The sequence below is a fragment of the Primulina tabacum genome, chromosome 2 (assembly GCF_025594145.1).
Source record: "Primulina tabacum isolate GXHZ01 chromosome 2, ASM2559414v2, whole genome shotgun sequence".
In the NCBI taxonomy this organism is placed as follows: Eukaryota; Viridiplantae; Streptophyta; class Magnoliopsida; order Lamiales; family Gesneriaceae; genus Primulina; species Primulina tabacum.
This window is the reverse complement of record NC_134551.1, coordinates 10,084,448-10,156,536: the sequence shown is the minus strand read 5'-3', so window position 1 is coordinate 10,156,536 and position 72,089 is coordinate 10,084,448. Positions and strand designations below refer to the sequence as shown.

General features: G+C 36.7%; 3 protein-coding genes across 3 annotated transcripts; 1 reads left to right on the top strand and 2 right to left on the bottom strand.

The window, feature by feature from the left end:
• Positions 1-27,824: 27,824 nt before the first annotated feature.
• LOC142537486 (protein DETOXIFICATION 24-like) lies at positions 27,825-29,515 on the bottom strand (the record flags this gene model as incomplete). The annotated part of the gene is made up of 7 exons (XM_075642996.1): positions 27,825-27,936; positions 28,025-28,111; positions 28,431-28,555; positions 28,736-28,968; positions 29,072-29,128; positions 29,211-29,297; positions 29,385-29,515. Coding segments are annotated over 7 exons (801 nt in total), but the record flags the coding sequence as incomplete, so codon positions are not given.
• A 13,534-nt stretch (positions 29,516-43,049) lies between these two features.
• On the top strand, positions 43,050-44,789 carry LOC142530169 (presenilin-like protein At1g08700). The gene has a single exon (XM_075635967.1). It carries the CDS (start codon positions 43,176-43,178, stop codon positions 44,655-44,657), a length of 1,482 nt encoding a protein of 493 aa, XP_075492082.1. The 5' UTR covers positions 43,050-43,175; the 3' UTR covers positions 44,658-44,789.
• Positions 44,790-45,457: 668 nt separating this feature from the next.
• Positions 45,458-48,613, bottom strand: LOC142530174 (chaperone protein dnaJ 72-like). Its single transcript, XM_075635973.1, has 3 exons — positions 48,040-48,613; positions 45,845-45,914; positions 45,458-45,720 (listed from the first exon to the last, which is right to left on the bottom strand). Exons 1-3 carry the CDS (start codon positions 48,450-48,452, stop codon positions 45,655-45,657), a joined length of 549 nt encoding a protein of 182 aa, XP_075492088.1. The 5' UTR covers positions 48,453-48,613; the 3' UTR covers positions 45,458-45,654.
• Positions 48,614-72,089: the final 23,476 nt, after the last annotated feature.

Sequence of the window (72,089 nt, the reverse complement as noted above, 5' to 3'; positions counted from 1 at the left end):
GCCGCTTTGCGAAATCTTGAAGTACACAAAATGGTCGTACGGACAGCTTTTATAAATTGAGATTAGAAGAGAAAATTTACGTGGAACAACCTGAAGGATTTTCTGCAAGAAAACAAGGTTTGTAAACTCGTGAAGTCTTTATATGGCTTAAAACAAGCACCAAAGCAATGACAAGAAAAATTTGATAAAACCATGATAGAAAGTGGATTTAAATTTAATGAATGTGACAAAGTGTATACATAAAAAAACACTGAAAATGGATACGTTATTTTATGTCTTTACGTATATGACATACTTATCATGGGTAGAAATGATAAGATGATCAAATCTACCAAAAAGTTATTGAACTCAAGATTTGACATGCAAGATTTGGGCTTAGCCGATGTAATCCTTGGAATTAAAATTCATAGAACATCAGAAGGGCTAGTTCTAAGTCAGTCACATTATGTTGACAAAATACCTGAGAAATTCAATAAGGTAACTCTGCATTGGCTAGAACCTCGATAGATACCAATCAGCATCTATCAAAGAATTGAGGTGAGAGTATGTCTCAATTAGAATACTCTCGAGTCATTGGAAGTCTGACGTACTTAATGAGATGTACAAGACCAGACATAGCCTATGCAGTAAGCAAATTGAGTAGATTCACGAGTAATCCAGGAGTTAAACACTGAAAAGCAATTATCAGATTGCTAAGATACTTAAGGTACACTCGTGATCATGGGCTACACTATACCAGATATCCTGCTATTATTGAAGGTTACAGTGATGCAAATTGGATCTCTGATATGAAATATTCAAAATCTACAAGTGGATTTGTATTCACTTTAGGAGGTGCAGCAATTGCATGAAAATCTTTCAAACAAACTGTAATAGCCAGATCCACGATGGAATTTGAGTTTATAACTCTTGACAATGGAAAAAACCAATGCCGGCTATATGTATACATTGTGATAGCCAATCTGCGATTGAAAGGGCATAAAATAATATGTATAATGGTAAGTCTAAGCATATACGTCGTAGACATAATACCATTAGAAAATTACTCTCAACTGGAGTTATCTCTGTTGACTATGTAAATTCAAAGGATAATATAGCGGATCCGCTAACCAAGAGATTAAATAGAGAGTATTGCGAAATTGTCAAGGGGAATGAGGCTCAAGCCTATAGAATAAATTAGGTGTGAAGGAAAACCCAACCTACGCTGACTAGGAGTTCCCCAGAACTAGGTTCAATGGGACAACCTAATCACACTAACTTGGATAATCACTGTGGGGGTTATCACTAGTCCATTCCTATTACGTAACAGTGAATGTTGAGGATAAGCTTACGGCTTTTAATGGTTCTGACGAGAAGCAATATAGAATCACCTATGTTAGAGAGAAGTGGGGCCGCTTTGAAGTAATTGCAGGGCTCAATTCTAGACCCTCTTGCAGAACCAGGAATGCGTTCATGGCCAAAACAAACACAATCATGAGAACTTAATAGTATCGGGGAGAGTCTTGTGTGAAGTATATCACAATTTACACAAACGACTGTAAAGTTCAAAAACATCACGTCTATTGTCAGCCAGTGAATTAATACGCTTTCACAAAGGAAGGTTCAAAGGGTAACACATACCTATCATATGCAAGACTCAACTGTTGAACTTTATCAGAAAATACTTTCGTATAACTTTGAATTTCCATTCATGTGGGGGATTTTTGGATTAAAGATATTGGATTGTAAGGTTTATGGGCTTGGAAAGGTGGGTTTGTCCCAAATAGAAAAAATAAAGTGGTATAAATAAGTTTATATTGTGTTACACTTTATGGAAGTGTAACAATGATTGGTCAAAAGGCTTTCTCTCGCGCACGCCAGCACAGGGGGGTGCAAATCATGGGTCCGATTTGAACTGAAAAAAGCTTGCTTATGTGCAAGCGTACGAGCGCGGCCTGGGTGTGATCGAGCAAAACTTGCACTGTGGAATCCTTAATAAAAATATGATTTTGTATGCTCGAAAATTAATCGCAAGTGCACTATCTCAAGTAATAGTATAATGTACGCGAGTACGAGTATCGTTCCATTGAAGACTATATTTTCAATTATTACTTTCAGTTATCAAATCTTTAGCAACGAAAATTGAGTGGTTGTTTAAGACTACTAAAATTAAATAAAAACTCAATGAACAAGTCAAGAATTAAATGTTGAAATATAAACTCTAAACCACTTTAAATAAATTTCAATGAGAAATGGATTTGTTGGGAATTTCAGTTCACCTACCCCTCATTAATTAATTAATTCGTTCGATAGTGATTTATGCTTCCGACAGGATTTTCTGTTCAATTGAACACGCATTCTCAAGCTATGTCAAACTAATTCTACTCAGTGAAGTAATTAAATATCTTTAATTATTTATCAAGAGTGAATCGCATATCGATCTATGAAATCCTCTAGTTTTCGACCCTTAGGACTATAACTATCGACATGTATCCAATTTAATATTTCTATGTAAATTGTAGATCCACGGACTATACTACTCGATCATATCACAAGCTATTCTCTCGAACTCACTCACGATATGAGACTATTATTAAAGTTAACTAAGCTTTAATAATCGTAATAAAAACAGTAGTATACTCAAGAACAAATCAACCTCAACATCTGATTTAATCAAATCAAAGTTCGGAGTAGGATCCCCTTAACTCCCAACAAATATTTTAGTTTAGCTACTCGAATTCATAGTGAAAATAAACAACACAATGTTTAAATGATAAACTCTAAATTAGAAATACCAGATTTGACGAAAAACGTGAAGAACGATGCCCGGAAATCTTCGAATCTTCAACTCCAAGACATTTCTCCTTTTCTCCTCTTCCTTGGCTGCTGAATGATAAAATTTTGCATGCCTAGGGTTCTTTTTATTTAGCCTTCCACCTTCCAAGTTGAATAAAATCCAAATAGGAAACTTTCCCTTTTTTGATTCGCGCTGGGGCGGTAAAGTTTCCCCGCCCCAGTGCGCAATCTTCTGTACTGATGGTGTCTCCCACAGCCTCTCGCGCTGGGGCGGTAAAGTTCGACCGCCCTAGCGCGAGGTGTTCTATTTGGCACTCGTTTTATTTGTTGCACTCGCGCTAGGACGGTCAAACTAGCACGACATCTTCTGTCCCCAGCCTTCTCTTTCAGTTGATTTTTCTCCATTTTTCTGCACATTAACATAACTTCAGTGAGCGGTGATCAAATGCAATAAAATAAGAAGAAATAGACAGAATGCAGACTCCATATAACCCAGAACAATGCAAACTACGACTCACACAATGCATTAAAACACGTAAATATTACCTCTATCAACCCCCCATACTAACCCTTTGCTTGCCCTCGAGTAAAATAGGTTGCAGGATAGAACAACATCGAGAAGTAGTATGTCGGTGTATTCATGGTTCTGGTTTGCCTCAGCGAATATCAACACATCTTTTATCCACCAGTCTATTAACATAAGACACTAGTTCCAAATTTCACTATGGAGCTTCAACATTACAATTTTTCATGGATTTTTTTTTTAAAAAAAAACGTGTGTGTGTGCAATGTTGGCTCAAGCCTCATGATTTCCACCGTAAAATTTTCAACGTCGTCAAAGACTTCAATCAACACGTCAGTGTAACATCCTTTTCTCACATCCCTCTTCACTAGTTACCGATTCGCAGCACAGATAGTTAGGACTCGATATGCAAGAATCAGTGCAGAATAGAGGTGTGTCGACTAGGCTGGAACAGATAATGAGGGAGGTACAGTGGTGTAATATTTCCGCACATCCAGACTTTGCGTCTGATTTCCTTCAACTCCATACATCTCCATTCTTTTAGCCTACAAATAGAATTTTATTCCTTTATTTGGCTCCCCCATACCTTACATCGTTTCTCTTTTTTTTTGTGTGCAGTATACTTTTGTTGAATTCTTCTGTCCTCCCTCAGATAGAACAAGAAATATGGGCGTATGGCTCAGGTTCAATGAATTGGTCTAGCAAAGATGTGCCTAACTCATTCTTGTCCCGCTGGGCAGTGTTCATGTCAAGGGATTCGTTCATGTTCAAGTCACCTAGATCATTTCAAATTTCCCACAGACAATATCCAAGTTCACTATGTCATGCATTTTTCTTTAGCCAACATTCGTGCCGAAGATTTCATTATCCAATTCAGATTTTCATGTGTCAACCCCTCGTGGGTTCTAAACTAGCGTCGTGACAAAAATGGACCTGCGTGTGTGTGACTCATGCAACATCATCATTGGCTACCGTTCACCAATCTAACACCACTACAAACCACTTCTCAAGTGACAACCCCAATAACACGAGACAAATGCAATTTCAAAAACGAAACTGAACAGATGACCTAAACACAAGATAACCACATTAAACACCCACCCCCAAACATAAACGTGCAATGTCCCCAATGCACAACAATACTAAAACAAGTAGACAAACTAACAAAGTAACAGAAATGGTGAATGCTAAAAAAAATGCAAAGAGAAAGAAATATGTAAACAAATGAAAAGAGAAGGGAACGGGAAGACTCCCCTGATCACTGATCATCCTCCTCGTCCTCGGGTGGCACAACTCCAAGCTCCTGATCGTCGCACTGAGGATAAGCATACTAGAATGGGAATGGAGGCGGGAATGCCGGTGGTGGTGGGTAAGTTGCGGTGTCAAGGCCCATGTGCGATGTCATCCCGCGTACCAGAGACTCCATCGATGCCATGTGTGCGCTGTTGACAGTGTTATATTGATCTTTATGGACCGCAAAGGCACAAAACTCGTCAACTTTATCAATAATGGACTGTCGGCGGGGCTATAGGGGTAGTAGTGGGTGGTTGGCGGCTGTCTCCTCCTCGGTTACCTCTGGGAAGTCGATAGGACGCTTGCCTCTCTTCGTCTTCACCCACGAGTAGTCAATGGGATTAATTGGTTGTAACCATTCGTCCTCCACATTGACAACTACCCCGGCTCGCACACACAACTCGGTAATATAGTTGGAAAGAATAGGGTGATGCTCGAGCTGTGTATGGACTGTTGTATCTGAGAAAAGATCACTCGGCCCACATTAATGGGAATGCCCTCCATCAGTGCGTACACAATGATGGCAGCGGTCTTTCTGAACGTCACTGGTATGTGACACTGGCATCAATTGTTTTGAGAGGAACGCATACCACATCGCGGGCCTGAAAAACAAATATTTTTCCAAAAAACAACTCGGAGTCTTCCACCTAGCCCCCGGGTAACATATGGTTTGCATAATGAACTCGAAATTCTAATTGGCGATTAACGCCTCTAAATCAGACTCATCAACTACAGGCATAGCCAATAATGAATTTAGTGTGGTTGAGTCGAAAGAGATTAACCTACCCCAGTACCATAGCCGCTCCATCACTCTTCTCGACGGCGTTGGCGTAAAATTCACGCACAAGCGGAACCACCGCGGCCTTAGGTGGAGCACAAAAATATTCCCATCCCCGGTTCGCAATAGCACGCACCAAACCTAAGGATCTAGAGGATAAATCAAACCCCCACTCCGGAATGGGGCGCCTATTAACTTTGGCATGTCCATATCTATTTCGGGCTTTCTCATTGACAAATTTACCTCTAGTACCAGACTATGAGGAAGAAGAGGCGAGTGTTACCTTTGATTTCTTCGGAGCCATGTATGAATGTGGGTGTGAAGAGATGTCAAGGCCAATCCTCGTAGCTTTTCTGAATTTGAAGGAAGAACGGAGTCACCGGCGGCTTGAATGCTGTGGGAGTGTATGAACTCGAGTACCTGCAAATCAAGAGGGGAAGATTGAAGGTGAGGGGCGAATTTATCAGAGATTTTCGATTTGGGGAGAAATGGTGGGCACGCAGAATGAAAAGAAGAATGGAAGGGGACTGTTTTATAACACGGCGCGCTGGGGCGGTAAAGTTTGACCGCCCTAGCGCGCTGCGTTTTGGTGAGAATCAAAGGGGTCACTGCTGGGGTGGTATAGTTTTACCGCCCTAGCGCGATGCCAACTGTCCCCAGCATGCCAGGGAGTCGCGCTGGGGAGGTAGAGTAATACCTCCCTAGCGCAAGCTCCTCGGATTTTTTGAAATTTTTTTATTTTTTTTATAATTAGGTAAAATAAATAAATAAAATAACAAAATCGAATTAAGTGCAAGATGAGGGGAGGAGAGGTAGTTCTCAATTTACAGTCGAGAGTTTGACTATCGGTCAGTTTTAGTTTGGATTGTCTTGGAATCGGGTGATTCCAAGTTGTGGCTCAATTGTGCCACCCATGTAGTGCTTCAGCCGTTGGTATTGATCGTAAATATCCCATCCTTTCCATCTTGCTGTTCCACAGCTCTCGATGGGTAAACTTTAGAAATAACGAATGGACCAGACCATCACGACTTCAATTTTTCAAGGAAATAGTCGCAACCGGGAGTTGTAGAGCAGGACATTTTCACCTTCCTTGAATTCCCTTTCGATGATTCGCCTGTCATGAGCCCTCTTTGTCTTCTCCTTGTATGATAATGCGAGATCATATGCCAGATTTCGGAATTCTTCCAACTGATCCAATTAAAGCAGATGTCGTTCACCTGCATCAGTAAAGTTAAAGTTTAGTGATTTTGTTGCCCAGTATGCCCGATGCTCTAACTCTATAGGTAAATGACATGCTTTACCAAACAGTAGCCTATATGGTGTAGTGCCTATAGGTGTTTTAAAAGTAGTCCTATATGCCCAAAAAGCATCATCTAACCTCACAGACCAATCTTTCCGACTAACGCCTACCACTTTTTCCAAAATCCGCTTGATCTCACGGTTAGACACTTCCACTTGACCACTCGTCTGGGGGTGATAGGGGGTAGAGATCTTATGTGTGACACCGTATTTGCTCAAAAGTTTTTCAAATAATTTGTTGCAAAAATGGGTGTCACCATCACTAATGATTGCTCTTGGTGTTCCAAATCTATTAAAAAAATTTTTCTTTAAAAATTTCAGGACCACTTGAGCATCATTAGTGGCATATGCTTCTGCCTATACCCATTTGGACACATAATCAACCGCAATCAAAATATATTTTTTCGTGAACGAACTGGGAAACGGTCTCATAAAGTCTATCCCCCACACATCAAAAACCTCACACTCAATTATATTATTTAATGGTATTTCATGACGGTTAGAGATGTTACCAGTCCGCTGGCATTTATCATAGGCTAGCACATAAGAACGAGCATCTTTAAAGAGGGTTGGCCAATAAAAGCCACATTCAAGTACCATAGGTGCCGTCTTTGTTGGTCCAAAATGACCACCTACCTCACGGTCATGGCAATGGTTGAGAATTTGACCAAACTCCTCCACTGCAACATACCTTTTTATCATTGAATCTGCACAAATCTTAAACAAAAATGGTTCATCCCAAAAATAATGTTTCACGTCAGAGAAGAATTTCTTTCGTTGGTGAAACGATAGATTTGGTGGTGGTGTGCCTGTGACAAGGAATTTAGCGAAATTTGCATACCAAGGACAATGTTTCACCTCAAATAGCTTCTTATCAGAAAACCAATCATTAATAGCATGATCGACACAGTCATTAATAATAAATTCTAATCTAGACAAATGATCTGCTACCACATTCTCAACACTGCTGGTCTGTCCATTGTATCCTGGGAAACAGACGTCCGCTGGAACCTCGAGAGGGGGCGAATCTATTTTAAATAAACTGTACACCCTACAGGCCTCAGTCTGGTTTTGTTTTCCTTTGCACGATAATCATACTGTAAACATCACACTTGTTTCGATTACTGCTTTATTTTTACGAATTCATTTCTACGCCACTGTTATTACAATTTGTAACACACGCTATAAATGTCTCTACCTTGTGCATGATAGTACAACACAAAACAAGACTCAAACCCCTCTAAATTTCGAGCTATGTTAACCTTATACCAAGTCATCTAAATTTGAGTTCTTAAACCATATTGACTAAGAATTTTAGCCACCCTAATGATAGAATTTAATACGTTTGTAACAGCCATTAAAAGTCCAGAACATTCCCCCTCTATAAAGAGCTCTGAATCTGAACTTCAATGTTTCTCGAATATACTAAATCGAGTGAAACGACCCTAAATTCTAATTCATTTTAATTTACACTAGCTTTTTTCCGTAAAGTCATGCATAATTATTTCATTATAAATAAACTAGCATAAATAATCAAATAAACAAAACTCCATGTCAACCATAATCATTCATGCGGAATAAGTAAAATAAGCATTAAAAGTCTAAAATTTAGCTCAATAATTCTAGCATCCTAACAGTCTATAAATAAAAGCAATAATCCATAAAATCATCAAAAGTCTTTAACATATGTGGAATTTCTAGGTCCTCGGGTATGCACTGCGCCCTCCGGATAACTCGATAGTCCGCACCTCAAGACTCAACATCACCATTTCCTGCAACTATTTAAACCTAGTGAGTCTAATGACTCAGCATTCTCAAACCTCATATAGCATGTACATAACTATACAATCACGCATAAAAATTACTTTTACTAAAAATAGATTTTTCCATGCAATCATGAAACCTTCAAAATATGAAACTTTTAAAATCATGCTTAAATATGAACCTTTAATTTTCTTTTAAAATTATCCTTTTTATGTGAAGTCTGATCCTCAAAAGTGACAGTTTTTATTCGATTGATCAATTTATAAACCATAGTACTAGGCCGTCAGGTTCAACGTCCACGTTTTCGACGATCCCACCGACTATCATAAACATAACTTCACCGTTCACGTTTTCAACGGATCCATTATCATTGAGATTCCAGCCCACGTTTTCGACGGTTCACTCCCTTTCGTCATTGCAAGTTCGCCGTTCACGTTTTCAACGGATCCCTTACTACCTTTTCGTCACGATCAATTCACATTCCTCAAAAATATTTCCCTTTACCTTTTAATTTCATAAAACATTCATGACTTTCCATATTCTTTAATATTCCCAAAAATGGCTCATATCATTCGTATACATCGAAATTGCTAACAATAGCAAATACATGCAAATACGTTAAAACTTCTAAAAATAGCATATATCATGCATATACTTTAAAACTTCTAAAAATAGCATTTAACATGATTTGGAATTGTTTTAGGAAGTTGCAAACCGCCCTCGTTTTTCTCGAACCGACCGCACATGTTTCAACGCTATACGTACCCGGATGACCCTAGACTTTGACTCAAGGAGACAACTCGATTTTAAAACTTTAAAAATACCCAAAAATATCCGGTAGCTTGCTGAAAATTTAATCTTAGGTCTTACGTTTCAAAAACGACTCAATTCGCTTACTGGATGGATCGTTACCACCGTTTTCGCGTTTTCGGTAAAACAAATGACCAAACTACCCTCCCGACTCGAACCAACCGGAGACCAGACCTTTATTAACATCCTAATCCTCAATATAAGTTGCTGGAAGTCCCCAAACCCAAGCCAAAACCGAAACAAGGATTTAGAATTTAACCTAGGCTCACTTCGCTCTTATTTTGACACGTTCGGGCAATTTACGACCCCGAATGGACCACGGATCGAAAAGACCTCAAACCAGGCCCTAGACCCCTTCCTTAGACACTAAATAAGACCATGTTCAGGCCCCGTTTTACACAGACCAGACGCTCAACACACCAACCTCCCCACAACAGCCGCACGCCGAATGCTTCTTCATGTGCAGAATTGGAACAAAGGCTCCAGCTGCTATGGCTTGCCCTTGGTTCGACTTTTGGCTCACAATAGCCCCTCACCAGGACCCTAATTCACGTCCCTAGCTCCTGGACCAGCCCTTCAACCAACCCCTTAGCCCTAGGAAGCCCCACGTCCCAAAACAAGCCAACTTGCACGCCCTATAGAGTCACGACCGTTGTGCTTCCCCAGCTCGTACCAGCCCCTGCCGAACCACTCCTAGACCTTCTTAGGACCCTAAATAAAACTTCCAAACCATGGCTAGGGTCCCATGCAGCCCCCATTGCTCAAGGAACCCAAAGCATGAACCCTTCCCCCTTCTCGGCCTCATACGATCATGTGCAGGGACAGCAGCCCCATGCGGTGGTTTGGCTCATCTATTGTCCTTACAAACATCTTTCTAATTCGTCTAGACCAGCCCTTGGAACCCTCTAGTTTGCATCCTTCCCTCAACAATTTAATAAACATCAAACAAGTTTTTATTGGAAACAAGAGATTTATATGCATGTGATTGAAAACAATTACTCTTGTAACTTTTCACACAAAATCAGCATACATGCAATAATATGGATTGAATGGTGCTTGAAAAAAGGTTTGAAAACATGCCTTGATCCTTATTTCTTACTAGATATGAGAGAAGGCGCGACGAGAGAACGTGGTGAGAATTTTTTCCTTCCTTCCTTGCTTCCTCTAGGTTTCGGCCTCCTAGGACTCTAGTGTGTGTGAGTGTGTGCTGATGGATGGGGGATACGTGAATGAGGAGTTTGTAGTAGGGTAGGATTCTTTTAAATAAGTTAATAGTGAGCTTAATTTACATGATGAGCCCTAATTATTTAATTAAATCTTTCCTACTCTAGGTCCAATTAAGCAATTAATTAAATACTTAATTAATCTTTACTAAGAGTCCCAAAATATTTAAAATATTTGGTGCTACTCTTTTCTAATATTGCACGCCCGAAGCTACTCATTTTCTTCATAAAAGTTCGTTACGTATTAAATTCGTCTCTTACTATAAATTTATTTCCGCTTTCCTAATTTAGACTTTCTAAATATAAAATTTATATTTATAACTTTCTAAAAATAGAAACTTTATCAAAATCGTCCCCGATTCTCTCGCCTTTGCCGTACATCTTGAATTCGACTAAAGAAGGTCCACATTCATAACATTCGATTAAATAATCATTTAACCATGCAAATACTTAAGCATGCTTCTAGACTATAAATTCAAATAAATTTTCATGCATGCATGTGGTTAGTGTGTTCGGGTTTTTGGGCGTTACAATTCTCCCCTCCCCCCCTTAAATAGAATTTCGTCCTCGAAATTTGTCTTGTCTTGATAATTGAAAAGTTTAGGCTCCCTCATTCACTTCATACTTAATCTGATTAATATATTGGCTTAAGTTTTGCATCCTATCACACTTTCGCTGCGTATTCCAATGCTCTGCCTTACTTGCTGGCATGTCAAACATTCGGACACAAAACTCAAGATGTCTTGCTTCACGCCCGGCCACCAATACAATTGCTACAGATCCTTATACATCTTCGCGCTTCCAAGATGAATGGAGTACGGGGTGTTATGATTTTCCTTCGTAACAACCTCTCTCAGTGAACCTCCACTAGGAACCCAGAGTCACTCTCGAAAATTATCGCACTTAGCCCTCTTAATTTCCGGAGATAGCATTTCAGCCTTTAAAGTTTCTAATTTTCTTCATTTCGGTCCTTAAAATCTCGAAAACTGCATTTCTTTCCCAATAAATTTTCGAGCTCAATTAATTCAGGCCCAAAACTTCACGAAATTCATTCTTTGATCCCTAAATTTTTTATTTCTTTACAATCAACGCCCCAAATTTCATTCCTCCATTCTTAAGGCCAAAAATTATTAATTTGGTTCAATTTATTCATTTACTTTATTAGAGCTCATATTTTACACTCAATTTCTAAACTTTTCAATGTCATCTCTTAAATCCAGCTCAAGTAGGGCATGCAACCTATTTTCCTCTAAGTTCCTCATTTTCCTAATCGATTCCGATAATCAAATTAATATTTCATGTATAAAAGCAATGTAAAATCATTAAACAACAAGGTTACCAGTAATCAGAGTCGTGTCTGGCTCTGCTTCAGCCTCCTTAGCATGAATGACATATGCCCTACCAGTTGCAGGTGCCTGTACCTTAGGGCAATTGCGGGAAATATGTCCTTGCTCTCCACATTTGAAGCATTTCCCAGAGAACCGTAGACACTTTCCATAATGGTGGTGGTTGCATTCCTTGCACAAAGGCTTCACATCATTCTTTTGCGCTCTCGGTTTCTGCTGACCCTGACCCTTGCTAGCGTCCATAAAAGGTTTTTTCTTCTGCTGATTCGCTTGTTGGGCACGGTTCCTCTTGCGCTGCACTTCAAACTCAATGTCTTTCAAAGATTGCTCAGACAGGAATGCATAAGTAGTAGTAGTAGTAGCATAATCCAAAGGACGCATCATCATAACATTATTCCGAATGGTAGGTCGTAGACCATCCATGAAGTGTCTAAGCTTCTCAGCAGCATCCCTCACAATAAGGGTACAAAGTGACAACCCCTATCAAATTTCTTCACAAATTCAGCAACAGAAGCGTCTCCCTGACGGAGAGTCATAAATTCCCTCTTCAATCGCCCTCTAACATCAGCAGTGAAGTATTTCTCGTAGAATATCTCTTTGAATCGATCCCAAGTAAGTGTAGCAAGATTAATACCATGCTCGGCTCCTTCCCACCATAAAGAAGCATCATCCCTAAACAGGTAAGTGATACACCTCACACGGTCAGCATCCCCCATATTCAGATAGCGAAAGTGTACCTCGAGTGCACGAATCCAAGCCTCAGCAGCAAAGGGATCGGTGGTGCCAGAAAATTCCTTCGGCCCTAGCCTCTGGAACTGATCATATACGTCATGATGTGGCCTAGGTGCCTGCTATAACTGTTGTTGCTGTAACTGCTGCTCGAAGAAACGATCCATCCCCTCTAAGGCACGAGTAGCAGCATCCCCATTAGGAGGTGGGGGTGCATTCCCTTGTTGGTTCACACTGTTCTCAGCTCGGTTCTCATTAATAAGGGCACGTCAAGGAGTCATTTTATCTGAACGTTTTTCAAATACTAACGTAACCAACATGCAGTTTTAAAATAAATAACATCTAATATTTATCTTTGATAGTCATGTAAGCCAGTACATCTAATCAATTAATACATAAGAATAAAATAAAATTTTAAAGCAATAAAACTCACAAACATTGAGGCGTGACTTCTCGAGCTCCTTGGAAGCAGCAAGCAGGCATAACCCTTTTCAAGAACCATCGCTCTGATACAAACTGAAACAACCCTAACTTCTAATTCATTTTAATTTACACTAGTTTAAAGTCATGCATAATTATTTCATCATAAATAAACTAGCATAAATAATCAAATAAACAAAACTCCATGTCAATCATAATCATTCATTCGGAATAAGTAAAATAAGCATTAAAAGTCTAAAATTTAGCTCAATAATTCTAGCACCCTAACAGTCTATAAATAAAAGCGATAATCCATAAAATCATCAAAAGTCTTTAACATATGCTGAACGGAATTTCTAGGTCCTCGGGTATGCACTGCGCCCTCCGGATAACTCGATAGTCCGCACCTCAAGACTCAACATCATCATTTCCTGCAACCATTCAAACCTAGTGAGTCTAATGACTCACCATTCACATAACTATACAATCACATGCATAAAAATTACTTTTACTAAAAATAGATTTTTTCATGCAATCATGAAACCTTCAAAATATGAAACTTTTGAAATCATGCTTAAATATGAACCTTTAATTTCCTTTTAAAATTATCCTTTTTATTTGAAGTCTGATCCTCGAAAGTGACACCTTTTATTCGATTGATCAATCTATAAACTATAGTACTAGGCCGCCAGGTTCAACGTCCACGTTTTCGACGATCCCACCGACTATCATAAACATAACTTCACCGTTCACGTTTTCAATGGATCCATCATTGAGATTCCCGTCCACGTTTTCGACGGTTCACTCCCTTTCGTCATTGCAAGTTCACCGTTCACGTTTTCAACGGAGCCCTTACTACCTTTTCGTCACGATCAATTCACATTCCTCAAAAAAATTTCCCTTTACCTTTTAATTTCATAAAACATTCATGACTTTCCATATTCTTTAATATTCCCAAAAATGGATCATATCATTCGTATACATCGAAATTGCTAACAATAGCAAATACATTCAAATACGTTAAAACTTATAAAAATAGCTTATATCATGCATATACTTTAAAATTTCTAAAAATAACATTTAACATGATTTGGAATTGTTTTAGGAAGTTGCAAACCGCCCTCGTTTTCCTTGAACCGACCGCACAAGTTTCAACGCTATACGTACCCGGACGACCCTAGACTTTGACTCAAGGAGACAACTCGATTTTAAAACTTTAAAAATACCCAAAAATATCCAGTAGCTTTCTGGAAATTTAATCTGTGGGGACCCGGGCTCTAACTCAATTGTCTTTGGGATTAATTGGATCTTTGCTAGAAAATATGGGTCAAAATTTTGCATTTAATATCAAAACAATTGTATGGAAATCATATACAAGCAACATCTTTATTTTATTTCAACAAAAGCAAGTACATGTCTTGTTTCCTTACATCATTATACACACTAGTGTTTAGAACACATTACATATCAAATGTAAACACTCCTAGCTCATCTGCTACGCCCATTATCTCCACGCTATCTCAATCTCTCATCTTTGTCTCGACCCTGATCCTACCCCACCTGTTGTCATGCACACATACAGACACAACAACAGCCGGATACTCCGGTGAGAACAAATCCCAGTATAAAACATGTATACATGCATATACACCATATAAATCATGAAGCATACTATCATGAATAAAATCAATAACAACATGTCCCATAGTCTATGAAACATAAACAATATAAGACAAGTAACTTAAATCAATTCATATCTTGGACTCGACTCGTATCTAACTCTAGGGATCCCGGTGTGAATAAGGCGTCACAGTCTGCCACCTACCCTCCCAATCGCGGTGACGGTACCTCTTATTCCTAGACTTCGGTCCTGTCTGTATCGGATGTCTACAATCGGAGTACATCTGCTCCTATGCGTCGATACCACCGAACATCTAGAAATTTGGCAAATCTGCCAATGACTCTCCTATCTTAAATTCTTGAATATAAATCTATAAACAAAGCACAAACATATCAAAATATAAACAATCTAGTATGTGATTTTGGGAAACTCAAATCAAATCTAATTCGAGTTGTATCTTCCCGAATCAACATGAATTATACCTTCTTGTCGTACAATCTTTGTCGAGATCGAAGTCTATATCTGTCGAAGCTTGTCTATACCAATCTGAAATGGCAATATTGAGATATACAATATCAATCTACAACTCAAGCCAATACATATACTAATCAATATTCAATCTCGATACATTTCGACGGCATAACGTCGTAGTTTCTCGATACCGATCAACTCAAATAACGTCAATCAATAACAATAATTCACATATCCATCTTAACAAGTCAAAATCCTCAAGAATACAATGTACCATGCTGAAATCTGCATATTCTCAATCACAATACATGCCGAAAATAATAATAACCGCATAACGTATCCGTTTCTCGATCCGGTTGTGAATACAAGTTCCCAATCATCATAAGAACATATAATAGGAATCAAAATCTGATTTCCCCAACATCTCAACTTCAAATCATGCTGAAATGTAACAATACTTACATCCTTAGGTAGCCCTTGATGAGAGGAGCAAGAATCTATGCTTGGATTGAAGTTTGGATGATTAGATGTTGCACAAGCTCAATTATAGGATGGAAGGAACCTTGAACTTAACAGAGGAAATTCTCTCGGTTCTGCCTGCTGGAGAGATGAAGAATGGAAGACAACACATGATATTGCATGTCCAAGGGCAAGTGTCTTATTTTTCATCCAACACGTCTTACCGCGGGTGCGCTCCCCTTTAGACCGCGGGTGCGCTAAGCTCACGGCATCCCAGCCAAAATTCCAGAACAGAGACCGCGGGTGCGCTGGGTTTTGTACTGCGGGTGCGCTAACCCTACTGTCGCATTACCTGCAGGTGCAGTTTACTTCTTGGCGCGGTTGCGGTCTCTCTTCATGCAACACTTCATAATTTCGTTTTATCAACCTACAATCTCGGGCATTACATTTCTCCCCCTCTTAGATATGAGTTCGTCCCCGAACTCACAGGCAATCAATCAAAACAAGTAAAAGAAGCAATATAAACAAAACTGAATAATTACTCACGTCATGAAAATAGCTCTGGATATTTCTTTCTCATCTCTGATTCTGTCTCCCAAGTCGCTTCTTCAGTGCCATGACGACTCCACTGGACTTTCACTAGCGGAATAGTCTTCGTCCTGAGCTGTTTTTCCTTTCGATCAAGAATCTGTAATGGATTGCTCAAAATAACTCAGTGTATCGTCAAGCTCGGCCTCGTCAAGCTGAATGACATGAGAAGCATCAGGCATGTATCTACGCAGCATCGATATATGAAAAACATCTTGTATCCCATATAAAGAAGGAGGAAGAGCAAGTCGATATGCTCGATCACTAATCTTCTCAAGAATTTCGTACGGACCGATGTATCTAGGAGATAACTTTCCACGTTTGCCAAATCTGACAACGCCTCTGAAAGGAGAAATCTTCAAAAATACTCTGTCTCCCTGTTCAAATACTAACGGTCTACGTCTGATGTTCGCATACTTGGCTTGTCTATCCTGTGCCGTCTTCATTCTCTTCTGAATTATCTTTACCTTCTCAGTCATTTCACGAATCATATCAGGCCCAAGTTCTGGTACCTCAGATATATCATCCCAATACAGAGGAGATCTGCACTTCTTGCCATATAACGCTTCAAACGGTGCCATCTCGATGCTTGTCTGATAGCTGTTGTTGTACGAGAATTCACAAAGTGATAGTGAATCTTGCCAACTAGTGCCAAAGTCTAGCACTACAGCTCTCAGCATATCCTCTAAGGTCTGGATAGTCCGCTCTGACTGTCCGTCTGTCTGAGGATGATATTCAGTGCTCAGGTGAAATGTCGTACCTAAAGCCTGCTGCAAACTGTGCCAAAAGTGTGAAGTGAATCGTGGATCACGATCTGATACGATCGACTTCGGCACACCATGCAATCTGACTACCTCTCTGACATATATCTATGCCATCTGGTCATGTCGGTACGTCATTCTGTATGGAATAAAGCATGCGGATTTGGTCAATCTATCAATAACAACCCAAATCGCATCATAACCCCGGGATGATCGTGGTAATCTCGTAACGAAATCCATGGAAATGTGATCCCATTTCCATTCAGGAATAGATAAACTCTGAAGTAAACCTCCGGGTTTCTTTCTCTAGGGCTTCACCTGTTGGCAATTCAAGCACTTAGACACAAACTCTGCAATATCTGACTTCATCTATTTCCACCAGAATTGTGTCTTCAGATCGTTGTACATCTTCCTGCCACCAGGATGAATACTGAACCGACTACAGTGCGCTTCTGACAATATCTGTTGTTTCAAATCTGAAACATCTGACACTACAAGACGGTTATTCACATACAAAACATGATCATGTACCAGATACTCTGAATTATGCCCTGATCTGACCATCTCAACTGACTTATGAATATTCTGATCAGTTCTTTTTGCTTCTTTAATTCTCAAAATCAAATCTGGCTCAACTTGAATCGTAGCAAGTCGTAGTGGTCTACTATCTGTATCAAATGCTAATCCAGACAAACAGCAATCTTCAATCATATTCGAAACACCTATCGTCGACAAGGATAGGGAACATACCTTTCGACTCAAGGTGTCCGCTGCTGCATTTGACTTTCCTGGATAGTATTTGATCTCGCAATCAAAGTCCTTTAATAAATCAAGCCATCTACGCTGTCTCATGTTCAACTCTGACTGTGAAAACAGATATTTCAGGCTTTTATGATCAGAGTAGATTTCAAACTTCTCGCCATAGAGATAGTGTCGCCATATCTTCAGTACAAATACAATGGCCGCCAATTCAAGATCATGAATTGGGTAACGAATCTCGTGTGGTTTCAACTGTCTTGAGGCATAAGCAATGACATGCCCCCGCTGCATAAGAACACATCCTAGCCCTCTGTGAGATGCATCACAATATACAACGAAATCCCCAGTACCTGAAGGTATCGTCAATACTGGAGCACTGGTCAATCCTCTCTTCAACTCCAAGAAGCTAGACTCACAGGCTTCAGACCACACAAATGGCGTATTCTTCTGAGTCAGCTGAGTAATCGGCTTTGCAATACTGGAGAAATCTCTGATAAATCGACGATAATAGCCTGCTAGACCCATGAAACTACGTATCTCTGGCACTGATGTCGGTCTAGGCCAACTGATCACCACATCAACCTTGCTAGGATCAACAGATATACCGTCTCCAGATATGATATGTCCCAAAAAGACAACCTGTCTCAGCCAAAACTCACAAACAGTTTAGCATATAATTTCTCATTTCTCAGCGTCTGCAACACAATTCTTAAATGCTCGGCATGATCAGTCTCACTTCTCGAGTAAACCAAAATATCATCGATAAAAACAATAACAAACTCATCTAGATACCTCTGAAAGACACGGTTCATCAGTCCCATAAACACCGCTGGAGCATTCGTTAAACCAAAAGGCATGAAAATAAATTCATAATGTCCATACCTGGTTCGGAACGCTGTCTTCGGTATATCAACATCTCGGACTCTCAGCTGGTGATATCCAGACCTCAAATCAATCTTGGAATAGATGGAGGATCCCTGCAACTGATCAAATAAATCGTCGATATGAGGCAATGGACATTTGTTCTTTACCGTTGCCTTGTTCAGCTGCCGGTAATCAATACATAATCTCATCGAATCAGTTTTTCTTTCGCACAAATAGCACTGGAGTGCCCCAAGGGGAAATACTCGGTCTGATAAACCCTTTGGCTAGAAGATCTTCTAGTTGTGTTTTCAGTTCTTTTAACTCAATTGGCGCCATTCTGTACGGAGCTCGAGATATCGGGACAGTACCTGGTAGGAGATCAATACTGAAATCTACCTCTCGGGCTGGAGGTAACCCTGGAATCTCGTCTGGGAATACATCAGCAAACTCGCAAACTACTGGCAGATCTGCCAATGCTGGGCTCGATTTCAGTAGATCTACTGAATATACAAGGAACCCCTCTGCTCCTTTCTGCAATAATCTAGTCATCGTCAAAACAGATACTAAGGGAATCCGGGATCTGGAACCCTTACCGTAGAATTTCCACTCATCAGCCATCTCTGGTCTGAATCTGACAATCTTCTGGAAACAATCTACAGTGGCTCTGTACTTGGTTAACATATCGATACCGACAATACAGTCAAAATCAGCTAACCCAAGCACAATACAATCTAAATCAATCTCGTGACCCTCAAACTGTAGTACACAATGTCTAACTGAAGTCACAGATATAAGACCACTTCCCAACGGAGAAGAAATAGACACTACAGCAGATAATGACTCGACAGGCAATGAATGCAACAATGCAAAGCCCTCAGATATAAAAGTATGAGATGCACCCGTATCTATCAATACATATGCAGGATAACCGCAAAGGAAACAGTTACCTGCGATCACATCATCTGGTGCATCTTGGGCCTGCTCTTCTGTCAGTGCAAACACTCGAGCCTACTGTCTGGGAGGTTGGCTCACTGTCTGGCTACCTCTGGCTCGGGGCTGGGTCTGTGTAAGAATGGGCTGAAAGGAATGAACAGATGAAGCTTGCCTCTCAGGCTGAGCTACTAAACCAGATGCTCCTACACTCTGAGCCTGATGTACACCTTTCTGGGGACAAACCCTGTCGAAGTGTCCCTGCTGTCTGCAGATATTGCAGCGACCCATCACACCCTGACACTGCTCGGTGGCATGTCGGCCTCCACAAGAACTGCAATATACACCTGTATACTTTGTACTCTGGCCAGGACCTCTCTGTCGTGACCCACTGGAGCTCGACGAACTGCTCCCTGATCTTTTAAACTGTTTTCCCTTCGCTTTCAATTGGTCTTTCCTTCCGCTGCTGCTACCACGACTCTCAAATCTGGGAGGGGGTTGAACTGAAGGTTGTGGCGGTCTCGACGTCGGAGCGACATAAAGAATACTTCGTTGCCTAAACAATCCAGCTTCGGCCCCCTTGGCACGGTTCAATGCATCAGCAAAGTTGTTGGGTCTACCGGTATTCACCAAGGTAAAGATATCAGGATTCAAGCCATTGATAAACTGATCTGCAATGGCCTCGTCATTCTCTGCGACGTGAGGAGCAAATCGAAGCAATGTCGAAAACTTTGCCACATATTCTTCGATATTCAGCTGTCCTTGTCTCAAATTGGCAAACTCGGCACCTTTGTCTTTTCGGTAGGACACGGGAAAGAATCGCTGATAGAACTCTGCTTTAAAGACTTTCCAAGTGATTTCTGTGCCACGATGCTCCAATGCTTTCTTCGTGGTAAGCCACCAGTTCTTTGCAACTTTTTGCAGTTGATGCCCAATAAGTTTAACTCGTCGTTCGTCGGTGTAGTCAAGAGACTCAAATAACATCTCGATGTCATCAAGCCAACTTTCACACTCAACTGAACTTTCTGTGCCCTTCAGTGTCGGTGGTCGAAACGACTGAAACCTTTTCAGCAAAGTCTCCATCGGTGTAGCGGTCACATCCATCGGATCATTGGAAGTACTGCCCTGTTCTGGTGCTCGACCTGCTACTGGTTGCGGTACTCGTCGAGGAGGCATATCTGATTATCAAACGGATTAGTACACAATCTATACAATCTGTCTCCTCCTCTGATCATAAACCTCTGATCCAGAATCGGTTCTAATTCAGTCTTGGCAAATACATGCTGTAATCAACTCAAATAGCAATACAACATGTAATAGTGAAACAATAAATCATGCTAGCACAATAAAAGCAAGGAAGAAAATTCAATCTACCCCCGCTCATTCTATTCTATCTCAATCTAAAGGATCTATCGCTCTGATACCACCTGTTGTGGGGACCTGGGCTCTAACTCAATTGTCTTTAGGATTAATTCGATCTTTGCTAGAAAATATGGGTCAAAATTTTGCTTTTAATATCAAAACAATTGTATATAAATCATATATGTTGCGTGTTTTCACTACCGCAAGTGTACGGTGTCAAGTTTTAGTACTGGTTAGAGTACAGATATCGATCCCACGAGGAGTGTGTATAAAAAATGTATATCAGTGCTCGTAATTAAAATAGTCTCAACTTTATTTAGAAGAATCAAATAAAAGATTGGGTTGTTTGAACGAATTAATTGAAAACAATGAATTAATTAAATCACCGAATTGAGAAATAATAATGAGAGAAATTATCTAGAGAAATGATTTCACAAAGTTTCCACGATAAATATTCATAGTTGAATTTATATTTCTGAATTCCAATTATTTAATGTCCAAGAACACTTAGATTATTTTATTCCCCCTTTCCCAAGTGACGAATAACTGTATCTATCAACTTCGATTTAATTATTCCTAATTAGAATCTAAGTTTCATAGATAAATGCAAACAATGTTCTTACTAAGCCTCGCTAAATTTATACGCCTTTCGAACGCTATAAACATTTAACGATGTATTCTAATGATCTATAATCCTAGTCCCTCTCCCGAGTTGTAGAATTAATCAAACAACAAACAATTTATGGCCAGTAAATTGCAGTGCAATAAACACAGAGAAACACAATTAAACATGAAATGGAATTCAATCTTATAAAATAACCACGTCAAATCATCGTGTCCACTAAGCTACATCATTCTCTAGAATGGGAGATTAGTTCATCACGAAATCGAAATAAAAACGACGCATATTCAAAGTTTTAGACATTGACATATGAGAAAATAGAAATGCAAAGACAGATAACAAATCCGAAGTGTCGTCTCTGTCCCCAGATTCGTCGCTCTTCGTCTTTGTAATCGATCTTCGCGTGTCTTGCCTCCGTCTCGCCTTCGCTCCGAGTCTTCTACCTGTATTTTCGTCCAAAACGGCGTCTCTCTCGTTTCTTTCTTCCCCAAAACGGCCTCTCCCCTTTCTGACCTAGCGGCGCGCATTTTATAACTTTTCTGGACGCGGCGCGGTGGCGCATGAAATGGCGCGCGAGTTGCTGTGTCTGGTCGTGCATGTGTGCGCGCGGTAGCGCGAGAACTGGCGCGATGGCGCGTAGGCGTCTGGTCATTCGCTTGTATGGGTGCGCGCAGGTGCGCGAGAGTTGGCGTGATGGCGCGCGATGTTCTGCTCGGGTGACTCATCTTTGCGCGCGCGGCTGCGCGTGATGTGCCGCGATCGCGCGCGCACCACTGTCCGTTGGTGTGCTCTCGGTTGCGCGGTATGTCGTTTTCTTGGTCCACTTGACTTCGTGTCGCTATTTTCTCCATTCCTGAAATGACAAGAAAAACAACCAAAAACGCATAATTCTGTTCGAAACCAGCATAATTCAAAATGGATTCTAATATAAATTAAGTGCAAATCTTGCACTTATTAATATACAAGCAACATCTTTATTTTATTTCAACAAAAGGCAAGTACATGTCTTGTTTCCTTACATCATTATACACACTAGTGTTTAGAACACATTACATATCAAATGTATACATTCCTAGCTCATCTGCTACGCCTATAATCTCCACGCTATCTCAATCTCTCATCTTTGTCTCGACCCTAATCCTGTCCCACATGTTGTCATGCACACATACAGACACAACAACAGCCGGATACTCCGGTGAGAACAAATCCCAGTATAAAACATGTATACATGCATATACACCATATAAATCATGAAGCATACTATCATGAATAAAATCAATAACAACATGTCCCATAGCCTATGAAACATAAACAATATAAGACAAGTAACTTAAATCAATTCATATCTTGGACTCGACTCGTATCTAACTCTAGGGATCCCGGTGTGAATAAGACGTCACAGTCTGCCACCTACCCTCCTAATCGCGGTGACGGTACGTCTTATTCTTAGACTTCGGTCCTGTCTGTATCGGATGTCTACAATCGGAGTACATCTGCTCCTATGCGTCGATACCACCGAACATCTAGAAATTTGGCAAATCTGCTAATGACTCTCCTATCTTAAATGCTTGAATATAAATCTATAAACAAAGCACAAACATATCAAAATATAAACAATCTAGTATGTGATTTTGGAAAACTCAAATCAAATCTAATTCGAGTTGTATCTTCCCGAATCAACATGAATTATACCTTCTTGTCGTACAATCTTTGTCGAGATCGAAGTCTATATCTGTCGAAACTTGTCTATACCAATCTGAAATGGCAATATTGAGATATACAATATCAATCTACAACTCAAGCCAATACATATACTAATCAATATTCAATCTCGATTCATTTCGACGGCATAACGTCGTAGTTTCTCGATATCGATCAACTCAAATAACGTAAATCAATAACAATAATTCACATATCCATCTTAACAAGTCAAAATCCTCAAGAATACAATGTACCATGCTGAAATCTGCATATTCTCAATCACAATACATGCTGAAAATAATAATAACCGCATAACGTATCCGTTTCTCGATCCGGTTGTGAATACAAGTTCCCAATCATCATAAGAACATATAATAGGAATCAAAATCTGATTTCCCCAACATCTCAACTTCAAATCATGCTGAAATGTAACAATACTTACATCCTTAGGTAGCCCTTGATGAGAGGAGCAAGAATCTATGCTTGAATTGAAGTTTGGATGATTAGATGTTGCACAAGCTCAATTATAGGATGGAAGGAACCTTGAACTTGACAGAGGAAATTCTCTCGGTTCTGCCTGCTGGAGAGATGAAGAATGGAAGACAACACATGATATTGCATGTCCAAGGGCAAGTGTCTTATTTTTCATCCAACACGTCTTACAGTGGGTGCGCTCCCCTTTAGACCGCGGGTGCGCTAAGCTCACTGCATCCCATCCAAAATTCCAGAACAGAGACCGCGGGTGCGCTGGGTTTTGTACTGCGGGTGCGCTAACCCTACTGTCGCATTACCGCAGGTGCAGTTTACTTCTTGGCGCGGTTGCGGTCTCTCTTCATGCAACACTTCATAATTTCGTTTTATCAACCTACAATCTCGGGCATTACATAATCTTAGGTCCTACGTTTCAAAAACGACTCAATTCGCTTACCGGACGGATCATTTACCACCGTTTTCACATTTTCGATAAAACAAATGACCAAAATACCCTCCCGACTCGAACCAACCCAAGACCAGACCTTTATTAACATCCTAATACTCAATATAAGTTGATGGAAGTCCCCAAACCCAAGCCAAAACCGAAACAAGGATTTAGAATGTAACCTAGGCTCACTTCGCTCCTATTTTGACACGTTCGGGCAATTTACGACCCCGAACGGACCACGGCTCGAAACGACCTCGAACCAGGCCCTAGACCCCTTCCTTAGACACTAAATAAGACCATGGTCAGGCCCCATTTTACACAGACCAGACGCTCAACACACCAACCTCCCCACAACAGCCGCATGCCGAATGCTTCTTCATGTGCAGAATTGGAACAAAGGCTACAGCGGCTATGGCTGTCCTTGGTTCGACTATTGGCTCACAATAGCCCCTCACCAGGACCCTAAGTCACGTCCCTAGCTCCTGGACCAGCCCTTTAACTAACCCCTTAGCCCTAGGAACCCCCACGTCCCAAAACAAGCCAACTTGCACGCCCTATGGAGTCACGACCGCTGTGCTTCCCCAGCTCGTTCCAGCCCCTGCCGAACCACTCCTATACCTTCTTATGACCCTAAAAAAAACCTTTAAAAGCATGGCCAGGGTCCCATGCAGCCCCCATGGCTCAAGGAACCCAAAGCCCGAACCCTTCCCCCTTCTCGGCCTCATACGATCGTGTGCAGGGACAGCAGCCCAATGCGGTGGTTTGGCTCATCTATTGTCCTTACAAACATCTTCCTAATCGTCTAGACCAGCCCTTGGAACCCTCAGTTTGCATCCTTCCCTCAACAATTTAATAAACATCAAACAAGTTTTTATTGGAAACAAGATATTTACATGCATGTGATTAAAAACAATTACTCTTGTAACTTTTCATACAAAATCAGCATACATGCCATATTATGGATTGAATGGTGCTAGAAAAAAGGTTTGAAAACATGCCTTGATCCTTATTTCTTACTAGATCTGAGAGAAGGCGCGACGAGAGAATGTGGTGAGAATTTTTTCCTTCCTTCCTTGCTTCCTCTAGGTTTCGGCCTCCTAGGACTCTAGTGTGTGTGAGTGTGTGCTGATGGATGGGGGAGACGTGAATGAAGAGTTTGTGGTAGGGTAGGATTCTTTTAAATAAGTTAATAGTGCGCTTAATTTACATGATGTGCCCTAATTATTTAATTAAATCTTTCCTACTCTAGGCCCAATTAAGCAATTAATTAAATACTTAATTAATCTTTACTAAGAGTCCCAAAATATTTAAAATATTTGGTGCTACTCTTTTCTAATATTGCACGCCCGAAGCTACTCATTTTCTTCATAAAAGTTCGTTACCGATTAAATTCGTCCCTTACTATCAATTTATTTCCGCTTTCCAAATTTAGACTTTCTAAATACAAAATTTATATTTATAACTTTCTAAAAATAGAAACTTTATCAAAATCGTCCCCGATTCTCTCGCCTTTGCCGTACATCTTGAATTCGACTAAAGAAGGTTCTCATTCATAACATTTGATTAAATAATCATTTAACCATGCAAATACTTAAGCATGCTTCTAGACTATAAATTCAAATAAATTTTCATGCTTGCATGTGATTAGTGTGTTCGGGTTTTCGGGCGTTACATCGAGTTCTCAATATGCTGTCCCAAATTTCAGCCTAATTCAATAGTTACAATCACATCACCGACCTCCGCAAGCAAACTGCAGAGAAAATGGACAGCTTCTATTCTTCGTCCATACATTGATTCAAATTAACTCCATCATCAATCTTCACCGTTCATAATTTATTTGATCCCATTTCAGACGCACTCACCAAATTTCAGGTCAATCTAACAGTTCAATTTATCGCAAACGTTTTTGCAAATTTACTGAAATTAAAAAAAAAAATCAAATATCCTTGTGGATGATAGCAATGCAAGAAGAATTGTGGTCACTAGATATGAATAAAACTTAGGATCTTGTGATACTACCACGATGGAGGAAAGCCATTGATAACATATGAGTCTATAAGATCAAGCGTGATTGCAATAACCAAGTGAAACATGCTAGATTGGTGGTAAAAATGTATGCTCTGACATTGACTTTAATGAGATATTTTCTCTTATGGTTCAGCTTACAACGGTTAGAATAGTGTTGGCATCGTTTGCGGTGTTTGACATATATCTAAAACAGCTATATGTGAAAACGATATTTTTTCATGGAGATCTTAAAGATTAAATCTCTTCAAGTGGCCTTTCAAAAACGTAAGAAGCAGAGAATGACAAGATTGAAAATATATGTTGGGATATATTTGATTTTCAGTCAAATCTCCAAATGTGATAATGTGAATGGTTTCCAGACAGCGTTGATGGTGGAAGATGATAGTCGACAGATAGTATTGATGAATTGTCATAATTATGGCAACGAAAAGTTCGGATCTTGTTATCCGAATGAAAAATCAATGAGATGATGCATCTATAAATTGATGCATCATTTGGCTCTTTAAGACATACTTTCATCTTATAAGCATACTTCTTTGAGTGATTAGTTCTATAATAGTTATGATGTATTGTTTTTCTTTAATAAGAAAGTGTGTTTTCTTTGAAAGTACAGTGGGAGGTTGTGATTACAAAATATTATAGTAGAATTCTTTCATCTTGCACGTAGTTTTTACCATAATAATTTTTTTGGGTTTTTCACGTAAATCTCGGTATACAATTATACAATTTATTTTCATATTTGTATCTCAAGATGATGCACCTGAGATCAAGAGATAGCTAATTACAACAAGAGAATAAAAGAAGAACAAATTCGATCTAAGAATCAAGATATTTTTCATCATGTGATCAAAATCAAACAAGAAAATATTTGATACAATTTGATTTTCGTCTAGGATTTTTCAATAAGTCCAAACACGGCTAAAAATCCATATTTTGTGCTGAAAGCAATGTTTTATAATAATTTGATTTGCTCATACTTATTCTAAACAATTAGAACAATTCGAAAAATTGTGTCGCATTTGAAATCTTGAAATTTAGCTTAACGAAGTTATGCATCTCCTATTTTTCTCTCTCGGGTATGTCTATGCTACAGACATAATAACATTCTCCTGTTTTACTTCCACAAATAAAATACAAATGTTGGGGGTTGGGGGATTCATTGCATCAAGAGTAATGGAGGTGGATTTGATTGTCCATTTATTATTAATTGTGGAATTAGTTGCGTTTTTATTTCAAAATGTCACACGACATGTTTATAAATATGAAAATTTAAAATGTTTTATATCAAAAATAGACAATGTATTATTGAATTTATTATCTCTAATAGACGATGTAGATTAAATGAAACATAAAGAATGAAACAAAAGTTAAATATGGGTTTAATTCATTCAAGTATCCATTTAGTACCAACGGATTCTCGATTATATATGTCCCTAAAGATTTTTAGGGACCAATTTTGTACCTTATATGTTAACATTTCTCCCAACATCATCCCTACCGGAAACTCGTCATTTGTGGTAAGGAATGGAGTCGGAAAATTTATGGGGTGGAGAATTTTTAATAGTAAGTAGTTGTCACTTGTCAAAAAATAAATATAGTTTCAATGCAAGAGAGAGCAAATACAATAGTTTCTCACGAGTCACTAAAAGAAATCCCGAATACAAATCTACCAAAATTACACGAAAAAAAAAAAAATTTAAATCAAAGACAAGAATTATGGGTTTTTTTTTTTTTTTTTTTTTTGCATTCAAAAGAATTAGACACGAAATTGCCCACGCTCTGTATCATGTTCCGAGCTAGAACTCAATTAGGCAGGATCAGTCGCTTTATTAGCCTCATCAGGAGTTTTCAAATACCATCTTTTCAGCCGTGCTGAAGCTTTCAATACCTGTTATGGCCGTTTTTAGTCCCGACCAAATAAATACGAAAGAAAACGATAGATAAATTAATCCATCAGGCGAACGAAGATCGAATACCTCTTCATCCCAGCTAATTCTCCACATCATGAAACTCAGAGCAAGTGTCAGACTGATAACTCCACACAGCAATCCAATCCAAAGTCCCTGTTAGATCATCGTCATTTTTCAAGTAAAAGTACGGGTGTCATGATTCAAGATATGAAAACCCGAATTTCTGTAAGCTAACAGAGGAGGTTTGGTATAGTGCCTGTGTTCTTGATTGCTGAAAGTTGAATAATTTCTTAGTGATCATCCGAGCTCTCAGATGGAAGAGTCGGGATTTATCTATAGTATTTACCCATTTCGATTCAGCTATAGACTGTGTTACTTGTTAGATATTCTCTAAATTAGCAACTTGAGTGAATCAAATGATATATATATATTATATATATATAGTTAGTTGTATAGGAAACGCATGTATTACCTTTACTTGAAGATCAGTCACATATCCAAGAAACAGGCCGATTGGTAGACCGATCAGATAGAAGCAAACTCCGTTGATAATAGCCACTGTTGCTTGCAAACCAGCTCCGACAGCCACACCTGAGATGACGACGACAAAATTCGGGATTTTTCAAGCATGACATACAGATTTGAAATTCACTTATTTCATTTACTTGAAACATTTACAAGTCACAAAAGCGTAGCTTAAAAACTAAGGTTTAGCAATTCATAGATGGAGAAATCTTTCAATCCGGATAGTGAAGTTGAAATAAGAAAAAGCTGAGAAAACTGGATAAATGCTATTGAACAACATGGAGAATGCGAGCAGAACAGAGAGATCCGACACTCTCTGGGCAACATTTTCATCGTTGCTAAACATGTATCCAATTTTTTTGCCAAACACTAAGCAAAGAATCCAAAAGAGGATCCCTAAGGCAGCTGAAGTGGAGAGTAGGACTTTGATTGAAAATCTAACAGCTTTTGCATCTCCTCTGCCAAGTTCATTTGCGACCCGCTCGCTATAACATCAAAAGAAGCCATTCGCCAAACAAAAGGTTCAAAATTTTAGTGATAATATATGGATTTGAATTGAAGCACGTAAGATACATAACAAATTCTTACCATGCCGCACCAAGTAGTCCTAAGCATATCATGAATTCCCAGCCGGTGATGTTGATACTGAGTCCGAGGATTTTAGTGGCCAATACTGGCCATCTTTACATTAAAGGCAAAACAGGATAAAACTGAATAAAATTCTTGCCAAACAGAGAAGGCTGAAATGGAAACTTCAGCATTTTTCATGTATCCTGCCACTAAGACAAGAATGGCATAGTACCACAACTCCAAGCTATACAATAATAACCCTTGATCAATTATACAAGTATACGCCATTCACTTAAGTCTGTAACCTGAACATTGAAGGGAAACATTTTACCAAATCATAAGACCAGAAGAAATCGAGAGTTTCACAACCGGGAAAATATCCTTCAGTGCAGCCACATTGAATCCTTTCCATGAGTCACCACACCCACCGCCAAAAATGTATATAAACTGTCGAGGCCCGTATTTCGTATTTGAAAATTTGCGGAATTATTAAAAATTTTTCTGAGTTTAATTGTGAGCTTACTATTTTACCCTTTCATATGAGTTTGAATTGTGAGCTTACTATTTTAGAATTTCTTATGTTCATGAGTTTCTTTAAGCCATTTTCTATGTTAATTTAATATGATCATTAATAGTGTACTTAATTCCATCAAGATAATTATTAATTTCATTTTACTTTTGAATTTCATTTAATTTACATGTTACATATTTAAAAAAATTGCTAATATTACTAATATATCTATACTTTATAAATATATGAATTTGAATTGTGAGCTTACTATTTTACCCTTTCATTTATTTTACAATTTCTTATGTTCATGAGATTATTTAAGTCATTTTCTATGTTAATTTAACATGATCATTAATAGTGTACTTAATTCAATCAAGATAATTATTAATTTGATTTTACTTTTGAATTTCATTTAGTTTACATGTTACATATTTAAAAAAATTACTAATATTACTAACATCTATTTACTATTATAAATATATAATTTTTATTTGTAAACTTATTATTTTATCATTTTGTTTATTTTATAATTTGTAATGTTCACGAGGTTCTTTAAATTATTTTCTACGTTAATTATTTAAACATTGACATCAAATTCATAGAAAATTACTATAATAATGTTATAAATTAAAAAAATTGTTAATATTCTGAATATTAAGGTAATATTGGGAATACAAATAGAGAAAAGTGAGATTGAAAAAAATTAAATTATTAATAAATATTAAGATCATATAAAACATCTTTTTCTCATTAACATAGATATATGATTGAGAGAAAATGTTTCTATGTAAGTGATTTCAATGCAAATATTTAAGCATTTAGTCAATTTTGATATATGATGCTAAAAAAATATCCCTAAATAATATATTATCTATTAATAATAATATCTATTAAATATATGACTTTCATTTGTGAGCTTACTATTTTACTTTTATTTTTTTACAATTCGTCATATTCATGATGTTATTTAAATCATTTTTATGTTAGTTTAAAAAAGTCATTAATAGTGTACTTAACTCAATCAAACTATTTATTATTTTAATTACTTAAATTTATACATGGCAGTCAAATTCATGAAAATCTCTACCATATTAATGATAGATAATAATGGGATGACAAAGAGAGATGAGACGGATGGAATAAAAATTAATTATTAATAGATATTAAGTTCATATAAAATTTCTTTCTCCCATTTAGAATAGAGATATTTTCAGACTCAGTTTCCAGATACTTGCTTTTGTCCTTTGAATACTCAAAATATGTATGAAAATATTGAATTTTCGAGTAGTGAACACAAATCTAGTCATGGTTGGCAGTACTGATTATGCTGCTTTTATTGATTATGAGTTTGTTTTAATATTGATTTAATTTGAACGATCTTATGTTTTTTTTATGCTTGTCACTTGATTTCTTTTGTGCACAATTTTTTGTGTGATCACTTCGCTTACCTTTTATTAAAAATAATTTGAAAAAAAATGTTGAATTATTACGATGATTTTGCAGTAAAATTTTTCTAAAATCAGTACCAAAATATTAGGACGATTTTGTTGAAATATAATGTGAATAAAAAAAGTTTCTTCCTCAATATTACCTTAGCACAAATGGCGATTTGGTTTGGTTGTCATTTTATTTTATGTAATTCAATATCCCCATTATTTGAGTTATTATAAAAATTAAGAAATTGTAGAAATCATTTTCTTTTTTGTATGTCCATTGTTTTTTACAACTAAATTGACAAAAGAAAATTTTAATATTTCAGATATTCCATGATCGATTTATTGATGGAAGTCGGATCTGGGAGCACAAATTTTTCATTTTTTGGAAGTTGTCGCTACATCAATGGTCTTTATTTGATTTCAATTCCTAATGGTGCAACTCTATCAGAGATATTCCAGAGTTTATGATGAAAATGTGTGGCTATTAATTCTGAATTAACGATATTGAAATACATAACACCACATGAGCATATTGCAGTAACACCTGAACGAAGATGATGATGTCTGAAATATGATAAACCTTCATAGTTGTTTGAAATTAAATATAATCAAATTGAGAGCAGTTCCAAAAGATGATCAAAGCCCGGGCAACATAAATGTTGCGTGGTAACTTTGTTATTTTTTGTTTGCATTGTTGTTTTTGTTTGAGTGCAAATTTCAGAATTTACAAAGTTGATAAATTAGTTTTTGCTTGTTTTTTTATTACTGTGCAGTACTTGACTATTATTTTTCATTATTGATTATATATTAGTTAACTAATGATATTTAAAATGTGTTATATTTTAAAGTTCAAGTTAAATTAGGTAAAAGAATATTGATTTGTTTCAACATGTATTATATTGATTTATTAAAATGGTTAGGTTTGATTTCGAAGATGAAGTTTGTTCGAACGGAGGCCACGAGCTTGACGTTGCACTTTAACCAATTCTATTGATTCTTGGATTCATCGCATACGTGTTGTTGACCAAAAATTTAAAGATGCAGCAGAATTCAGGATTTGTCTTAAAAACTATGTTATTGCCAGTAGAAGATATTTTAGTTACAGGAAAAATGAAAGTTATAAGATCTTAGTTGTTTGCAGCAAAAAGAATTGTGAGTGGAAAATTTATGTCTCCAAACATAAATTGGACAATTCATTCGGCAAAATAAAATGCAACATAAGCCATAGTTGTGGGAATGACAATTTGCGGACTAGAGGTCACCCTAAAACTGAGGGAGGTGTATTCATTCTATACTTTCAAAGATTTTTAATGATTTTTTTAAATGATGGACTTTTGTGGAGTTGATAGATTTTAAATTAACTTTTATGGAATCTCATAGAATTGTAAAACAAATTTCATAGACTCTTATATACTTTTTTTCAAGATTTTTGTAGACTTTTGTAAACTTTTTCATAGAATTATGTGAATTTTGTAGTTTATAATTGTGATTTATTTTTTATTAATTTTTTTAAAATAATTATTGGACATAGATAACCTCTTCAATTTTAATTTATTATTTTTATTTATGAATGTAAATAAATTTTACTTACTTAAAAGTTAAATCAATTTAATTTGTGAAAAACGACAAATGAACTATCCAATTTATTGAAATCAAAATTTCAATTCTTTATGTCAACTCAACATATTAATGAATAATATTTTTATAAGTTCATAATAAAATTTTATTAAAAGAACACTCAAAATAATGAGTAGTCTTTTATAAAAAAAATCTAATCATTACTGACAATTTGATCAACATCGTTCTATATTCCATTGGCTATGATATCCCTCCATGCATTAGCATTTGCTCGTTGTTGTTTTTGAGTATTAAATAACTGATCAAAGTCGTCACCTTCATAAACTTGTGCTGATGAAGACAATTGAGCTTCATTATCTAGTTCAATTTGAAATTCATCAAATTGACACTTCTTTCAAAGAAAATTGTGTAATATAGCACATGCCAATACAAGCCCTGTTAGGGGTGGGAAAAATACCGAATTTTCGGTATACCGAGATTACCATAACAAAAAAATATTGAATTTACCGAATTTTAAGTATACCGAAGATTTCGATACGGTACGGTAACAATACCGAATTTTTCGTTACGATAACGATATCCAATTTGAAAATTTTGGTATATACCGAAATACCGGAAAAATATACAAAAATTTTAAAATATATAATATTTTAAAACAATAAATTATAAATTTTTTTTAAAATATAAGGTTTTTTTGGTTCGGTATACCGAAAATTTTGGTATAGTATCGGTATGAATTTGCTTATACAATAATTTAATATATAGATTAACTAAAATCAAAGAAAATAATTAAAAAAAAATTATATAATAATTAATAAAAAAAATAAATTTTAATTATGTTTTTAAAAAGTACAAATAAAAGAAAAAATAAATAGATGAGAAAAGAATGAAAGTTTGTATTGAATTTGGGAGATTTCTCAATTAAATGTACATCCAAATCTTTAGGTTGAATCAAAGACTTTTGTTAACATTTTATTGTTGTACCTTAGACTATAATTCTTGTACTTAATAGAATCCCATAGAGTCATTAAAAGTCTATTGACATTTTGAATACCTATAGACTTTTGTAGAATTTTTAAAAGTCAAGTTTGAATATCACATGACTTTTAAAATTCTACAAAAGTTTACATTGAATACCACTAAACTTTTATTGAGTATATAAAAGTCTAGTTTGAATACCTCTAGACTTTTAAACTCCATAAAAGTCATTAAAAGTCTATAACCAATACACTCCCTGATTCATCCTGGGTAGCTAACGTTGTGAAAGAGAAGTAAAGGGAAGAGCCATCATATCACCCATGTACAATGATGATGTACATTGAAAGAGATTATGGAGTAGAACTTGAGTATCATAAAGTTTTTTATTTTTTTATTATTTATTTTTTTTGGGGATGCATGATGATATTCATGGAAATGATAAGAGGTCGTATGATAAATTACAATGGTATTGTCATGATGTTAAAGAAACAAATCTCGGGAGTTTTGTTGAATGTGAAATTGATTCAACGACAAACAAATTTAGACGGTTATTCATATATTTTCACGCATGTCTTGTTGGTTTTATTAGTGGCTATCGGCCATTAATATTTTTGGATGGAACTCACATTAAGAACAAGTACAAAGGATGTTTATTAGTCGCTGTGGCAAAGGATGCGAATGATGATATTTTTACATTTGCATATGCAGTTGTTGATGCAGAAAACGATTCTAAAACATGTCTTGGCATCCCAATACATCATGATATTCCGTAGCTACACTTTTTTCTATGACCGACATCTTGGACTGATCAAATATTTTCAGTCTATGTTCCCTGGTAGTCATCATTCTTATTGTTGAAAACATCTAGTCGTTAACTTTGTCAAGCAGGTTTGTCTTATGTTGATTTTTCAATATTTTAGCCATTTGTTTTTGTTTATTGTTATCATTTGGTTATTATCTTTAATAATTATAAAATTAATTGTTGTAGGTATTGCGTAAGTATCCTCTCAATTACAAAGAACATTGGTCTTATGTTCTGAAGAAAGCTTCATAAACCTCATCAAGACACGAGTTTTCGCAACATATCAAAAGCATAATCAATTCGATGCCGCTTGCCCAGGAGTTTCTTGTGAGTGTGTCCCCAGAAAATTGGGTCAATTCTATGTTTGTGGGTGAGAGATGAGGTGTCATTAACAATAATATTGTTGAAAACTGGAACAATTGGGTAAAACCTGCACGATATCTACCTATGGGTATGATAGATAATATATGCATTCAAATAATGACCACGATGCACAAAAGATGAGAAAAAACATTGGAGATGACAGGAGAACTAAGTCCAAGAAAGGAGAAGGACGTATCACTTGCATACAATCAATCTCGAACCTTAAAGGTGCACAAGTCATGTGGAGCTCTGTTTGAAGTCATAGATGGGGACAAAAGTTTTTCAGTGGATTTGAATTCATGTCATTGTTCATGTCGATATTGGCATATCTATAGGCTACCGTGCAAGCATGCTTGCTCTGCATAGAATCAAAGTCTTTGTCAGTTTATCAATTCTGTGATGGATATTTTAAGATGGACATGTACCTACAAGCTTATAAAAGAATCATTAATCCAATTCCAACATATGACATGACTGAGGGTTGTCTCAATGATGGACATACCATTTATGCTCTTACAACCCATAGCCAGCCAGCACATAGAAGGACTAAGAAAATACCTTTTCAAGCTGAACAACGTGTGAGAGATGTCATGGGCAAGGGCATAATAGACGAACATGCAAAGAACCAGTGCCATAATTGGCTTGATTGACATAGACATTAATACTATCTCATTTCACTCAATTATCTTAATTTTATTGTAATGTCATTTATTTTAAAAATTCCAAATAGATATCTTAGTTTTTTTTTTTAATTTCTTGCAGACAAAAGGCGTACAAGATGTGATGGCATTATATGAATATTTTTGGGTTTGTAATCAAGAAAACTAGTGTGTTGCTATCAAACTCAATTGCTTGAGTGAGATTGAAAAACTTTATTTCGTTGAACAAAACATTGGATTTTGTGTGTGCAATTGCAATTTGTAGATGCATTATGAAGTGTTTATATATTAATTATTAAACTGTTGTGTTCACTTATAGTTCTATATATGTTGTGGTTTTTGTGGTTTGTTATCATTACAAATAATCTCTAGCAAAATTTTCCAGGAATTGTTTGCAAAAAAACACTTACTTTTAAGCTGTCAGTACTTATTTTTCATCTAAGCAATACCCAAATTTGGCGTTACTTATTATTATAAATTGAAATATCAATTTTTTGTATTAAAAAAAATCAGTTATGGTTAGTGTTTCCATATAATATTTAAAAAAAAAAACAAACAAACTCCCAAGTAAGCATGAAACATTTTAAAGTACTTATTTTTTTTTTTTTTTTGAGAAATACTTCATTCCAGTTTCCAAATACTTGATTTGGTATATGAGATACTCATAATATGTAATAAAAAATTGGATAGGCAATGTAAGTTTACCAAGTGTTAGTATTTTCATGGAAGATATATTTGGATGACATGTTAATTTCATGTAAATTTTTTTAAAAAAAAAATAAATTCCCAACTAAGCATGAAACATTTTAAAATACTTAGTTTTACTTGAGAAATACCTCAATTCAGTTTCCAAATTCTTGATTTGGTATATGAGATACTCATAATATGTAATAAAATACTGGATGTTCGAGTAGGCAATGTAAGTTCACCAAGTGTTGGTATTTCCATGGAAGATACATTTGGATTACATGTTCATTTTATTTAATTTTTGTTTTAAAAAAACAAATTCCCAATTTAGCATGGAACATTTTAAATACTTAGTTTTACTTGAGAAATACCTCAATTCAGTTTCTAAATACTTGATTTGGTATATAAGATACTCATAATATGTAATAAAATACTGGATATTCGAGTAGTCAATGTTAGTTCACCAAGTGTTGGTATTTCAATGAAAGATGCATTTGGATGACATGTTCATTTCATTTAATCTTTTTTTAAAAAAAAAAACAAATTCCCAAGTAAGCATTAAACATTTTAAAGTACTTCAGTTTTACTTGAGAAAATTCATCAATTTAGTTTCCAAATACTTGATTTAGTATATTAGATACTCATAATATGTAATAAAATATTGGATATTTGAGTAGGCAATGTAAGTTCACTAAATGTTGACATTTCCATGGAAGATGCATTTGGATGACATGTTCATTTCATTAAAAAAAAAACAAATTCTCAAGTAAGCATGGAACATTTTAAAGTACTTAATTTTACTTGAGAAGTACCTCATTTCAGTTTCTAAATACTTGATTGGTATATGAGATACTCATAATATGTAATAAAATATTGGATATTCGAGTAGGCAATGTAAGTTCACCAAATGTTGTCATTTCCATGGAAGATGCATTTGGATGACATGTTCATTTTATTAAAAAAAATTTAAAAAAAACAGATTCCCAATTAAGCATGGAACATTTTAAAGTACTTAGTTTTATTTAAGAAGTACATCATTTCAGTTTCCAAATACTTGATTTGGTACATGAAATACTCATATGTAATAAAATACTAGATATTCGAGTAGGAAATGTATGTTCACCAAATGTTGGCATTTCAATGGAAGATGCATTTGGATGACATGTTATTTTCATTTAATTTAAAAAAAAAAAAACAAATTCCCAATTAAGCATGAAACATTTTAAAGTACTTAGTTTTACTTGAGAAATACATCAATTTAGTTTCCAAATACTTGATTTAGTATATTAGATACTCATAATATGTAATAAAATATTGGATATTCGAATAGGCCATGTAAGTTCACCAAGCGTTGGTATTTCCATGGAAAATGCATTTCGATAACATAATCATTTCATTTAAATTTTTTTTTAAAAAAAAATTTCCAATTAAGCATGAAACATTTTAAAGTACTTATTTTTATTTAAGAAGTATCTCATTTCAGTTTCCAAATACTTGATTTGGTATATGAGATACTCATAATATGTAATAACACACTGGATATTCGAGTAGGCAATGTAAATTCACCAAGTGTTGGCATTTCTATGGAAGATGCATTTGGATGACATGTTCATTTCATTTCATTTAACAAAAAAAACAAATTCCTAATTAAGCATGGAAACTCCCAAAAAAAACATCACATTTTTACTTACTCATTTGGAGTATTTAAGGCCCCAAATCAAGTATTCGGAACTCCAAATTAATTATTTGGTATATCGAAATAAGTAGTTATTCTTATTTAATGATAAGTGATGAACCATATTTTTTTAAAATTTCAAATGCATGGAAAATGCATCACAATTCATTTCCCATGGAATACCAACGATGATTGAATTTATGGTGATCGCTCAAACATGACTTTTTTACCGACTCATTTGGAGTATTTAAGGCCTCAAATCAAGTATTTGGAACTCCAAAATAGGTATTTGGTAGATCGAAATAAGTAGTTATTCTTATTTAATGATGAGTGATAAACCATATTTTTTTAAAATTCCAAATACATGGAAAATGCATCACAATTCATTTCCCATGAAAATACCAAAGATGATTGAATTTACGGTGATTGCTCAAACATCACATTTTTACTTACTCATTTGGAGTATTTAAGACCCCAAATCAAGTATTTGGAACTCTTAAATAGGTATTTGGTAGATCGAAATAAGTAGTTATTCTTATTTAATGATGAGTGATTAACCATGTTTTTTAAAAATTTCAAATATATGGAAAATGCATCACAATTCATTTCCCATGGAAATACTAACGATGATTGAATTTATGGTGATCACACAAACATCACATTTTTACTTACTCATTTGGAGTATTTACAAATTAGGTATTTGGTAGATCGAAATAAGTACTCATTCTTATTTAATGATGAGTGACGAATCATGTTATTTTAAAATTTCAAACACATGGAAAATGCATCACAATTCATTTCCCATGGAAATATCAACGATGATTGAATTTATGGTGATCGCTCAAACATCCCATATTTACTTACTCATTTGGAGTATTTTAAGGGTAAGTGTTTATTTTGATCTACAAACAACTTACTCTTAGTCCATTATGAGTAATGAACTATATTTATTTATTTTAATGACATGAATAAGTATCCTAATGAAATTTCTATGGAAAAACCAACAATGATTGAATTTACGTTGCCTACTCGAATATCCAGTATTCTAGTACATAATATGAGTATCTCATGTACCAAATCAAGTATTTGCAATATCAAATTAGGTACTTCTCAAGCAAAGCTAAGTACTTGAAAATTTCTATGCTTAGTTGGGAATTTGATTTTTTTTTTTACCAAAAAAAATATTAAATCAGATGAATATGTCATCTAAATGCATCTTCCATAGAAATACCAACACTTCGTGATGGTCAAGGTCAGGTGGGCTCGGTGGAGGCTCGGCTGGAGGTGACCTAGGTTGACTAGGAGTCTACTAGCGTGAGCTTTATAAGAGTGCAGTTTCGGGTCTGGTTCCAGGAGGCTTATGCGTGGGTTAGGGTCCTGTTATATGGGCCAGGGCTGGTCAGTATGGTGCCTAGGTGGGTTGGCTAGAGTTTGGCTTGAGGTGGCTCGGGCGTGGCTCGAGTATTTTGGGAGTTGGCTCAGGTGGTTCGATCATGGGTCATTATTTCGAATTAAAAGAATTAAATTGGAACATGGGTCCACGGGTGTGGTTCATGGCTCACAAGGGTAGAATAAATAATAAAAATGTTATTTTTTAAATTTGGGATCAAAATAATGCGTTTTGGATTTATCCGAGATTTAATCGTCTCACGAAACGTTAATTAAAAAAGTAATTGAAAAGCCTAGTTTAAGCTTTATAAAATTATGAAAATTATATTTAAGTTTAAATAATTATTGAGAATAACCCCATGTCATTAAAAATAAGAAAAAGATAAATTCGAGAATTTTTACGTCCAGTGGCAAAACGATAATTTTACACTAGAAAAATATGAAAAAGCTTGGCAGCGTCCCGAAGAATCATAATGCTTGTAAAATGATATTTTATGATTTAAAATGATGATTTTGATGATAATATGTTATTTTACGATTTATTGTAAAGCTGTGCAATTTATACTGTTTAAAATGCTATTTTTGGAAAGTTATGCTATTTTATTATTTTAAAAGAAAAAAAAATATTTTGAGATATGTGAATTGACCATGACATATAGGGATGACAATGGGACGGGGCGGGAGCGGATTTGCCATCCCCATCCCCGTCCCCTAATTATATCCCCGCTCCCATCCCCGCACCCATCCCCTGATCTACCTAATCGGGGAATCCCCGTCCCCGAACCCGCGGGGATAAAATCCCCGTTCCCGTCCCGAACCCGTTTGAAATACCCGAATATATTATTGTATTTATATATATATATATATAAGTATTATATTTTTATATAATATATATATATATATATTACTGTATATAATTTATATATATATATTACTGTATATACTTTTTTATATAATATATATATATTACTGTATTTATATATATATAAATATATATAACTGTATATGTATATATATATGTTATCGGGGTGGGTTTGGGAGGGTTTGGTATGGGGATAGGATTCCCAAACCCGTCCCAATATATTTCGGGGATTTTTAAAAATCCCCGAACCCGAAACCAAACCCATTAACATATCCCCGAACCCGTCCCATTTCGGGTTTTCCCCGCGGAGCCCCGAAACCGTGGGAAAAATTGCCATCCCTAGTGACATATGATATATGATTTGTGGGGGATCCTTTTATATGAGAACGATGAACTTACAATTTTGTGGGGATGACACGAGGGCCAAGGCCCCAGAGGGACCCCATATACCGGCCAAGACCCCAGAGGGACCATGTTTACGGGCCAAGGCTCCAGAGAGATCCCGACGAGCGTATTTCTACAGTGGAGCCTAGTGCACACTCTCATGGGCCATGTGGAGCTGAAGACTGATCAGTCGACCGAAGGATAAAAGATAGTCACTTTCAAGGATCAAACTTCACCCAAAATGATATATGATTGAAAGCTTAGTGATTAAAATGATTTTATGATATATGATTCATGATGATGATTAAGCTATTTTTTAAAATGAGTTATTTATGCTTAAAACTATTTTAAAAAATTTATTTTTGCTCAAAAGTTATTTTTAAATGATTTTACGATTTATGATTTAATTATGTTTAAATGATTTTAAATTATTTATTTATGTTCAAAAGATTATTTTAAATAAAAGTATGATTTTTAATGCATGTGATTGTATATGTATTGTTTGCTATCCATGTTTAGAACGTGTTGAGTCTTTAGACTCACTAGGTTTGTATAATGCATGATTTGATAATTTATGGGAGGCGCTGACGATTGAGTGGATTGAGTGCAGCAGTACGCATCCGAGTGCCTTTATGTTTTCGCACTAGCTTGTTAGATAAATGATTTAAAGATTATGTTAATGATTTTATTAGAGATATTTTTATGCTTTATTTTATTATTAGTTGATCTTTTCAAAGGTCGAGATAGGAATTTTGGTTAGTTGATGATTTAAGATTTATTTTATGCACTCGAGATTTTAGTTGTTAAATAATTATGATTTATGATATGTTAAATTATTATGATTGTTGATCATGTTAAGTTATTTTATTTAGTTAGTATTTTCGAGTTTATGATTAGTGTAAAAAAAATCGAGGTCTTTCAATGAGTATCTCATTTACTAAATCAAGTATTTGCAAACTCAAATTATGTACTTCTCATGCGCCGTTTGCGAGAACCGGCGCCACTGCGCGCATGTTTTTGGAATTTTTTTTAGCCTTGCGCGCGCGACTGCACGTGATCTGGCGCAGCCGCGCACGCGTCTCTGTCCATGTCTTGCCAATCTACGAGCGCGGTTGCGTTTGATCTGGCGTAGCCGCGCACACGCCTCTATCCGTGTCATGACCAACGCTCGACAACCATATAATGATAGATAAATCCCTAGAAGTGAATGACACCATGGTATTGCTTCCAAAACAAATGCTGCAGGTCTCTACTTCAAAGCGTTTAAGCATTGAATGGACTCTTGAAGTGCTTATAGAAAGCTTTTGGATCTTCAACCAAGGTGCAAGAGGTGAAGTCTCTGTCATCTTTAATTGTAATTCGCCCAATTTGGGAACAAATGGCTCCATCACGGATAAAATTTTGTTGGAAAACACCTTAAGTAACCTTCTTTTACAGTTGGTCTAATATCTCCATCATTATCAGGCGTATTTTGTTTAGTCTTCTTTTTACTCTTTGTCATTCTAATCTACATAAAAATAATTACAATGTTAGACACGAATAATAACTCAAAAAATGTCACAATATATTGACACGAATAACTCACAAAATTAGACAAATAAGTTGGTACAAACATGAACAATTAATCTCACATAAATATCTCACGAAATTAGATAATGATCTTACATGCGGAAACATGATAATGATCTTACATGCGGAAAATAATCTCACATAACTATCTCATTCTATCACCAAACCAAACACATTCTGTGAAAACAAACCAAAACAAACTCATTCTCACATGTGGAAACTAATCTCACATAACTATCATTCCAAGCTTATTCTCTAAACTAACACATTTTGTCAAACCAAACTTGTTCCCAAAATCATGGACATTAATGTTAGCATTCGATAAAAAAAAAATCAATTTCAGAATAATGCACTAAAATTCAATTTCACAATAATGCACTAAAATTTATTAACAAAAAAATAACCATAAATTAGATTTAATCAAGCATATTATCTTGTTCAACCTTCTTTGCGCAAATAGTGTTTGTCTGAGCAAATTCTCTGTCGTAAATTCAAGCTTCCTTGCGCAAATTGCAGCCCTGACTTTGCTTGATGTCCTCGTCAACTCTTTCACTTCCGATGTTTTTTTTTTTTGGGGCCAATGGATTTTTGGGGGCACTAAACTGGATGGTTTATTTTCGGGCACTAAACTGGCGAGATTCAAGCTTCTAATGCGTAAAATGGTTTTCGCAACCCTAAAATTGTGCCGATGGAAAACAGAAAAGGGTTTCAGAAATAATGACGAGTAAGAATTTGAAGAAACAAACGTGAGTTCTCATAAAAGAAAAAATAAGCGGGAAGGAGAAGGAGAAAGGGGAAGGTGACCAAATAAATTATGGATTTAGAAATTTTTTTATTAATTCAAAACGGGTAAAAATGACAAAACAGATGAAAGACTCCAAAAAGTAATTTGGAATTTAGTAAGGTATTAGAACAAAAAAAAAAAAAACAGATGGATATTAAATCTTAAATAAATCATGAACAAATATATTTTTCTCCAAATATTACCGAATTTTAATCTTATTTATCCATTTATTAAAAGGCTGATACTAAAATAAACTATTACCACATATTAGGTAAATTAGTAAAGTAGTATTATGTTACTATTTACTTTACAATTTACCCCTTCCAAAATGGACACTGAATTCTTCAAAAAAAAAAAAAAACCCTGAAACATAGACCTCCCATTTTTTTCCCACCTGAACGGCAGATCGAAGACCTTCACAGCTCCGCCGTATGCGCCTCCGGAAATGGAGAGCGGCAGCATCTTGGAAACGATCGGGCATGAAATCATCGGCGTTATGTCTCCAGTCTCCGTCTGCATGTTCCTTGTCGTCCTCCTAGTCTACACCGTCTACAATCCATCAGCCACAACCTCCGCTGGGGCCTCCACTTTTCGCACCGCCGCCAATTTAGTCTACGTCGAGTCCCCTTCCGACTCCTCAGTTCAAAAACTTGAGGGCGCTATCCTAAACGCCGTCGTTTTCGTCCTCATCATCACCATCGTCACATTCCTTCTCGTTCTCCTCTTCTACTACCGGTTCACCAACTTTCTCGTGCACTACACGCGCTTCTCCGTCTTCATGATTTTCTCATCCATGGGCAGCTCCATATTGATTTCAATCATCCAGCGATTCAACATACCCGTTGACGCGGTCACTTTTTGCATTTTGCTGTTTAATTTTACGATTCTGGGCACGATTTCTGTTTTCTCAAATGGGGTTCCGATAATTGTGAAGCAGAGTAATTTGGTGTTGTTGGGTATCATTGTTGCCGCATGGTTCACCCGATTACCTGAATGGACTACTTGGGTTGTGTTGGTTGCATTAGCATTATACGATTTAGTGGCAGTTTTAGTCCCCGGGGGACCATTGAAGTTGTTGGTGGAGTTAGCCTCGAGTAGGGACGAGGAGTTGCCAGCATTGGTATATGAATCAAGGCCAAACGTAGGTCGGAGTCATGGGTCTCGGGACTCAAGTTTGGGGTTTTTGGTAGCAGCAGCAGCAGGGCTGGAATCGAACGGTGATGATAACAATAGGAATGCGGTGGAGCTGCAAGTGTTGTTGACGAATAGAGAGAACGAGAATCATACAGAGACTCGGGAGAGTGAGTACTCTATTGAGATAATGGGAATCGAGAGGTCTATTGATGGAAATGAGATTGATGAGGACAGGGAAGATGGGGGGGAGACTTTTCCATTGATGAGAAATAGAGTTTTAAATATAAGTAGTACTCAAGAAAGGGATCACTCGATAGAGGTCATTACAGCCGAGAGAGCTAATCTTGGTGAGATTGAGGAGGAGAGGGAAGATTTAGGCGAAAATTTCCCTTTAATGGGTGATGGAGTTTCCAGGGAGAGCCAGTCGCCCCGTAATTATACTAGCAGTGGCAATAATGTTGGTCTTATTAATAATCCTCTACGAATGAATGGTAGGGATAGGGCGGAGAGGAAAGAATTGACTGAAAGGGGGATAAAGCTTGGTATGGGGGACTTCATTTTCTATAGTGTGCTTGTGGGAAGGGCGGCTTTGTATGATTTGATGACCGTTTATGCATGTTATCTTGCGATCATATCGGGACTAGGGTGCACTCTCATATTGTTGGCTGTTTTTCGCCATGCTTTACCTGCACTTCCGATTTCGATTACTTTGGGAGTGATGTTTTACTTCTTGACCAGACTCTTGATGGAGCCATTTGTTGTTGGGGCTTCTACTAATTTGATGATGTTCTAAAATGGCAGTATGTTAGTGAAATGGACAAAATTTTGCCTTTTTTTGATAGATTTCTTGAAAATATGTCATGATTCAACATGTAATCCATGGTCTTGGAGTGAAAGGATTCTTTATACACTTCACTTGACTTCATTTCTCTGGCTACTCTCTCTCTCAATATGGTTAATACTAGCCTTGTTTGTGTGGAGAAGTTACAACTCGAGTTTCATACGTTATTGCGTTGCCATTTGTTCCTTAACGTGTTCTATTGAAACTAGCATATGAATAAACTTGATATATGTGGTATGGAGTTGTCTCCTTTATCACAACTTATACTTAGTGATACACGACAGCGCATACATTCGTTACTACAATCGGCATTTCGACATTAAGGTCTTACATTTGATTCCCCCAAGTTACATATTAGTAAAATTATCAAGTTACATATCGGTACAGTGATTGAAACCACGTGGGGACCGATATTTGCTATGTGATTTCATCCAGTTATCGGCATCAGTTATATCTTTTATACAACAATCCTACATCTTACATTTGGAGCCATCATTTTGAATCCAAAGTTATTTTCTGGCAACACATAATTGGCATTCAAGATCGTTACTTCTTCATATAGTAGTTAGTGTGGATCTTTAGATGGATAGTTTCCTGTGCATAATTTGTCACTGGATCACGAAATACACGTAGGATTAATGGGCATGGTCCATGTATCATTTGTCATTGTATCAGGTGATGGAATCATAAATTTTTTGAACATATACTGGTAACTAAAGAAAGTCTTACCATTTTTACCTTCACAACCCGCATTAAGGTTATAAATATTCATATATTCAAGAATTGCAGCTTGTTATAAGCATAAAATGTGTACATAATTATTTATTACAAACAGTATTTACATAATTACATACACACTTTCTCGATGGTATCTTGCATAAATTTTTATTCCAGAGTTGATTGACGAACTTCAAGGTCTTGGTATTGAAAAACAACACTTGAAGGGAGCTTAGTAAGTGTCATCCTCCACCGTTTTGGCTTTTTTTACAGACTCCATGGCTTCTTCAAAAGATTTCTACATATTATATAAGACAATTTAATATGTATTGGAAATAAATTGCTGCCATTATAGAGGCTTTAATTCACAGAACTATTATTGACAGAATTCAATCTAAACAAGAACAGAGAAAATAACTAACCCCAGGATTGTGCATTTTCCATAGTGTCTCACCGCCCGTATCAACAATATACATTCCACTTAACAAAATACTGTAACAAAGAGAAACATTAGCCAAAGTCCTTCCGCAAGGATTATCACCCCACACACACACACAAACACAAACACAAACACAAACACATGTATATTATGCATTCAGATTTGATGAATATTTTTTATGTCTTTGATTATTCTAAATAGTAGCAATTACCAGTCCAAAACTACGAACAAACATGTGAACTGCTTGTAGAAAAAGTTGAATGGATATTGATACCCCATGGATGGGCCACTACCTCTGGCCCATCCCAAGCCCAAATGGAAAACAGGCCCATCAAGGGCCCAGGTATTCTCCTATAAATACCAGGTTTGAGTGTTCAGTTAATTCATTCAATATATTGTTTTCAGCAGCACCGTTAGCTGCTCCCCCAGTATATCCTCAGTCACTGACTTGAGCGTCGGAGGGGCTACGCCAGGACACCCTCATGGCCCCCTCCTAACGGTCTTCTTCGTGATTTCAGGCTCAGGACCATTTCAAAACCCTGCGTCTGTACTAGTGACGCTTGCTGGAATCGGACCCTAAATTTTCCATGAGTATCAGATATAAACTTAAAAATGTACATGACGATTATCGTAACCATAACAAAAATACTGGAATCACCATTCAAAAGTTAATCTGGTGTTGCATTGTTTTACCTTCAAATCCAAGAAAAATGGTCACGAAAACTAATTTTCTGTGTCCATGTAACTTAAATAGACTTCTACAGCATAAGGACAGTAAAAGATCCAATAACAGTGGGAAAAAAAGAATTTTTTCACAAAGTAGATTGCAGGACAACCATCGACCAAGGAACATACACTTCACGAGTGACTGGGAAGTGGATTAGAAAAGAAACAGCATATGGTCAAATTCTACCCATTTTGAATTCACATAAACCACCTCCAATTTCAATCACCCTATCCCAAAGAATTTTGTTTATTATTTTTGGGCAACTAATATAAATGTCATTACCTTTCCATAGTTTTACCTGTTCTTCAACTTTTTAGCGAGTGGTAGACTTTGTAATTCTTATATTGTTTAAAAAATTCCAAATATCCTAATCAGTTTACTTTTCACTTGGGTTTTGACTTGCATAAAACTTGAGATACATTTGACTCCATCAACATGAAGGGTCCATTGTGTATTCAGCGTTTCTCCTATACTACGACTGTGCAATCATAGTTATGAAGAGCCTAAAATGCACAGCCTACATCGGACATGTCTAGTCTCAACAAGTCTTGAACCTGCCTTTAGATATTTAGATGCCACGTAAATGACGGAATTATGAACCCAAAGCGAAATAAAACCTAACATTTATTCATGGTATTTCTCAATAGTTCATTTAAGCAATAATTGGAAGATATCTGATAATTTTTTCCTGTTAATGAAGTACAAAGCTCAAGATTCCTATACACGAAGGAACTATGAATTCATCGCAAAATCCAACGTAGTCTTTTTTCATAATATTTCTCAATAGTTCAGTCAGCAATTATTGCATGATGTCTCATGAATTTTGCTTCGGATATTTGGATTTAGAATATTATGATTTAATGCACTTCACTTCAAGGAGTGCCAATCTTGACCCTTGAACTTAACTTGTGCGATATCCATGCAAATTATTGAAGCTACCATGTTCCCATCAAATCTTCCTCTAGCCTAGAAGTCATTTATGCATAAGAGAAGGCATAATTCCTTAAGTTCTTTTTCTTGCACCGATTCATGGTTCTACTGCCCTTCCAGACAGCCTTCCATGTTCTTTGAATATCAACATAAGATGATAATAATGATGAATCCAGACGAAAATTTCACTAATCAAGATGGATCACGACAATAATCACTGCAAAGGTGAAGCAACAAAATTTGGACAAACATATTTTGGGGAAAATAAGAAATTTGAAATTTTATCATTTTAAGTCCACTCCAGGCTCACATCAAGCTGGGTTTTCTTGCTCGTGATTTTGATCGAAATTATTAATCAGGTAAAATAATTTAGCTCTATCGCCACAAAATCGTTATGCTAATCTACATATCAACGCGTAATTTACAGAAACACCAAAAACATTTTGCTAGACTAATCAAAATTTCAATGAAACACACTCAATTTGAACTGCATCAAATCAAAAAGATAAAAAGAAAATTACCCTGCAAAAGTTGCATTGAGGAGAAAACTCCTGGTGGTGAGATACCGAAGACCCATCTCAAATTTGGCAAAGGTAAAATCACCAGCGCCTCTACTCGCCGATCCACTGTACCCATAAGCATTCCCATATGAATTTCGGGCGGCGCCTCTGTCGTAAGCATAGTCGTATCTTTTATTCTGCGCCGCGCCATAAGCACTTCTGCTAATATTATAATCTGCGCGCTTGCGATCGTCAATGAGAGTCTCATACGCCTCCGAAATCTGCTTGAATTTGAAGGTGGCGGAGTCTCTCGAATGCTGGGAGGATTGAGAATGTTTGTCCGGGTGAAATTGCATCGCCAAATTGCGAAAAGCTTGCTTTATCTCTTCTTTGCTCGCACTTTTCCTTAGACCCAAGACCTGATAATGATCCATATGGGTTAATTGGACATGGGTTTTCGATATTGCTGAAGAAAACGAAGGCTGGTTTTGTGGAATAGGATGAATAGAAGAGGTGGCATAGCGGGCGGCGTGGCGGTGCTAGAGCCGTATTTTCTCTTGCTTCGAATTTTGATAAATCGGTATATATTTACTCGTAAGTCCTAACTAGCACTACAGAAAAAATATGTGCTCACGATTAGGGATGTAGTCGAGTCGAGTCGAGCCGAGCCGAACTCTTGAATGTTTTAGCTTGGTTCGTTTATAATCGAGCCGAGTTCGAGCTTTATTTAACGAATGTATGCATGGCTCACGAGCTTATTCAAGCCTTTATCGAGCCTAAACAAACTTAATAAATATGAATTATACATTTAAATTTTCATTAAATTAATTAAAAAATAAATTATATATTTAAAGAAAAATATATTATTCTTGTTAAAATTTGTAAATTTATTTTAATAAATAAATTTAATAGATTTTTATATATATTTCAAAAATAATATGTAAAATCAATAAATCAAATATCAAAACTATTATTTTTTCATCTAAAAGATTACTCATGAACTTACCAACGAACATGTTCACGAGCTAACGAGCCGAATACTGTAAAGCTTGAGTTTGATTTGTTTATTTTAACGAGCCTCATTAAACGAGCTCAAACGAGCTTTTATCGAATCGAGCTTCGAATATCTCACAAACGGTTTGGTTCGTTTACATCCCTACTCACGATGGTTCAAAAACCGTCGCGTTAAAATCGTCGTTATTTAAAATATTGCGACGATTTTATAGTGACAGTGAAACGTCTGCCTTTTTTATTTCTTTGAAAGTACTAAGAATTTTTTTTTTAAAACCTAACATGAAGGCCGAACAGATGCAATATTTTTATAAAATATTTTGTCCATTTTAAAATAAACATCAACCAACTAGTATTTAAAAAATCCAAAGGAAATAGTCAAATGTTTTACTAAGCCTAAAAAACAATAAACGTAAAATGCATCATCCTCTCAAAAACCACTCTAAAGCATAAATAAATGGTCTTAAAATCTTTTAACGTAAAATCGTAATCATGAATCATAAGTGCAGAAAAAGTAGAAGCGCTTGTCCTCGGGTTGTGTGCACCATCAGTCCAGCCAAATCAAGCATCAAGACCTCCCTCAACCTCACCTGCATCCAGCACGCCTAGTGAGTCTAAAGACTCAACACACCATAATCTTGATAACAAGTATACGTATAAAATCACATACAACAGTAAAAATACTTTTTTTACGTAAAATAACATTTCCATGATATGCATAACATAAGTCTCACTTGTTCCTTTTTCCTCAATCATAACATGTATCCTTTTTATCATGATCATAAACATTTTTCTTTGTTGAATTCGGATCGTTAATTGTGACTTTTCTCAATCCTCAAAAAGTCGATGGATCCATCTACATGTAACCACAGTACTGGGCGGCGGGGAAATCAGCGACACAAGATCGTCAACTGAGCCTTGGCCTATCATTAATCATATCCTCATTAGTCACAATTACTTCACTTTCATCAATGTTTTCATACTTTCATCACTTTATAAAATCATACAATAATATCATTTTTCTTTTGAAACCAAGCATGCACCTTAAATCATAAAAAACATCCATGGATATTTAAAAATCATAAATTAACATGTAAAAATACATAAACATTTTAAAATACTCATAATATTATAAAAACAGCATTTAGAGCACTGCCATGACGTTTACTAATTTTCAGTGTAAAAAGACCGTTTTACCCTTGGACGTGACATTTTACGTTTTGACCTTTTTCATGATTTCATTGACTCTAAAATATCCCAAATAATTATTTAAGCTTAAATTAAAATTCTCATAATTTTATTTAGCTTAAAAACTAGGCTTTTCAATTAATCTTTAATTAATCGTTTTGACAGTGTTTTAATCCCGAAAAATTCCAAACTTTAGAATAAAATTCCTAAACTTAAAACTGAGACTTTTTATATTTTTTTAGCCCTCGTGAACCATGGCTCGACCCCCCGTGAGCCATGTTTCAAATATTTTGCTTTGAAAACCCTCAAATGACCCATAAAAGTACCACCCGAGCCATGTCTCGATTTTGTCGAGCCAACCTCGAGCCATACCTTCCCAAACCATGACAACTCCTTATTGCACCCTACTGGACCCTTGGAACCCCTAGGAACCAGCCCCAAACCCAAAAACGTGAGCCCTTATTAATACCATGCAGTGGCCGAGAGATGCAATATGTGAGGACTCTAGTTTCATGCACCTAGGGACCTAGCCGACACCCAAACACCCGAACCAACCTCTAGTGCACCTTCTTAGGACCCTAATGAGACACCCTGCCCAGCCCGCGAGCCCTGTACCGAGCCCTCGCTCCCCTGCAAGCCGCGCAACCTCTGCGCAAGCCTGCTCCATGTTCTCGGGTAGGAGTCCTTGTTTACAAGGACTCCTCCCAGCCCTATAGCCCGAGTCCTAGCTTGGCTAGGACTCTCCCCTTTGACTCAACCAGACCCAGGCCAGCCCTGAACCCAAGCCAAGGCCAGCCCTCCCCTTAACCATGAAACTCGAACCCATAAACCCTCGACAGCCGAAATTTCTTCCAACTTGGTTTGCTTGTTTTCCTGCGACTATGGTGATTAGGGTATGTGTGTTAGGACTTTAACTCATGTATAAACATCACTTGTTCATCACCTAAGATCATGGCAGCCTCTTACATAATAAAACATGAATTTAAATCATAGAATCATGAGTTTACCTCTTGTGCATGCCATAAATCCGAAAATATTATTATGAACACATGCTTTTCATAAAAACATAATTAAAAATAATACTACGATGTGATAGACGAGAAAATGAAATGTATGGCGTGCTTTTGCGTTTTAAACGCACGAATAAACGTTGACGACGAAGAACGGAGCAAGACCTTGGCTTGGTTCTACCTTGAACCCTTCGAAAATTTTCTCTCAAATATTGAGTGAGTGTGTGCCGTGTGATTGGAGGGTTTTGGTGGTGTCAATAATCTGAAAAAAGTGGCGTAGATATGTATGTATGGTTTTAGGTGATTAACATATTAAATACTAATTAAATTACTAACTAGACTTAGGCCTATCAAGCCAACTAATTAGGTCCATTAGTCTTAATTAGGATTTAATTAAATTATTAAAATGGTTTTGATAAAATATGTTTGTGAATTTAATAGCCTGTTTACTAAAAAGTTCATATTTTTGTTGAAAAACCAACACCGATAAAATTTACGTCTCGGCGTATAAAATCACCTCAAAACACCATATTTTCAAAAATATGAAAAAGCAACGCTCATATTTTAAATAATTAAAAACAATTATTATATAAAAACATTTTACGTTTTTTCAGCCCTCGATCCCCGTTCTTCGATCGCAACTTGAATAATCTTTAAAAATACAGTTTTAAGCATAATGACAATAAAATTCTATTTAACATATAAACATGTATGTCTCATAATCAATAAGCAATTAAAATCAATTAATTAGCCATTTTCATGTTTCCTAGATTCGCATGTAGTTTGATTACGTCTTCTTGATTTTGGACCTTACAATTCCTCCCCCTCTTAAATAAAATTTCGTCATCGAAATTAGAACTTACCGAATAGCTCTGGATAGCGACTCTTCAAGTCTCTCTCGGTTTCCTAAGTAGCTTCCTTTTCCGAGTGATTCAGCCACTTGACCTTGACAATTGGAATGACTTTGTTTCGCAACCTTCTTTCTTGCCTTCCTAAGATTTGGACAGGTCTTTCCTCATAAGTCATATTTGGAGTTAATTGAAGAGGTTCATAATTAAGCACATGTGACGGATTCGACATGTACTTCCGCAGCATTGAAATATGGAACACATTGTAAACTCCTGTAAGCGCTGGTGGCAATGCCACTCTATATGCTAGTGTCCCAATTCTTTCCAGAATCTCAAATGGACCATTAAATCTTGGACTAAGTTTGCCTTTCTTGCCGAAACGCATAACACCCTTCATAGGTGCTATTTTCACAAATACATGGTCGTCCACTGCAAACTCCAAGTCCCTTCGTCTTTTGTCCGCATAACTCTTTTGTCGGCTTTGTGCAGTCTTCATTCTCTCACGAATTTTGATTACAAGCTCGGCAGTCTCTTCAATCACATCCGGACCAATATCTCTTCTTTCCCCAACCTCGTCCCAATGAATAAGAGATCTACATTTCCTTCCATAAAGTGCCTCAAAAGGAGCCATCCTAATTGATGATTGGAAACTATTGTTGTAGGTGAACTCCACTAGAGGTAATTTTGGTTCCCAACTACCTTGGAAATCAATAACACATGCTCGCAGTAGTTCTTCCAAAATATGTATAACTCTTTCGGACTGACCATCGGTTTGAGGATGGAATGCTGTACTGAATAATAACTTGGTCCCCATCGCTGCATGTAGGCTCTTCCAAAAAGATGATGTAAATCTCGGATCTATGTCAGACACAATATACACTGGAATCCCATGCAGAAGAACTATCTCCCGAACATACAACTCTGCATACTGAATCATAGTGAATGTCGTCTTAATAGGTAGAAAATGCGCTGATTTTGTAAGACGATCAACTATCACCCAAATGACATTCAATCCCTTAATAGCCTTTGGCAATCCTACAACAAAGTCCATAGTGATATTTTCCCATTTCCACTCGGGAATAGGGAGTGGCTTCAATTTCCCCGATGTTCTTTGATGCTCTGCTTTAACTTGCTGACAAATCAAACATTCGGATACAAATCTCAAAATGTTTCTCTTCATGCCTAGGCACCAATATAACAACTGCAAATCCTTGTACATTTTCGTGCTTCTCGGATGAATGGAATATGGTGAGTCATGGGCTTCCTTCATAATAAGATCTCTCAAAGAAGCATCACTAGGAACCCATAGATGATCTCGATAACGGACTAAACCATCCACATCGGAATATAACATTCGGCCCTTGGCTTCATCTCTAGCTCTCCACTTTTGCAACTGCTCATCAGTGGACTGTCCATCACGAATTCTATCTCTCAAAGTCAACTGTACTGATAGTGTGGCAAGATTAGGGGTCTCGCCCCTAGCATACACCGTAAGCTCAAACCGCTGTATCTAGGACTGCAACGGTCTTTGGAGTGATAATTGAGTGATAACTGTTGTTTTTCTACTCAATGCGTCTGCCACTACATTAGCTTTTCTCGGATGGTAGCTAATGTCACAATCATAGTCCTTTACTAACTCAAGCCATCTGCGCTGTCTCATATTCAACTCCTTTTGGGTGAAGAAGTATTTCAAACTCTTATGGTCGGTGAATATCTTGCACTTCTCCCCATAAATGTAGTGTCTCCAAATTTTTAGTGCAAAGACTACTGCTACAAGCTCAAGATCATGAGTAGGGTAGTTCGTCTCGTGAATTTTCAGCTGTCTTGATGCATAGGCGATAACTCGGTCGTTTTGCATCAGAACTACGCCCAAAACAAGTTTAGAAGCGTCGGTATAAAGAACATTATCCCCTTGCCCCAATGGCATAGACAATACTTGTGTTGTAATCAAGGCTTGCTTCAACTTGTCAAAACTGTCTTGACACTCGGGTCTCCAAAAAAACTTTGCATTTTTCTTTGTCAAGGCGGTCATAGGTACCGCTATAGATGAGAACCCCTGAATAAACTTGCGATAATAGCCAGCTAATCCCAAGAAACTGCGAATCTCGGTAAAACTCTTTGGTACTGGCAATTCTTTCACTGCTTCTACTTTACTTGGATCAACTTCAACGCCATCACTAGAAATGATGTGGCCTAAGAATGCCACTCTATCAAGCCAGAACTCGCACTTGTTGAATTTAGCATAAAGCTTCCTATCTTGAAGAACTTGTAGTGTTGTACTCAAATGGCGAATATGCTCCTCTCTGCTCTTTGAATAGATCAAAATATCATCGATGAAGACTATGATGAATTGATCTAGATAGGGCTGAAATACGCGATTCATGAGATCCATGAAGATCGCTGGCGCATTGGTCAACCCGAATGGCATGACCATAAACTCATAGTGCCCATATCTCGTGCGAAAGCTATTTTGTGAACATCTGACTCTTTTACCTTCAATTGATGGTATCCAGATCGCAGATCAATCTTAGAAAATATCGATTCTCCTTGCAATTAATCAAATAAATCTTCGATTCTTGGAAGTGTATACTTATTTTTGATATTGACCCTGTTAAGCTCTCGATAATCAATGCAAAGACGCATAATACCATCTTTCTTCTTCACTAATAATACCAGTGCGCCCCATAGAGAATAACTAGGGCGAATGAAACCCTTGTCTAGTAAGTCCTATATTTGATCTTTTAATTCTTTCATTTCAGCAAGTGCTAGACGATAAGGTGCTTTATATATAGGAACAGTGCCCGGCATAAGATCAATAGAGAATTCCACTTCGCGATCAGGTGGAATACCAGAAACGTCCTCGGGAAAGACGCTAGGAAAATCACTGACAATATCAACATCTTCTAACTTCTGACTGGTAGATGCATGTGCGGTAGTGATACTGTAACTCCCCGAAAATTTGAAAGTCCACGCGAACCACATGCATTAAATTCTCTTGTATTTTAATTAAATGTTTTAATTGCATAAATTCATTAGTTATGCATATTTGCATGTTTAAAATATATTTTTCTACATGGTTGCATTAAAATATATTTTTAAAAGGTTATTCGAGTTGCGATCGAGGAACGGAGACCGAGGGCTGAAAAATAGGAAAAGTTTTTATTAAATAATTGTTTTTAATTATTTTAAATATGGTTGATGCTTTTTCATATTTTTGAAAATAAGGAGTTTTGAGGTGATTTTATACGCCGGGACGTAGATTTTATCGGTGTTGGTTTTTCAACAAAAATACGAACTTTTGGCAACCCGACTAATAAATTCACAAATTTATTTAAACAAAACTATTATCATATTTTAATTAAATCCTAATCAAGCACTAATGGACCTAATTGGGGGCTTGATGGGTCTAAGCTTAATTAAGCAAATAATTAGTATTTAAATATGTTAAACCCTCCCCAAACCACTACTCAACCAACGCCTCCAATCAAAATTTTACCTCCCCCAAACACTCCAATACACGACACAACACACACAATTCAAGAGAAAATAATCGAGAAAGCTCAAGGGAAATTCAAGCCAAGGTTCTTGCCCGTTCTTCGCAAATCGTCAACGGTTTTTTTGCGTTAAATACGCAAAGGCACGCATAATCCTCCCCTTCAAACATCATCACACCATATTATGATTTATTGCATATTTTTAATGAAAAATTAAGAACCATGATGATTATTTTCGAAGTTGCATGCCCATGGGTTTTAAAACTTGAGTTTTGTTTACCAAAAACATGTATTTGTATTGATTAAGGGCTGCCATGATATAGGTAACGATCAAGCATTGCTTTACATGGAATTAGAGCCCTAGAACATCACCTAAACAACCACACGATCATGAGAATAATATGAGAAGCAAGCTGCTGTCATGTGAGGTCAAGGGCTTCGGTTTTGTACTCCACGGCTAGGCTTGATCTTGGCTTGGTTCCAGGGCTAGCCAGGGATGTGGGGGTGTCAAGGATAGGGTCTTAGACATGCTAGGAGTCAAAACAAGTGGACCGGGAGAAGTCCTATCCATCGAGGACTCCTAGCCGAGAAGTGAGTCAAGTTGCGCGTAGGTTGCACGCTTGCGCATGGGTGTGAGGCTTGGCCTGGGGTTCAAGGGCTGGACTGAATTGTGTCGGAAGGGTCCTAAGAGAGTTCTGGAGAGGCTGGTTAGAGGGCCAAGTCATTGGCTAGAGTCCTAGGCACCTAAACAAGAGTCCTTGTCCATTAGGGAGTCTCGGCCAGCTTATGTTAGGTGTTGGGGGGCTTCGGTTTTTGTGTTGGGGAAGGTTTCTATGGGATTCAAGGAACCAGTAGGGTGCTCTAATGTGTTGGTCAGGGTTTGGTTCATCATGGTTTGAGGGTGGCTCGAGAAAATCGAAAGATGACTCGGTGCTAACCAAATAGGGTCAAGTGAGGATTTTCTAAACTTAAATAATTGAAAAACGGCTCACGGGGGTCGAGTCGTGATTCATATGGGCTAAAATAATATAAAAATACTAAATTTATAATTTAGGAATTTTATATTAAAGTTTGGGAATTTTAATTAAGGTTTGGTTTAATTCGGGATTAAAACGCAGTAATACGTCTTATTTAAAGATAAATTTAAAAGTACTCGATTTAAGCTAAATAAAAATATGAGAAAATTCATGTAAGCTTAAATAATTATTTGGGGTATGTTAGAGTCAATGGAATTAAGAAAATGTCAAAAACATGAGAATTTTATGTCTAGGAGTAAAAAGGTCATTTTACACCTAGAAATTAGTAACATCATGGCAGTGTCCTAAATGCTAGTTTATATGCTAATATGATTATGTTCAATGATTTTAAATGTTTATGGATTTTATATGTTAAATCATGATTTTTAAATGTTCATAAATTACTAAGTTTCAAATTGGACATTTAAAAGATATGTTGCATGCTTGGTTTCAAAATAAAATGATATTATATGCATGTTTTTATTAAGTGATGGAAATACGACATGTTGAAGGATGTGAAGGGATTATGACTATTACATGTTGGAGATATCGTGAGGGTATGGTCCCAGTGGGAGCCCGACGATCGTGTTTCCTTGGATACAGATACGAATACGAATATGAATATGTTAATACGTTGGTCGGAGCCCAGTTGACCGGTGAGAGTGTCGCTGGTGTCCGCCGACGCCCAGTACTATGGTTTTCTTTAGATGGATCCATCGCCCAATACGTTTAAGAATACGAGTCACAATCACGATCTGAATTCAACAAAACACGAACATGAATATGAATACGTTGACATGACTATGAATATGTTGATATGAATATGGATGTGTTAATATGAATATGAATATGATGACATAGATATGTTGATATGAATATGGATACGAATATGAATATGTTTAAGTTTATATGAAAATGTGTATGAAAATGTTTATGTATAAGATTATGAAAATGTTTTTATTTAAAGTTTTATGCATCATGAAAATGTTTACGAAAATGTTATCGTTTCAAGTTTATGCATCTTGTGAACTGTATTACGTATTACTTGTTATCAAGAATATGATGTGTTGAGTCTTTAGACTCACTAGGTGTGATTGATGCAGGTGATTATGATAATATGTTAATGGAGGTCTTGATGGTTGATCTGACTGGACTGGAGGTGCACATAACCCGAGGACCGACGCTAGTTTTCCGCACTAGTTATGATTTATGATTTTAAGTAATGTTAAGAATATTTTTACGACAATTTATTTATGAGTGGTTTTTGAGAGGTTATAGTATGAATTATACTTTTCAAATGTTATTTTTAGATTTGGTAAAGTAGTTGGTTATTTTACTTTTAAAATTGTTCCAAAATATTTTATGATTCGACCGAATGCTATGTGAGGTTTTAAAAAGTAAAAAAAAATTTCTAGTACTTTTTAAGATAACGAATAGCAGACGTCTCAGTTGGTATTAGAGCCAGGTTCTTGTAAAAGGTTGTGCCATATCAGCGCCGGAAAGATCAGTCGTCAAGCCTCAGTCTGTAAGTTTACATGCTTTATATGATTTTATGATGTTACCTGCATAATTATATGAACCATATGTTTACGTCACATGTTTAATAGCTTTATGATGATATATGTTTTATATGCTCTAGAATTTTTATATGTGATACGATGTGAAATAAGAAATTATTTGATTTCAACGCATGTTGGCTTCGTGGTGAAATTGGACTATGTTGATTTTGGGTTTTAGTATGGACGTTCTACTTTTTGGGCCATAAGCTAATCGTGAATATTATGAATGCTTTGGGATACGTAGATTTTAAGAAAATATTTATGATTCATGTTTACTAGTTGAATTAATTTTTGGGAAGTAGACGTAAGGAATAATGATTCGAAGACTGCAATGATCTTTGGAAGCAAGAAAATTTATAAATTTGGATTTTAAGTTTGATGAAAGGTAAGATTTGTTATAGGGATTGATTTTTGGGTAAATAAGTTTAAATTTATCGAAATTATGTTATGGGAAACCTGTAGAAGGAAATTAAGAATGCCAAGAACTTATGGATTAACTGTAGGAATTTTGAAACTAAGGGCCAATTAAGATAATTTTTGAGGAAGTTAAGAATTTATTTTGCAATTATTAAGGAATTTAGGGACTAGTTTAGCAATAAGCGATAATTAAATGGTTTAAATGATAAGAATTTTGAGGATTTAGACTTTTAAAAATATTTGGAACCTTGGGATATCTTGGGTTATAATGTTATAAGGAATGTTAATCAAGGGTTTCTAAGGATGAATCGATATTAGGCTTGAAAATTTAAGCATTAGCGGATGAATTTGAGATTTTAAGGGTAAAATATGATAAGTCGACGAACATTTTGGGTATAAAATAAGAAAGATAATATGCGATAAGTGGTCATCCATCTTTTGATATTGGGAATTGTAAAAAAAATTGAAATTCGAGATTATAATAGTAATAGCACTAAGTCATTATGGGTCTTTTTAAGTTGCAATTCAAAAATAAGGATTTAGAAGGTAAAAACAATTGGGATCAAGGAGACGTAAGGACATTCTAGAACTTAAGTTTTATCAGAGTAGCGCAGTAGAAGCGTGGATTTTTGGGATACTAGAACTAAGCCTAAACTTTGGGTTATCAAGGATAAGCGAATTTCGAGGACGAAATTCAATTTAATGGGGGGAGATTGTAACGCCCCGAAAATTTAAAAGTCCACGCGAACCACATGCATTAAATTCTCTTGTATTTTAATTAAATATTTTAATTGCATGAATTAATTATGTTGTACATATTTGCATGTTTAAAATATATTTTTCTACATGGTTGCATTAAAATATATTTTTAAAAGGTTATTCGAGTTGCGATCGAGGAACAGAGACCGAGGGCTGAAAAATAAGAAATGTTTTTATTAAATAATTGTTTTTAATTATTTAAAATATGGGTGATGTTTTTCATATTTTTAAAATAAGGATTTTGAGGTGATTTTATACGCCGGGACGTAAATTTTATCGGTGTTGGTTTTTCAACAAAAATACGAACTTTTTGGCAACCCGGCTAATAAATTTACAAATTTATTTAAACAAAACTATTATCATATTTTAATTAAATCCTAATCAAGCACTAATGGGCCTAATTGGGGGCTTGATGGGCCTAAGCTTAATTAAGCAAATAATTAGTATTTAAATATGTTAAACCCTCCCCAAACCACTACTCAACCCACGCCTCCAATCAGAATTTTTGCTCCCCCAAACACTCCAATACACGACACAACACACACAATTCAAGAGAAAATAATTGAGAAAGCTCAAGGGAAATTCAAGCCAAGGTTCTTGCCCGTTCTTCGCAAATCGTCAACGGTTTTTCGTGCGTTAAATACGCAAAGGCACGCATAATCCTCCCCTTCAAACATCATCACACCATATTATGATTTATTGCATATTTTTAATGAAAAATTAAGAACCATGATGATTATTTTCTAAGTTGCATGCACATGGGTTTTAAAACTTGAGTTTTGTTTACCAAAAACATGTATTTGTATTGATTAAGGGCTGCCATGATATAGGTAACGATCAAACATTGTTTTACATGAAATTAGAGCCCTAGAACATCACCTAAACAACCACACGATCATGATAATAATATGAGAAGCAAGCTGCTGTCATGTGAGGTCAAGGGCTTCGGTTTTGTACTCCACGGCTAGGCTTGATCTTGGCTTGGTTCCAGGGCTAGCCAGGGATGTGGGGCTGTCAAGGGTAGGGGATTAGCCATGCTAGGAGTCGAAACAAGTGGACTGGGAGGAGTCATATCCATCGAGGACTCCTACCCGAGAAGTGAGTCAAGTTGCGGGCAGGTTGCAGGCTTGCGCAGGGGTGTGAGGCTTGGCCTGGGGTTCAAGGGTTGGACTGGAGTGTGTCCTAAGGGTCCTAGCGAGTGCTGGAGAGGCTGGTTAGAGGGCTAAATCATTGGCTAGAGTCCTAGGCACCTAAACAAGAGTCCTTGTCCATAAGGGAGTTTCGGCCAGTTTATGTTAGGGTCTGGGGGCTTCGGTTTTTGTGTTGGGGAAGGTTTCTATGGGATTCAAGGGTCTAGTAGGGTGCTCTAATGTGTTTTTCAGGGTTTGGTTCATCATGGTTCGAGGGCGGCTCGAGAAAATCGAAAGATGACTCGATGCTAACCAAATAGGGTCAAGTGAGGGTTTTCTAAACTTAAATAATTGAAAAACGGCTCACGGGGGTCGAGTCGTGGTTCATATGGGCTAAAATAATATAAAAAGACTAAATTTAGAATTTAGGAATTTTATATTAAAGTTTGGGAATTTTATATTAAGGTTTGGTTTAATTCGGGATTAAAACGCAGTAGTACGTCTTATTTAAAGATTAATTTTAAAGTCCTCGATTTAAGCTAAATAAAAATATGGGAAAATTCAAGTAAGCTTAAATAATTATTTGGGTATGTTAGAGTCAATGTAATTAAGAAAATGTCAAAAACATGAGAATTTTACGTCTAGGAGTAAAACGGTCATTTTACACCTAGAAATTAGTAACGTCATGGCAGTGTCCTAAATGCTAGTTTATATGTTAATATGATTATGTTAAATGATTTTGGATGTTTATGGATTTTATATGTTAAATCATAATTTTTAAATGTTCATAAATTATTAAGTTTTAAATTGGACATTTAAAAGATATGTTGCATGCTTGGTTTCAAAATAAAATGATATTATATGCATGTTTTTATTTAGTGATGGAAATACGACATGTTGAAGGATGTGAAGGGATTGTGACTACTATATGTTGGAGATATCGTGAGGGTTATGGTCCTTGTGGGAGCCCGACGATCGTGTTTCCTTGAATACGGATACGGATACGAATATGAATATGTTAATACATTGGTCAGGGCCCAGTTGACCGGTGAGAATGTCGCTGGTGCCCTCCGCCGCCCAGTACTATGGTTTTCTTTAGATGAATCCATCGCGCAATACGTTTAAAAATACGAGTCACAATCATGATCTGAATTCAACAAAACACGAACATGAATATGAATACATTGACATGACTATGAATATGTTGATATTAATATGGATGTGTTAATATGAATATGAATATGATGACATGGATATGTTGATATGAATATGGATACGAATATAAATATGTTTAAGTTTATATGAAAATGTGTATGAAAATGTTTATGTATAAGATTATGAAAACGTTTTTATTTAAAGTTTTATGCATCATTAAAATGTTTACGAAAATGTTATCGTTTAAAGTTTATGCATCTTCATGAAAACGATATTTTAAGTACAAGTATTTTTCATTGTTGTTTGTGAACTGTATTACGTATTACTTGTTATCAAGAATATGATGTGTTGAGTCTTTAGACTCACTAGGTTTGATTGATGCAGGTGATTATGATAATATGTTAATGGAGGTCTTGATGGTTGATCTGACTGGACTGGAGGTGCACATAACCCGAGGACCGACGCTAGTTTTCCGCACTAGTTATGATTTATGATTTTAAGTAATGTTAAGAATATTTTTACGACAATTTATTTATGAGTGGTTTTTTAGAGGTTATAGTATGAGCTATACTTTTCAAATGTTATTTTTAGATTTGGTAAAGTAGTTGGTTATTTTACTTTTAAAATTGTTCCAAAATATTTTATAATTCGGCTGAATGCTATGTGAGGTTTTAAAAAGAAAAAAAAAATTTCTAGTACTTTTTAAGAAAACGAATAGCAGACGTCTCAGATACATGCTAGAAAGCCTTGACATCCCAGCTTAATAAGCTTCCTCGCACATAGACAAGAGATAATGTGCGGCATTTGCTTGTTTCTCGCCGCCTCAAAGACAAAAGGTTTTCCACTTGGCGGTCGAATAGACACTGATCGCTGACTAAACTCAATCGAAGCTCCATTTGCTGATAGCCAATCCATCCCAAGTATAATATCGAATTCGGGCATATGAAGAACAATAAGATCTTCCCGAACTACATCTTTGAATAAACGAAGCTCCAGATTCTTGACTATTTTGGACGTGAGCATTTGATCACCGGAAGGAATAGAAACTTTGAAACCCAAACCCACATCTTGAGGAGTAATATTCAGTCTTTCGATGAAGGTTTCAGATATGAAAGAATGTGTAGCTCCTGAATCTAGCAATGCATAGGTGGCTACACCTAGAATGATGATCCTCCCTGCGGCGAAAATGTCTTTTAAATCTTTTCGTGTTGAAACTTAAGGATTTACTATCATTCATTTCCCAAAGTTACATGAAGATTGCGTGTTGAACTAAGCATTTCTTGAAAAATTGCATTATAGCCCTTCAACTTTTTCGAAATGTGCATTCTAGTCCCCAAATTTTTGGATAAATGCAATTTGGCCCTTAAATTTTCGAAAATTTTCGTTTTAGTCCCTTAAAATTTCGAAAGTTACATCATGGTCCTTAAGAATTCGGTAATTGTATTATAGTCCCTTATCTTTAGGTTAATTGCAAATTGGTTCATTATTCTTCGAAAGTTACAATTTAAACCCTTAAAAATTTCGAAATTGCACAATTGACCCTTGAAAAATTTGAAATTCTCCCCCAAATCCCTTAATTATGATTTTCCTTGAATTTTGGCCCTAAAACTTTTTATTTGGAATTATTTCATCCTTCACATAAAATCAGGCACAAAATTCAGCACTAATTTCTATGGTTTCTAAAATCATAACTTAAGTCCAACTAAGTAGAACATGCAACCTAATTTCTACTAGGTTAACTCTTGTTCCCAAATTAGATAACCAATTTAACATTTCATGCCATAATAAGCAATATAAAAATGTTAAATGACTAGGTTACCCGTGATAAGCGTAGTGTCTGTTTCCTCATCCGTTTCTTCAGCATTGATAACATAAGCTCGCCCCACAGTAGGTGCTTTCCTCTTTGGGCAATCAGCAGCTTTGTGTCCATTCTCCTTGCAGTAGAAACACTTGTTTGTCCCCCATTCACATTTTCCAAGATGTAAACGATTGCACTCCTTCCATGGTTGCCTCTCAGCAGGCTGTGATGCTCCTGGATTTTGTGGCCTTTGCTGTCCTTGCTTCTTGTTTTGACCTTGGGGCTTTTGAGGACCTTGAGGTCTAGGAGGACCTGTATACTGCTTTTTGTTTGGCTGATTGTTATTATGGTGCTGTTGCCTCTTGCGCTGAATCTCAAACTCAATATCCCTCAAAGCTTGCTCAGACTTGAATGCACATGTAGTAGCAGTAGCATAATCCAAAGGATGCATCATCATAACATTATTGCGTAGTGTAGGTCGTAGACCACCCATTAAGTGTCTAAGCTTTTCTGCAGGATCTCTCGCAATAAGAGGTACAAAGTGACAACCCCTATCAAATTTCTTCACATACTCGGCAACAAACAAGTCTCCCTGACGGAGGCTCATAAACTCCCTCTTCAGTCGCCCTCTAACATCAGCAGTAAAATATTTCTCATAGAAAATCTCCTTGAATTGAGGCCAAGTAATAGTAGCAAGGTTAACACCATGCTCGGCTCCTTCCCACCATAGTGAAGCATCATCCATAAATAGGTAAGTGGTACACCTCACACGATCAGCATCTCCCATATTCAGATAACGGAAGTGTACCTCAAGCGAACGTATCCAGCTCTCAGCAGCAAAGGGATCGGTGGTGCCAGAAAATTCCTTTGGCTCTAGCCTCCGGAACTGATCATAGATATCCTGTGGTGGCCTAGGCGCCTGCTGTAACTGTTGCTGCTCCAACTGCTGTAACTGTAACTGTAACTGCTGCAACTGTTGCTTCTGTAACTGTTGCTCGAATAGAAGAGCCATCCCTTCTAATGCACGAGTAGCAGCATCCCCTGATGGTGGTGGTGGTGCATTCCCTTGATGATTCACACTGTTATCTACTTGGTTCTCATTAACAGGGGCACGTCTAAGAGGCATTTTATCTGAACATTTTTCAAATTCTAACGTAACTAACATACATTTAAATCTACGTTTTCTAATCATGTGACATTTCCTTAATCATTTTAGCAATTTAAGCATTCATGGCATATATACTTAAAAAACTAGCAAACATGTAACGTACACGTATTATTCATGTCATCAAGCAAGTAATATCATAATGAATCATATAAAGCATGTAAAAAATTACAAACTCGAGGCTTGACGACTGATCTTTCCGGCGCTGATGGTGGCACAACCCTTTACAAGACCTTTGCTTTGATACCAACTGAAACGTCTGCCATTTTTATTTCTTTGAAAGTACTAGGATTTTTTTAAAAAACCTAACATGAAGGCCGAACACATGCAATATTTTTATAAAATATTTTGCCAATTTTAAAATAAACATCCACCAACTAGAATTTAAAAAATTCAAAGGAAATAGTCAAATGTTTTACCAAGCCTAAAAAGCAGTAAACGTAAAATGTACCATCCTCTCAAAAACCACTCTAAAGCATAAATAAATGGTCTTAAAATCTTTTATCATGAATCATAATTGCGGAAAAAGTAGAAGCGCAGGTCCTCGGGTTGTGTGCATCTTCAGTCCAGCCAAATCAAACATCAAGACCTCCCTCAACCTCACCTGCATCCATCACACCTAGTGAGTCTAAAGACTCAACACACCATAATCTTGATAACAAATATACGTTTAAAATCACATGCAACAATAAAAATACTTTTTTTTTTACGTAAAATAACATTTTCATAATATACATAACATAAGCCTCACTTGTTCCTTTTTCCTCAATCATAACATGTATCCTTTTTTATCATGATCATAAACATTTTCCTTTATTGAATTCAGATCGTTAATTGTGACTTTTCTCAATCCTCAAAAAGTCGATGGATCCATCTACATGTAACCACAGTACTGGGCGGCGGAGACATCAGCGACACAAGATCGTCAACTGAGCCTTGGCCTATCATCAATCATATCCTCATATCCTCATTAGTCACAATTACTTCACTATCATCAATGTTTTCATACTTTTATCACTTTATAAAATCATACAATAATATCATTTTTCTTTTGAAACCAAGCATGCAAAATTTATTTTAAATGTCAACCTTAAATCATAAAAAATCCATGGACATTTAAAAATCATAAATTAACGCGTAAAAATTCATAAAAATTTTAAATACTCATAATATCATTAAAACAGTATTTAGAGCACTGCCATGACGTTTACTAATTTTCAGTGTAAAAAGACCGTTTTACCCCTAGACGTGACATTTTACGCTTTGACCTTTTTCATGATTTTATTGACTCTAACATGTCCCAAATAATTATTTAAGCTTAAATTAAAATTTCCATAATTTTATTTAGCTTAAAAACTAGGCTTTTCAATTAATCTTTAATTAATCGTTTTGACGGGGTTTTAATCCCGAAAAATCCCAAACTTTAGAATAAAATTCCTAAACTTAAAACTTAGACTTTTTATATTATTTTAGCCCTCGTGAACCATGGCTCGACCCCCCGTGAGCCATGTTTCAAATATTTTGCTTTGAAAACCCTCAAATGACCCATAAAAGTCCCACCCGAGCCACCTTAGTGCACCATACTGGACCCTTGGAACCCTAAGGAACCAGCCCCAAACCCAAAAACGTGAGCCCTTTATTAATACCCTGCAGTGGCCGAGAGATGCAATATGTGAGGACTCTAGTTTCATGCATCTAAGGACCTAGCCGACACCCCAGCACCCAAAAAAACCTCTAGTGCACCTTCTTAGGACCCTAATGAGACACCCTAGCCCAGCCCGCGAGCCCTGGACCGAGCCCTCGCTCCCCTGCAAGCCGCGCAACCTCTGCGCAAGCCTGCTCCATGTTCTCGGGTAGGAGTCCTTGTTTACAAGGACTCCTCCCAGCCCTCTAGCCCGAGTCCTAGCTTGGCTAGGACTCTCTCCCTTGACTCAACCAGACCCCAGGCCAAGGCCAGCCCTCCCCTTAACCATGAAATCCGAACCCATAAACCCTCGACAACCGAAATTTCTTCCAGCTTGGTTTGCTTGTTTTCCTGCGACTATGGTGATTAGGGTATGTGTGTTAGGACCTTAACTCATCTATAAACATCACTTGTTCATCACCTAAGATCATGGCAGCCTCTTACATAATAAAACATGAATTTAAATCATAGAATCATGAGTTTACCTCTTGTGCATGCTATAAATCCGAAAATATTAATATGAACACATGCTTTTCATAAAAACGTAATTAAAAATAATACTACGATGTGATAAACGAGAAAAGAAGATGTATGGCGTGCCTTTGCGTTTTAAACGCACGAATAAACGTTGACGACGAAGAACGGAGCAAGACCTTGGCTTGGTTCTACCTTGAACCCTTCGAAAATTTTCTCTCAAATATTGAGTGAGTGTGTACCGTGTGATTGGAGGGTTTTGGTGGTGTCAATAATCTGAAAAAAGTGGCGTGAATATGTGTGTAGGGTTTTAGGTGATTAACATATTAAATACTAATTAAATTACTAACTAGGCTTAGGCCTATCAAGCAAACCAATTAGGCCTATTAGTCTTAATTAGGATTTAATTAAATTAATAAAATGGTTTTGATAAAATAAGTTTGTGAATTTAATAGCCGGGTTACTAAAAAGTTCGTATTTTTGTTGAAAAACCAACACCAATAAAATTTACGTCTCGACGTATAAAATCACCTCAAAATCCCATATTTTCAAAAATATGAAAAAGCAACGCTCATATTTTAAATAAATAAAAACAATTATTTAATAAAAATATTTTACGTTTTTTCAGCCCTCGGTCCCGTTATTCGATCGCAACTTAAATAATCCTTAAAAATACAGTTTTATGCATAATGACAATAAAATCTTATTTAACACATAAGCATGTATGTCACATAATCAATTAGCAATTAAAATCAATTAATTAGCCATTTTTCATGTTTCCTAGATTCGCATACAGTTGGATTACGTCTTCTTGATTTGGACCTTACGTTTAGCTCATAAAACTGTCGCAAATTTGCGACGTTTAAATCAAAACAGTCGCTAATCAACAATGTGTTTTGACGAAACTGTCGGTAATTAGCGACAGTTTATTCGTATACTGTCGCTAAGTAGCGACAGTTCGGGTAATATTCCGTAGCTAAATTGACGACGGTTTCTGTCTAAACAGTCGCTAATTTAGCGACGGTTTACTTTCTCAAAATCGTCGCAAATTAGCGACAAGCTTTGAGAAACCGTCGCAATATTTAGCGACGATGAGTTTAGCGACGGTTATTCCGTCGCAAAAACCGTCAATAATATTTTTTTTTGTAGTGCAGTAACTAAATCAATTTAAGTATTTCTAATTTTAATTTATTATTTTATTGAACATAAACTTTAATATACATCTACGTAAAATGTATCGATAACTATCAATGTTACGATAAAATTATAAATAGAGAAAATGATCATTCTTTCTTTAAAAATGAGATATAGGTATACACCTGAATTCTACAGCATATGTATATAGTCTGAAAATATTAGGTAATTTTAAAAAATTATCAATTGGTGTATTTTTAATTTCAACTGAAATACAATATACTCGAGGACTTTAAAAATATCAGGCGTGGTTGGGGGATAAAATAATTAATAAATATAATATCATAATTATGTTTAATTTTAGTTACCGTAGAATTTAATTCATTGGATGAAATAAGAATACCAAATCTTATTTTCCATGATATAGAGTCAATATATAACGTCATCTCAATACATAAAATCAAAAATATCTGTTAGAAAAATAATCGATCAAGAACCACAATTCACGTACATGCATGCACAATGAAACAGAACTATGAAAACCACAATCAAGAAGACAATCGAGTTACGTGGTTTGGCTTTTGAAATAGCCTACATCCACGGAAGAACGGAGCAACTTCTTGTATTAATATCACATAGAGTTTTACACTTGCATAACCTTGAGTTTCAGTTGAATTACAATCGAGATTGTTCCCTCAACTATCTTCCCTCTCCTTTGGCGTGCAGAGTCCTCTCTCGTGTATCTTTGTCAAGCGTGTTTCTTCCTCTGTCGGTCTTCTCCTGGAGTCCAGATATATATATTTTGTCCTGGAGTTTCCAGTCTTCACGGCTCTACAAGTTTATCCAACTAACTTGGTTTGGCCCAAGCCCATAACCACTGGGCTAATATTTTGCAACCCATAGCTTGAGAGTCACCGAATATCCCAACAATCTCCACCTTGACTCCAAGGTTGGCTGCTCCTTTCTTGTTACCTGTTCAGTTCCATTTCACTGCCTTTACCAAGTTCATGCAATGTGTGAACTTGGCTTGTGGCAGTGACTTGGTCATCATATCAGCTGGGTTGTCATTTGTATCAATTTTCTCCACCTGGACTTCCCCTTTAGATGTCACATCTTTAACAAAATGCAGCTTAACATCTATGTGTTTGGATCTTTCATGGTACACTTGGTGTTTAGATAAGTGTATTGCACTTTGGTTGTCGCAATGCACCACAACCTTGTCCTGAGGTATGCCTAATTCAGACACCATTCCTTTCAACCATAGTGCCTCTTTAATCCCTTCTGAGAGAGTTATGTATTCTGATTCTGTAGTTGACAGCGCTACAACCGATTGCAATGTAGCTTTCCAGCTCACGGCTGTGCCATACATAGTGAATGTGAAGCCTGAAAGGGATTTCCTTGTGTCTATGTTCCCAGTAAAGTCAGAATCCACATATCCAGCTATAGGATTCTCTATGCTATTCTGTTTTTCAAACAGCAGTCCAACATTTGCTGAGCCATTCAAATATTTCAACACTCCCTTTAGGGCATGCCAATGGGTTTCGCCAGGATTTGCCATATATCTTGACACAACACTCATACTGTAAGATAAGTCAGGCCTGCTACAAACCATTCCATACATAACACTTCCAACTGCACTGGCATAAGGGATGTGTAGCATGTTTTCTTTTTCTTCTTCAGTAGCAGGGGATTGATCACGAGAGAGTTTAAGATGCTGAGGCATAGGTATAGTGGTTGGTTTGGACTCATACATGTTAAACCTTCGAAGTACTTTATGAATGTATGAGTTTTGGCACACGAAAAGTCTGTTTTGGTTCCTATCCCTCTTGATCTCCATTCCTAGGATTCTTTTGGCTTCTCCTAGTTGCTTCATATCAAATTCTGAGCTCAGAAGTTGTTTAACAGCTTCCATGTTGGTCTTACTTGTGCTGGCAACTAGCATGTTGTCTACATACAAGAGGAGGTAAGTTGTGATCTTATTTCCTTGTTTGCATATGTACACACAGTTGTCATAGCTGCACCTCGTGAAGTTGTTGTTCAGCATGAACTCGTCAAATCTCTTATACCATTGCCTTGGACTTTGCTTAAGTCCATGAAGAGACTTTGTAAGTTGACACACCTTTTCACTGGTTTCGGGATTGACATAGCCCTCAGGTTGGTTCATATAGATTGTTTCCTCGAGTTCTCCATGGAAAAAGGCAGTCTTTACATCAAGTTGCTCAAGCTCAAGGTTTAATTGTGTTGTTAAGGATAGGATCATCCTGATAGAGGAATGTTTAACCACGGGAGAGAATATTTCGTTGAAATCTATTCCTTGTTGTTGAGTGAAACTTTTTGCAACTAACCGTGCTTTGTATCTTGTCTTTTCCTCCCCAGGCATTCCTTCTTTAACTTTATATATCTATTTGCATCCAACCACTCTTTGGTTTTTAGGTTTATCCACAAGCTTCCATGTTTTGTTTTTGTACAGAGAGATCATCTCTTCATCCATGGCTTTGATCCACCTAAGTCCATTCTTTCCCGATACTGCTTCCTTGTATGAACTCGGTTCATCATGCTCCAGTTGTTCTGCTACTGTCAGAGCGTAATAAATCATATCAGCATGCCCAAACTTGTCTGGAGGTTTTATTTCCCTCCTTTGTCTATCCCTGGCCAACTTGTATGATCTCAAATCATGTTCTGTCTGATGAGTTTGTACTTCTTGGTCCGGACTTGGCTCATGATTTATTTCATTCTCAACGGTTGAGGTGTCTTTAGTGGGCTCCACCTCGACTTGTATATCATCAGTGATCAGTTTATTTCCTCCAGGAGAATTTGTTTTCTGTTGATAGCCCATTTTGGATTCATCAAAAGTTATATCTCTGGTAATGAAGCATTTTGGACCATAGCTTTCAAGATTCCAGACTTTGTACCCTTTTACCCCTTCAGGATATCCAATGAAGATGCACTTTCTAGCCCTTACTTCCAGCTTATCTTGCTTAACATGTGCATAGGCTAGACATCCGAAGACTCTCAGTTTTGAATAGTTCGCTGGTTTGTTATTCCACAATTCCGTTGGGGTTTTAAAGTTGATTGCACTGGACGGGCATCTGTTGATTAGATAGCATGCAGTGGTTATGGCTTCTCCCCAAAATGTCTTTGGAAGACCAGCGTTTAGTATCATGCATCTTACTCTTTCAAGTAGGGTGCGGTTCATTCTCTCTGAAAGTCCATTTTGTTGGGGAGTACCACTAACTGTCATGTGTCTGGTGATTCCTTTGGTTCTACACAACTCCTTGAATTCTTGTGATAGGTACTCCAGACCATTATCCGTCCTTAAGTATTTGAGCTTCTTGTCTTGTTTATTTTCAGTCACAAGAGCCATTCTTTAAACTTGATCAAAGCTTCATCTTTGGTTTTAAGTACAAAGACCCACACTCTTCTTGTGAAGTCATCAACAATGGACATGAAGTACCTTCCTCCAGCATGTGTGGGGGTTCTCGAGGGGCCCCATAGGTCTGAATATACATATTCAAATGGTCTTGTTGTGGTATGACTTCCTTTTGTGAACTTTACTCTTTTAGCTTTTCCAAGGATGCAATACTCACACTTGTCCAGACAGTGAACTTGATCACCACACAACAGGTTCTGCTTTGATAGATGGGCTAGTCCTTGCTCACTTACGTGACCTAACCTGAGATGCCAAAGTTTTGATACATCTTTAGTGGCTTGAGCCACAACAGACTTGCCTATCACTGTTGACCCTTGAAGTATGTACAAGGAGTTCTTCTTGAGTCCTTTCATGATCACTAGTGACCCCTTTTGAATCTTGAGTATGCCACTTTCAGCTTTGTAGGTATATCCACTTGAGTCAAGTGTCTCTAAAGAGATCAGGTTTCTTTCGAGATCGGGGACATATCTCACATCAATTAGAATTCTCTCCATTCCATCATGCATCTTGAGTCTTATGGAACCAATGCCCCTCACTTTGCATGATATGTCATTTCCCAGTAATACCAAACCTTCTTCGATTTCAGTGAAGGTTTCAAACCATGATCTGGAAGGGCACATATGGAATGAGCACCCCAAATCAAGTATCCAATCATTGCAAGGGCTTTGTTATGATATTGAGAGTACTTCTGCAGATTCATACCCATCACAAGCCACAGCAGCTTCGGCATTCTCCTTTGGTTTTTCTTGTGATTGTTTTCTCCTATCAGGGCAATTCCTTTTATAATGTCCTTCTTTGT

Coding starts and splice junctions, on each gene's coding strand:
- LOC142530169 (XM_075635967.1), top strand. CDS start 43,176: ATGGAGAGCGGCAGCATCTTGGAAACGATCGGGCATGAAATCATCGGC.
- LOC142530174 (XM_075635973.1), bottom strand. CDS start 48,452: ATGGATCATTATCAGGTCTTGGGTCTAAGGAAAAGTGCGAGCAAAGAA. Junction 45,915..48,039: donor CTCAATGCAACTTTTGCAGG/GTAATTTTCTTT, acceptor TCTTTGTTACAG/TATTTTGTTAAGTGGAATGT. Junction 45,721..45,844: donor GGAAAATGCACAATCCTGGG/GTTAGTTATTTT, acceptor TATAATATGTAG/AAATCTTTTGAAGAAGCCAT.